Source organism: Heterocephalus glaber, unplaced genomic scaffold (assembly GCF_053883595.1).
Source record: "Heterocephalus glaber isolate CG9 unplaced genomic scaffold, H.glaber_assembly_v1.0 deba00000281, whole genome shotgun sequence".
NCBI lineage: Eukaryota > Metazoa > Chordata > Mammalia > Rodentia > Bathyergidae > Heterocephalus > Heterocephalus glaber.
The window spans coordinates 2,171,474-2,243,562 of record NW_028258139.1 but is presented as its reverse complement, the minus strand read 5'-3'; the positions used below and the strand labels follow the sequence as shown (position 1 = coordinate 2,243,562).

The window sequence follows — 72,089 nt, the reverse complement described above, 5'->3', positions numbered from 1 at the left end:
CACAGAGGAACCGGAGTCAGAATGAGGTGATGCCATTCAAAGGAGAGACTGGAGAAGGACCATTCTGACTTCTTCTGCCCTCTCTCACCCAAACTTCTTCAGAACTGCTGTTGGCTGAACCCGTAGGAAGCCAGACAGGGATGAAGCATGGAAATGTATTCCTTACAACACAAAGCAGGGAGATGGTACATAGCATAGTTGTTAGCAAACCAACAAATGCTTGTTCAGCTTCCTAAGGTACTATTTTGAAAGCACAACTTAGTTTCAGTATGGTATTTGTGAGTCTGTCTGCTCATTTTTTCTAAAGACAATGGCACACATACTGCATACAGACACAATTCCAGTGTCTAGGAGGTTAAAGAACACCTGCCTTGTGAAGCTTACCTACTAATGAGGAAAGAAAGGTAATAAACAAGTAAGCACAAAAATAAATATAAAACTGCAAGAAAAATCAAGGTGTGTGATGGAGAGTGACTGATAGGCAAAGTCTTTCTGAGGTCTTTATAGTTGAGTATAGATTTGGAAAGCAAGAGGGACTCAGTTTTGAGGGAACCCTGGCAGGCTTGTCCTTTCAAATATCCATAACAGTACAACAGAATAGTGGTGACAGGAAAAAAATGTAAGCAACAAAACTGGACAGAAAACAGGGGCCAGAGCATATAGTGCCTAAGAGGTTACAGTTTCCTACAAGTAATGAAAAGCCTCTAAAAAATTTAAACTTAGGGGCCGGGGATTTAGCTCAGTGGTTTCGCTGCCTTCTGCACAAGCACAAGGACCTGAATTCAATCCCTGGCACCAAAAAAAAAAAAAATTAAACTTAAACGTGGCATGATATGATTTTTATTCCACAAGTATTATTCATATTTCTGAATTTGCATAATATAATTAGGGGTGAGGGACAAGAGTAAATTCAAGGTGCAAATAGAAAGACATTTTAGTGGTCAAGGAAAAGATGATAGTGATGTTGACTATGTGACAGTGATAGAGAGAAATGAGTACATTTGAATATTATTTAGAAGATAATGAAAATGCTGATGGAGTGAATGTGGAAATGGGGGAAAAGATTTTTGCTTTTTTTAATAGATGGGAAGTTGGGTATGCCACAGACTAAATGGGGAAGACAGATTCATAAACCTTCAGATTTGAAGTGTCCCTAATGTTGCTTTGGATTATTCTCCAACATCTAAATGAAAGTATTTTATTCTGTTGCAAATAGAAGGTATTAGTCACTAGAGGGAGATAGGACTAGACAAGTCTACTAAGGAGACATGAAGATTTCAATGGTACTATAAGGCCATTGGTTTAACTTAAGATCACCAATGAGAAAGCATATACAGCTTGTATTAATCTGGAAGATGTCTTGTTGCCATATATGAAAAATTCAACATAAAAACTCTCATTAGAGGGATGCATAGAGTACCTTTTGGAACAAATATTCCCAAATCCTAGTTCTTCTCTATGGGTACATTGGATAGCCCTGATTGAAAGGACACTGGGCATTTGTCATATGGAAAACTATTGTAGTAACTTGCTGCTTCAATTCTTCTTCCTGTCATTTTCAAGTATGCCTGTCTTTACAGAACTGCCATAGATTTGAAAAATTTTCAACCATTCTTTCTTCAAAGCTGTTTGTGTCCTCTTTTTTTATGGTATATAGAGCACCCTCTACTGAAGCAGTCTTTATTTGCATTTTGAGAGAACACATGAAAAATGCTGTGACAGATTAACATGATGCTCAGTCCCTTTTTAAGTGACTTCCTGGGACAAAGTCAAAGACCTCAGGAAGCAGAGCAATGGAATGAAAACACAGAAATTGTCTAAGATTCACCTTAGTGAGTAAACATTGTGGCCTATCTGCAGCCATTCCCAAGTGACTTCACTCACAGTAAATGCCAAGTAAACAAAATGCCAAGGTGCATACCAAAAATGTGATTTTTGCCTATTCTGGCCTTGTGTATAGAGGAGGAATTTTGGTCAATCATGACAAAAAATGCAGATGACTTTCTTGAATTAAAAGCACAGTTCTTGACATGCCCGACCGAGGTCCTGAGTCATGCAGAAGACACCGAATCACCCTGCTGCACACAGACAGGAATGCCCATGCCCTACCGAGGTCCTGAGGCAGGCGGAAGACACCGAATCACCCCGCTGCAGACAGTGTGCTGGTTCCACACTACAAAGACACAGAGGACACCAGACCACCAGACCAAGGTACTGAGTCCCACTGTTCCCGGCCCAGAGGTAGGGGCTTCTGAGCCACCATCCCACTGGTCCTGGTCCAGAGGAAGGGGCTCCCCGGTCACCATCCCTCCCACTGCTCCCAGCCGAGAGGAAAGGGCTTTTGGGCCACCTTCTGTCCCGATGCTCCTGGCAAAGAGAAAGGGGCTTCTGGCCCAGCATCCCTCCCGTGGCTCCCGGCCCAGAGGTAGGGGCTTCTGAGCTGCTATCCCATTGCTCCTGGACCAGAGGAAGGGGCTTCCCGGCCACTATCCCTCCCGCTGCTCCCAGAACACAGGAAAGGGTTTTTGGGCCACCATCCCTACCACTGCTCCCGGCCCCTGTCCCACCTCTCCAGCTCAGAGGAGATAATCTGTGCAGGTGGTAACAGCCCCCCACCCCAGTCAAAATGAAAAAACACGTAAATAAGTCTCAAAACCAGACTTCCAGATCACCTACAGCAACCCCAAAGGGAAATGAGATGGAACACTCTGATACTCAACCACCTGGACCCACTGAACTGGCAACAAAAGGGGATCTGGAAAAAATGAAATCAGAAATAATTTCTCAGATAACAGGAGAAATTGTGCCCCTAGTGCAAGACATGATTAATAAATCTAGAGAGGAGCTCAGGAACATGATGGAATCCCAACATAGGAAACAAATGGAATCCATAAAACAGATGCAAATAGATTCCCAGGAGATTAAAAACTCCATTGAAAGTCTACACAGCAGAATGAGCCAATGTGAGGACAGAATTTCAGATATAGAAGATAAGATTGCAATTAGTGACCAGGAAAAAAAAATTGCTTCAAAATTATAAGGGAACATGAGAAATCAATCTAGCAGCTGCTAGATGATGCAAAGAAGAACAACATAAGACTGATTGGGCTCAATGAAGAAACAGGAGAGAGTGGAGATGACATAAAAAAATCTCTTCACAGAAATAATGGCAGAAAACTTCCCAAGCAGGGGAAAAGAGCTTGACATACAGATAAGTGAGGCATATAGGACTCCAAATAACCTTGATCAAAAAAAATCTACACATAGGGATATAATTGTTAAGATTCCAGAAACACAATAGAAGAACAAAGTTCTACAAGCAGTGAGAGAAAAGAAACAGATCACATACAAAGGAAAGACCATCAGAATCACAGCAGACTTCTCAACACAAACCATCAAGGCAAGAAGAGCTTGGAGTGACATATTCCAACCCCTAAAGGAAGACAGCCTCCAACCCAGATTGATGTACCCTGCAAAACTATCTTTCAAAATTGATGGAGAAATAAGATACTTTCATGACAAAGAGCACCTTAGGAACTTCTTGAATACCAAACCAGCACTCCAAAGAATTTTACACAATAGCCTAGGAACAGACATTGAGGATCACAACCCAGGAAGCAAAGCAGAATGAACTCATCTGGCATGACAAGAAATTAAATGTAAAGGGGGAGAACCCAACAAAAAGAAAAAGTCATGGCAATGACAAGTCAATACGTTTCAGTGATAACCATCAATGTTACTGGTCTCAAGTCACCAATTAAAAGAAGTAGACTGGCAGAATGAGTCAAGAAGCAAAATCCAACAATAAGCTGCATACAAGAAACACACTTAATTCAAAAGGAAACTCATAGACTGAAAGTTAAAGGGTGGAAAATAATACTCCATGTGACAGGAACCCAAAAAAAAGCAGGAGTAGCAATCCTCTTTGTAGATCAAGTAGATTTCAAACCAACACTGATTAAGAGAGACAAAGAAGGACACTACATCCTTGTAAAGGTAACAATCCAAGAGGAAGAGATGACAATCATAAATATATATGCATCAAACACTAGTGCGCCCAACTACATAAAACAAATACTAATGGACATGAAAAGTCACATATGCACTAATATAATTGTAGTGAGGGACCTCAACACCCCACTGTCACAAACAGAAAGATCAACTAGACAAAAAATAAGTAATGAAATACTAGAACTCAATCAAACTCTTGAACAAATAAACTTAACAGATGTTTACAAAGTCTTCCACCCCACAAAATCAGAATACACATTCTTCTCAGCTGCACATGGGTCATTCTCCAAAATAGACCATATATTCACACGTAGAACTTGTTTAAGTAAGTGCAAAGAAATTGAAGTTATCCCTTGAATATTATCAGACCATAGTGGGATGAAATTGGAGATCCATAGCAAAAGAAACTCAAAAAATTTCATAAACATGTGGAAATTGAACAACACACTTCTGAATAACCAATGGGTCACAGAGGAAATTAAAGAAGAAATCAGATAGTTCCTTCAATTAAATGACAATGACAATACAACATATCGGAATCTATGGGACACAAGGAAAGCAGCCTTATGAAGGAAATTCATAGCAGTGAATATACATATTAGGAAAACAGAACGAACACAATTAAACAACCTGATGCTGAACCTCAAGCTTCTAGAAAAAGAAGAGCAGGACAACCCCAAAGCTCATACAAGGGAGGAAATTATAAAGACCAGAGGAGAAATCAATGGAATGGAGACTAAGAGAATGATACAAAAAATCAATGAAGCCAAGAGTTGGTTCTTCGAAAGAATCAACAAAATTGACAAACCCTTAGCTGACCTTATCAGAAAAAGGAAAGAAAAGGCCCAAATCCATGCAACTAGGAATGAAAAGGGTGAAATTACAACAGACCCAGCAGAAATCCAGAGGATCAGCAATACCTACTTCCAGAACCTATATGGCAATAAGATGGAAAACACAGAAGAAATGGACAGATTCCTAGATATGTATGAATTACCAAAGTTGAACGAAGAAGGCCTAAAAATTCTGAACAACCCAAGATCAACCAATGAAATTGAAAATGTAATTAAAAACTTATCAACTAAGAAAAGCCCGGGCCCTGATGGCTTCACCGCTGAATTCTACAAGACATTTAGAGAGGAACTGCTACCACTACTGTTTAAACTCTTCAATGAAATTAAAAGGGAAGCAATACTCCCAAATTCATTCCTGGAAGCAAGCATCACCTTGATCCCCAAAGCAGAGAAAGACCCAACTGAAAAAGAGAACTATAGGCCAATCTCACTAATGAACATAGATGCAAAAATCCTTAATAAGATAATGGCAAACAGAATGCAGGAGATCATCAAGAAGATCATACACCCTGATCAAGTGGGATTCATTCCAGGGATGCAGGGATGGTTCAATATACGAAAATCAATCAATGTCATACACTATATCAATAGAGCCAAGGGCAAAAACCATATGATTATCTCCATAGATGCAGAAAAAGCATTTGACGAAATCCAACATGCATTTATGATAAAAACCCTACAAAAAATTGGAATAGATGGTCTCTACCTCAAACTGATAGAAGCTGTCTATGAAAAACCAACAGCCAATATCATTTTAAATGGTCAAAAACTGAAATCCTTCACACTAAAATCAGGAACAAGACAAGGATGTCCACTATCATCACTCTTGTTCATACAGTTCTGGAAACATTAGCCACGGCAATTAAACAAGAGAATGAAATAAATGGAATAAAGATAGGTTATGAAGAAGTCAAATTGTCATTATTTGCAGGTGACATGATACTCTATATAGAAGACCCCAAGAACTCCACCAAAAGTCTTCTAGACTTAATAACCAAATTCAGTCAAGTAGCTGGTTACAAGGTCAACACTCAAAAATCAATAGCTTTCCTCTACACCAATGACAGACTCACTGAGAGAGAAATAGGGCAAATAATTCCTTTCACAATAGCATCCGAAAAACTGAAATACCTAGGAATCAACCTAACAAAAGAAATCAAAGACCTCTTCTCTGAAAACTATAGCACTCTGAAAAGAGAGATTGAAGATGATATCAGAAAATGGACAGACATCCCCTGCTCCTGGGTAGGAAGGATTAATATAGTGAAAATGGCCATACTTCCAAAACTGCTATATAGATTTAATGCAATTCCAATTGAGATCCCAGCAGCATACTTCATGGACCTTGAGAAAACAATCCAAAAATTCATTTGGAACAAGAAGAGACCCAGAATAGCAAAAGCAATTCTAGGTAACAGAGACATGGCAGGGGGTATCACAATCCCCAACCTGCAACTCTACTACAAAGATACTGTGATAAAAACAGCCTGGTATTGGCAAAGAAACAGACCTGAGGACCAGTGGAACAGATTAGAAGATGCAGAAACAACACCAGACACACTCAGCCATCTCATCTTCGATAAAGGAGCCAAACACCCTCACTGGAGGAAAGATAGCCTCTTTAATAAATGGTGCTGGAAAAATTGGGTTTCAACTTGCCAAAGATTAAAACTACACCTATATCTCTCACCATGCACTAAGCTAAAATCAAAATGGATTAAAGATCTAAATATTAAAATAGAAACTCTGAACCAGTTGGAGCAGAGGTTAGGTAGAACCCTTGAAGATAGCAGTGTAGGAAAAGATTTTATGAACAAAACCTCAGTTGCCCATGAACTAGCACAAGCAATCAACAAGTGGGATCTCTTCTTATTAAAAGGCTTCTGCACAGCAAGAGAAACCACCAGCAGTGTGAAGAGACAACCCACAATGTGGGAAAAAAATCTTCACCTGCTCTTCCTCAGACAAAGGTCTACTATCTTGAATCTATAAAGAACTTAAAAAGATCAGACCTCCCAAATTTAAAGACCCAATCCAAAAATGGGCATCTGAAATGAACAGACATTTCTCAGACAAAGAAGTAGAAATAGCAAATAAATACATGAAAAAATGTTCAACATCACTGGTCATTCAAGAGATGCAAATGAAAACAACACTGAGATTCCACTTTACTCCAGAAAGAATGGCTGCTATCATGAAATCAACCAATAACAAATGCTGGCGAGGCTGTGGGGAAAGAGGAACCCTGCTCCACTGCTGGTGGGAGTGTAGACTGGTGCAAGCACTGTGGAAATCAGTATGGAGATACCTCAAAGAACTAGGACTGGAAGTCCCATTTGACCCCACTATTCCACTGCTGGGGATCTTCCCCAAAGAATTAAAAGAATCATACCACAGTGATATATGTGCTCCCATGTTCATAGCAGCACAGTTTGTGATAGCTAAAGCTTGGAAACAGCCCAAATGCCCATCAACTGGATACTGGATAAAGAAAATGTGGTTTTTTTATAAAATGGAGTACTACTCAGCCATAGAAAATGAGAAATTAGAGACATATATAGCTAAGTGGATGCACATTGAGGCAATACTCTTAAGTGAAATAAATAGGACACACATGTATAAATACTGAATAGTTTCTCTGGTGTGAGAAACTGAAAGTGTAAATAAGGACTAAATGTATAATAGGTAATGTGAAATAGGAAGAAAAGGGGCAAAGGGGAAGGAAGTGGGAGGGCTAGGGGGAAGGATAGAAGGGAATGGGATTAATATGAGAAAATGGAAAACTAGGAACAAAATCTTTGTAAATACGGAGGACTGCAGGGGTTGAAGGGAAGGCCAGGCAAAGGTGAAAAATAAGAACCAAGAGAGACTATGTAAAGATGCAGATTTCCAATGATGAATGTCATTATATTGTCTACCTAAAATGTACCAATGATTAGAAGAATAATCGATAATGTAAAATAGGAAGAAAAGGTCCAAAGGGGTAGGGGTAGTGGGAGGGGCAGGGAAAAGGAAAGAAGGGAAAGGAAAAATGCTGAGAAATGGAAAAAATGGAAATAAAGTGTTTGTAAATAGGGAAGGGTGGAGGGCGTGAAGGGAGGGCTAGGAATGGGGAAAAAATAAGAACCAAGATGCATCATGTAACAGTACAATTCCCAATGAGAAATGTGTGTTGTATATCTACAATGTACCAATAAAAGAATTTAATTTAAAAAATAAAAAGTAAAAAAGTAAAAAATAATAAAAGCACAGTTCTCTGTGTCTATCAATGTTTTACTGGCAACACTAACTGTGTGATACAGACATCAACTGGAATAGTAGTTTATGTTTTTCTCTGTCTCCTAAAAGAAGCATAACAGGAAATAGATATGAAACAGAGGGAGATGGCATTTACCAGGTTATTGCAGAGCAGCCGATGGTAATGAGAACGAGGTGCTATATTCCCAGGGGTCTGTGTGTTATGATAGATATTTACAGGAGAGTTAGACAAAATCGTTAACTACTAAAGGTATCCCGAAAAGGCCTGAGAAAAATCTGGTTAAAATGTATAACCTTGTATTGCTACTGATGGGAATAGTCATTTTTATATCTTTTAAAAATAATAAAAAGATTCTGTTAAAATATATTTATCCAGAAAGATGTTGATTTGAACTCTAATAAGCAACCTGGAATTATCATTTTCCCTTTTGAATGAACCGCAATGCATTGAGCTCCATGTTAGTTCCCTTTCTGATTTCAAATCCACCCCTTTCTCTCATGTGAAACTAGAACATGCAGCCAGTTCTTCCTAGGCTCCTTCGTAGAAATCCTTCACTGGAGCAGGTGCTGAACACAAGCTTTGTTTGGTTCTCTGCTGTTCCACTATCATGGCCAACTTGCCCACTTCAAGAACAAGCCATGGGTTCCCTTCAGGGACAGGATTAGCTGCCTTAGGTTTAGCCTGGAGGATCCTGCTCTCAAAGGAACTGCCTCTACAGATTCAAATCAATCTCTCCATATGTGGAGTGAGATGGTTTGAAACTATTAGTAATGTTTTAAGGCTAAGGCAACATCCGTTGTCATTTGTATATCTTAATTTGATGCAAATAGTTAACCACAATCTAAAAGAGATCATGTATATGTTCTCCTCTTTAACTTTAGGTGGGGGTGGAAGGAATGGAATAAGGTGGAGGTGGAGAAGGAACAATGACAATGTTCTAGAAACATCTATATAAAGGTAAAAGTAAAGAGTAGATTGGCATAACCCATTTCTTTGGTGAACAGTACAAGGTCTTAAATTCATAAACCATTCTACAAAGGCTGTTGTTGCTGCTCTCATACATAAAAGCACCCCGACTCTGCAATAACTTGTTTTGTTATCACTCCTTGATAAAAATGTATCTACAAAACCTGGGGGGATTGGGGTTTTTGTCTAAAGCTGGTAGTAAAAATGTGACCTGCAAGCCTATATAACTAATGGAAAGTGATGATGCTCTCTTCCCCTGAGCCTGGAGAGGGGACCTGCCAATCCACCCTTCTCCACTCTCCAGAGCATCCTGGATGGGCCTGGGAGTCCCTGGTCTTGCACCTCTGCAAAAGAAGGGGCAGCTGCCATCTGCACCAAGGGCAGGCCCTCAGCGGCAGGGCCTCAGTTGACGTAGCACTCATGTGCAGCCCAGGGCCTCTGCTTTGTGCACCCTGTGGGCAGAAAGGTCTATCTCTCAGTGAGCGACAGCTGTAAGACTTGCTGGAGCTCAGCTTCCTCCTCCTGGAGCCGGAGTTCCTGCTCCCCCAGCTCTTTGGCAGACAGCTCGATAGCCAGCTGCAAGTCACTATCAAAATGGCTTGTCTCACCCAGGGCACCCGGGCACAGGCCTTCGGTGCTGGTAAGGAGGCTCTCCTGGAGTGCCCTCTCATACTGGGCTTCAGAGCTGTGTGTTGGGCTGATCCCTCCATTCGAAGCTGGTCCTGAAAGTTCTTGGTTCCTGCTGGACTCCAACAGGCTCTGCTGGATGGCAAACTGCATTATCTCATAATCTTCATCTTGCAAATGCACATTTCTTCCACTGTCTTGAACATGATAAGACTTGGGAATTTCAAACACAGATTGATCAACCTCAAAGTTTGTGAACTGGGAAGCTGGATCAGCCTGGGTCCCTTCCACATTTTGAGAAACAGTTTCTTCCGCAGTACTGCAGCCATTAACATTTCCAAATGTCATCCTTACATTTAAGACATGGAACAAGGGAATTCCTATTTTGACAGGAAATCCAAGTGGGAAATCCAGTTTGATGAAATCTCTCAGTCTTGCAAAATGCGCGCTAGTCGAAGCCATGAAGTCAATGATGGGAATGACCTGCTCCACAAGCGAGAGGGGAAACTCTTTACACATCCACAGCTTTTCTTTAAACTATTGTGTTTTAATCGTCAGCTCTTTTGGCCTCCCAATGTCCCTGTCTTTCAGATCAAAGTCTTCATTGAAGAGCTCATCAGGTCTGATGGCTGTGGGGTTGTTTGTGGTGTAAAACTCCCTCGTAAGGTCCTGCCTTTGAGCACCAAATTGATGTTCCACAGTTCCCAGGAGAGATTCCAGTGGGTTCCTGTCCACTTTGTATCTCCTTTTTTCCTCTTCGGTAAGATGTTCTGTGCGTATTTTGGTTATCACACTCACATTGTTTACTGTGTAAACCTTTGCTTCATAACCATTAACAACTTCTGCTTTATCTGTCCTCCAGCCCCAGAATCCGGATTTAGTTCTTTCAAAAGCAATATTTTTAGTATCAAGGCTGGTGTTAATGATTGGGTTTGTGAGCTGCCTCTCAACTTTCTGCTTTTTGGCTTCATCAGGTCCAGTGTGAGGTGCTCCATTTCTTGGGAAAGATCAAAGTGTTCAGTGGTAACTACTTTATCATCATGGTTGACTTCATCAACTCTGCCCAGTTGTCTTCTCCCTTAAATATAAAACTACGCCTCCCTCTTATCCAGCTCATATTTTCCAATCCCAGCAATGTGATATCAAGGCGCAGTTTGGCACTGCTTTTCCAAATTCGACAGACATCATTTGGGCATATTCTGGAAACCCAGGAGGCCCAGCCGGTGAACTCCCATTTCATCTGCACACAGACGTCTGGGGCCGTGAGAATTCTACGTAGCAGCTCAGGAACTCCCTCGAGGTCCGTGGACGTGTTGTGGTCGTCTCGGTGTTGAAGGGCTGTATACACCATCTCGGGGTCCCCAGTGCTCACAGCCTCATGGACAACTGTCCATCCCTGGCAGTCTGCTTTAGTCCCATCTGCTTTATGTCGGAGTAAGACGCGAGCAGACTCCTTACGTCCCGAAGAAACTGCAAGGTGCAATCATGTTCTACCCCGTGCAGCCAGAGCTTCCACACTCTGCCCTCGCAGCCCCTTCCCCGGGGGCCAGCGCTCCTTATTCCAGACCAGCGGGTGGAGGGGAAAGCGGCTGCTGAGCAGCGAGCGGAGAAGTGAGCGGGCGGCTGAGGGGCCGCGTGTGTCGCTGGCCCGGTGGGGACCGGGCGGCCGCTCCCACCCAAAGCCCCACGCGCCCCTTCACCCTAAGGCCCCGCTGGCCGCTCCCCGGCCGACTGCTGGGTCCTCTTTCCCTCTTCTCTTCTGAGATGCGCAGTTGTTGTGACTTGGACTGTGCCCCACAGTTACCCAGGTTCTGTCTCGTCTTCTCCCTGCTAGCTTCCCCTTTTGCTTGCTTTTGGACGCATTCAGTCCCTTACTGTTTACCAACGGTGTCCTCTGCGTCCTATCTGCTGATACATTCGTTCAGTATGCGCTTATTGAAGCGTGTGGAAGATAACGATTTCTCAGTTCTAGGTAGCTCACGGGATTTATTTTATAGATTCTAATTCTTTCTTGAAATCTATTTCTATTCTTTTTAAAATCCATTTGTTACCTAGCTTTTTCTCTATTTTCTTTGACATTACTAAGATTAAAACCTTGTCTAGTGTGTCCAAACTATGGATCATATTTGGTACCTTTTTTCCAAAAAATTTATCTTAGCCCTTGCTCACAGTTTTCTGAGTTTTCTTTATAGATAGATATAGATATAGATATAGATATTACAGTCATGTACTGTATAACGATGCTTTGGCTAAGAGTGGACCATCGTATAAATGATGATGGCCCCATAAGATTACATGGTGTGCTTTGTCATAGCTATATTAGCTCATATAAATTAACTCTGAGATGTTTGCACCATGATGAACTGCCAAGCAATGAAGTTCTTAGGGTGTATCTTAGTATATACCCTGTCACTATAATTGGGTGGTGAATACTGTGGCTGACACACTATGGAAGCTGTGAATTATGACCTTCTAGAATTTTGTTCTCCCAGTGAGTGAATTACAGTCAGATCACCTACATTCTGCCAGGCAGAAGTTAGATGTGGTTTTGTGTCTATTCCTAAAGGAGAGCACTTATTCTTGGCATGCAATTCTTCTTAAGGCATGGTCTTTCTAGGCTCTCAAATGAAAAAGCCCAGCCCCCTGTTTCTCCATTTAAAGTTGAAAACTAATGTTACCCTAGAAATGTGTAGTATCTACAATTCCCACCTTGCTCTCAGCCTCTTGGCAGCTGCTTTCTTTTGTGCACTCACAAAGCTAGGTCATCCAAGGAAGGACCTATGGGGAATTTCCATTCATGTTAAATTTCTTTCTTGGTATTTCGTTCTTTATCATTCACCCCCCTAAACCCCGGGCTTCTTAGCACTTAGCACTTAACTCTGTCTCTGTTTAGCAAGACCACTCCTTCCCTCACGGGATCCTTTCTCTGAACAACAGCCTACAAAGTATTCCCTAGATGCAAGCCTGGGTGAATTTCGGGTTCACTCTGTGTTCTAAACATTGCAAGCTTCTAAGAAGTACCTTGGAAGACAAATTAAAAATATTTTTGTAATATGCTTTCTATATCCTTTTAAATTCTGTAAAATCTGTGGTAATGTCTGCTAGATCTTAATGTTGTAATTTAAAAAATGTATAACTGATACTGTGTAACAGGAAGAAAAGGTCTAAAAGGGCAGGGGAATTGGGAGGGGTAGGGGAAGGGAAAAAAGGGAAAGGAAAAAATATGAGAAGAGGAAAAAAATGGAAACAAGGTCTTTGCAAATAGGGAAGGGTGGAGGTGGTGAAGGGAGGGCAAGGGAAGGGGAAAAAAAAATAAGAACCAAGATACTCATGTAAAGGTACAAGATCCCAATGATGAATGTAAGTGTATTTTATACTGAAAATGTACCAATAAACTTAATGGGGAAAAAAAAACATTGCAAGCTTTCTTGATTGCTTTCCAGTGTTTGCAGACTATTGATTTTGAAATGTATTTTTCTAGATTTTGTAGTTTTTTTAAATGATAGGATTGCATGAGTCCATCTACTTCCTTATGGCAAGCAATCTAGTTATAGTTTGACAAATGATTGCTGATACAATCTAATTTTGATCTCTATGATACCAAATCTGTAATTTTCTGATTTTTAAAAAATAATGTAGTGTGACCATGAAGCCAGATCCTGAGGCAGGGAGGAATCAAGCCCTCATCTCCTTAGTCTTCAGTTCTTTGTGGTCTTGAAGAAAGATTTCAATCAAGATGCATAAGCATTTATGAAGAAGTATGGTTAGAGTTTTTTGGAAAGTAGATATGTATAAGGTTATCCCTTCAAGCAAAAAAGTGGACAGTGCCACGGCGCATCTGTACTGAATATAAGTGTGTGTATATATATATATACACACACAAATTATTTCTGGGATTCAGGAAACTAGGGTAATTATGATATTTACCAACATTTTATTTAGAAGTCATTTTAGAATTGCAAAATGTCTTCCTGTCCTTTTTAGATGGTCAATATTTCCTCAAGGGCTTTAATCATGTAAGAAACTTATAAAAGATAAGTTCTTAATTTAGATGAGGTCCTCGCCCAAGGCAGCAGGGTCTTTAAAGAATATTACTTTTCCTGATATCATTGGGCTGGAGGCCATGGCAACCAGGAACACTATGTGCCTTGTTGAGTAACTAGATGGCCAGGTGGCCGGGTATCAGAAGGAATATGCATAATGTGTAATCTTAAAATGTAATCCTACCCTGTGGGATCTGTTTAGGTCTGAGACTCAACAAATACTTATAAATGTATTATATATTGAAGTCTTTCCTTTCTTACATAACTGACAACACATGCTATTTTGGACCCTCTCTCCCACCCTTTGTCCCTCAGGCCTGCTGAAGTCTAGCTAACTGCTTAACAACCGTATAAAGTTAATTTTTACAAAAAGTCCATGTGTGCCAAAAATAATGGATTTTAAGGAGACTATTCCAATTATATTAAGCTTGTGAACTGTGCTATTCATATCTCTTCTATCATTGCTAATTTTTTTCTTGTTTGCTGTATGTTACTAAAAAGAGCATGTTGAATTTGTTAGTTTCTCCTGCAGTTCTTTTCTATCCATCTTTACTTTTATATCTTTTGAGATAATATATAAATTCAATTTTAGAATAGTTTTAGTTTTCTGTGCATTTGGTCATTTATTTATTAGTATGCATGTAAAACAAAAACCTGGCTTTTTATTAATATAATAATACCAGCTTTTTCTTTTTATCCATTTACTTTAAACATTTTTGTGAACTTATGTTTTAGATATATGCTATATGAGCATATATGAAGAGTTGAATTTTGTTGTTATGTCAAATATTATAATCTGTATCTTCTCATCATTCAGGTCAGTCTATTTATATTTTTGCAATTATTAGTATATTTTAATTTTCTTTCTATATTTTCAGCTTTTTCTTGAACTCTTTTTTTTTTTCATTCCTTCTTCCTTGGGTTTCTAAATTTTCATTCCCCAACTCTATTCTTTCAGAAGTTATCCACAGATGGTTATTTTCTCAGTGGTTTTCTTTGGAATGTTAGCAAGTTGTGTAAATTGGACTCCTGGTAGGAAATGAGCAGTTTTAACAGGTATTTTTACTAAAATATAGTTGGAATTTAGCAGGGTTGTGTAGGAAAAAATAAATGGTCACTATTACACTTAGGTTTTAAAGAGTTAAATGAAGAAAGTAGTTTCTTAATCCACAAAGAGTATCAGTAGCTGTAACTGTAACTGTAGCTGAGAGCATTAAAAGCTTCCAACAGAATTTGTCTTGGGAAAAGGAACACAGCCCACCCATGCTGACCCAGCTGGGAAGCAGCCAGGGGAATAAATACCTCTCACTCACTCTCCTTGCTCCTCCCAGGCCTATCATGAGCCATCAACTGAAACCCAAAGGGCAGGAGCCCATGAAGCAGGCTCAGGGCCAGAATTCCTGGTGCACAGTAAAAGATGAACAGAGAACCACAGAATGAATGAGATGAGCAACATCCAAAGTACAAGCACAGACTAAAGTGGAACCATCATCTACTCTTGCACTATGGATGAGGACCCTAGGACACTTCCATCCACCACTCCATCTCAACTTGTGTAACATTATTACCAGTTTTTTAGTTGTACTTTAATCCTCCTCCAAAATAAGCCTTGTTACTGTCTTTTTTACTCATTTGTTAGTTTTTTAAAGTTACACTTTTGTACGCTAGGCCTTGTGTTGTATGTAGATCATTGGTCATTTTTCTCAAGTTCCTCCAAAGCTTCTCTCAGGGAGGGCCTGGTGGTTGTAAGTGCCCTCAGTTTTTGTTTGTTTGGAAATTTTTTTATTTTGTCCTTGTTTGTAATGAATGTTAACCTGACTAAATAATTTTAGAATTGCATTTATTTTCCCTTGGCCCTATATAGATGGTATTATACTTGTCTCCAGGTTCCGCTGTCTTTTCAGGAAGTCAGCTTTGGTCTAATTATCATTTCTTTGTAGCCAGTTTGTATTTTCCCTTTATCTATTTTTAAGACCTTTTTCTGTGCTCTTTCAGCTGTTTAACTATAATTATTTAGGTTTTAAAAATACATCTCTTGAACAGTCTGAGTGCTAGAGTGTTAAACAAAATCTTTAAAAGCAACAATGACAGGAATAGAGATGCCATCAGCAACTTTGGAATATCCGTGAGTCAAGAAAGCTCTTTATAGTAATATTATAAGTTGTTTTAAAAGTGAACTTAAGTGGCCTACTACCATCCAAAAACCTTTATCTCTAAATATATTCAATGTCTGCTGTTGGAAGTATCCATATCCTTCCATAACGGAGGGCCAGTTAAGCAGTAGGATTTTCTCACAGCCAACTTTGCTTTTCCCAAAGGGAGGAAATAGTACCTCATTGTGCTTGCTTTGACAGCACATATACTAAAAATAATAGCACCTCATTAACCTGGAATTTATGGTTCATCAATTAAGCCTTGGTTAGTGTTTACCTGTTCATTACATTAAAAATGAAAAACAAGCAAATAGTACAAATAAAGTTTGATCTTTGAAAGCATTTTAGCAGTAGCTATTTACATATAAAAATAATGGTTATTTTAAATCTTCATATGGCTCGTTATAGAAAACTATCAATTGCATTATTCATTTAACTATAGTTACGAATGCCTATTTTTCCTAGATGATCCTCTTATACAAAAGTAGAGATTTTTCTGTGTCCTTACAAATATTACTCCCTGTTTAATCCAAAATACTACATAGTGAGCTTTTAAGTTTTCCTGGGCATTTAACCACAGTAAAGGCTACTGTATAGGTTTTAAGGCAACACAACCTGTAACAATACATAGTTCTGATTCCTGCATAGAAAAGTCCTCGACCTTCACTATCTCTATGTAAAGCACTCTTATATAACAGTGAATTTAATATTGTATAATTTTATATTTTCATTATAGTCATTTTTTTGGTACCAGGGATAAAACTCAGGACCTTGTGCCTGTGAGGCAGGTGTGGTGCCACTGAGCTAATCCCGGGCCCTAGTCATGATTTTTTTAAAGGCAGCATGCTTTCATTTGTAGTCAGAAAATATGTGCCTTAAATCCTACTCTCAGCCTTTAGTTTTGGGAACTGTATCATTGGATATGTTATTTTTGACAGCCCCATGATCTTTTGCATATCACTGAAGGACTGTGATCCCGAGAAATTCTTTGCCTAAAACAGGACCCAGTGTATGAACATAGGCTTCTGGGGAGGGAACTCCAATTAATTTGCTACTGTTACAGGAGGTCAGAACCATAAAGACCAGGGTCCCCTGAAATAAAATCAGTGATATATTTTCTTACATATTTCTTTATTTTAGAAAGTTTTTCTGGTAACGCCAAAAGATAACAGCAGGTCCTAAGCATCTTCATATTTACAGTATCATGTGACGACATTGTTACTGAGGCCTGGCATGTCTGGCTACTACTTTTCTTTATAATTTGAAAGGGTAGACGTTAATGTTTTAATACATTGTGTGTAAATAGCTCAATTCTTTTTATATTTATCGGTCCATATTTTCTAAGAATAGATGTTTAAAAAATAGTTCACTAACAAACATTACATATTATTTGAACACTCACAGGATAATGTCAATTTGGGTGCTACTAGACTTTTCACTTAGTATTAATCAGTCTCAGTAAAGCATATAGGGGACAGTATTCAGTCTAGTATACATTAAATCTATTAGTTAAATGAATAGTATTTATATACTGTCATGCCAGAAAGCCATGGCAGAAAGACCATCTGCATTCAGCAGAACATAGTTTGTTCCTTTGGCTGTGAATAAAATTGGATAAAATTGTTTTATTCAAAATTCCAGCTAAAGAAAGAAAGTGGAATAAGATTGACATTATTGTTGCCAGTATTGCAAAAACATTACTAAATTGATTCTGCCTATAATTGATATTTGAGAATTGTCACTAATTTAAATAACACTGATTACTAGCTAGGAGAAAAGACTATTAACTTTAACAGCCTCTTTACAGCAGTCATGTAGAGATTTGTGTTGAAGTTGTGTTCCGCGAATTCACTTTGTATTCATAAGAAGCAAAAACAATGGGAGAAAATTTTAAAATATCCAATATTTCAACTTTTCATAAAGTTTCAGACTTCAGAGTATCAATAAAGGATACTGAAAATATATTTTTTACTTTGTGCAAATTACTATGTACAATCTGATATCTTAATTTTCTATATTTAAAGATGTGTGAATTAGGAATATCTTTACAAATATATAGTTAATTAAAAGTTAATGGTAAATGAATAACTCAGTGGTATGATTCAACAATTAAGTTTTATTTTCTCAATATAGTTTATTGTCAAATTTATATATTACCTTATAATGGTAAATGCTCTAAAAAGGATATTTAAGCTACTTCAATTTTAGTACTTTCCCTTAACCTCCCAGGACATAACAGAATATTGTAATCTTATACCAATCTGTATGAATTTGCCTTATTAAACATTGTGCTTTATTTTATTAAATTTTGTTGGAATCCAGTTCTACATTTTGGAAAAGTAACCGCTTTTTGTTTTTTTGTGGTTTTTGTTGTCGTTGTTGTTGTTTTGGTATTGGGGATTGAACTCATGACCTTGCATTTGTGAGGCAGGCGCGCTGCCACTGAGCTAAATCCCCGGCCCAGTATGTTCTTAATTATCAAGAATTTACTTTTTTTAAAAAAAAAATCTAAAATCCTCATAATGTTTATATTTGCATCTTACTTTTATATCACTGTTTATCTGTTTATTGAATTTATTCAATACGTGAATTTGTAAATTTTAAAAATAAATAAAAAATAAAATAAAAATACGTTTCTTTTAGAATAGTCTGTGTTCTTCTTGAATATGAGTTTGCATATCTTCCTGCAATATTTTAAACTTCTCAGTCATGCTTCCCTTAGCTATTTCCTCTTCTCTTTTCTCTGTTGTTTCCTTTCTGGAATACTGATGGCTGTCTAGTAGACCATTTTCCTTTGTTCTCTCTATCCCTCAACTTCTCTGACATATTTTGCACTTCCTCATCTTAGTGCTGTACGTTCAGTACTTTAAAATTACTTTTCTGTTTTATTAATTGCCTCTAAGCTACATCTAATTATGCTGTCTGAACTATCTACTAATATTTTTTCATTGCAACACAATTTATGTTTTTAATTCATTAAATTTATTGGCACATTTTAGGTATACAATATGAGGACATTCATCATTGGGAATTTGTACCATTACATGATGTATCTTGGTTCTTATTTTTTCCCCAATCCCCTACCCTCCCCTCAACCCCTTCCTATTTATAAAGATTTTGTTTCTGTTTTTTCCTTTTCTCATATTTATTCCTTTCCCTTCCTTTACCCCTCCCACTTCCCCTTCCCCTTTGGGCCTTATTTTCCTATTTCACATTATCTATTCTATAGTTCGATCCTTATTTATGCTTTCAGTTTCTCACACTAGAGAAACTATCTGGTATTTACACATGTGTGTTCTATTTATCTCACTTAAGAGTATGACCTCAATGTGCATTCATTTAGCTATAAATGTCTCTAGTTTCTCATTCATTATGGCTGAGTAGTACTCCATGTTATTTTTTTAAAAATCTTCTTTATCCAGCCAACAGTTCATGGGCAATTGGACTGTTTCTCAGTTTTAGCTATTACAAACTGTTCCTCTATAAACATGGGTGCACATATATCGCTATGGTATGATTCTTTTGGTAAGATACCCAGCAGGGCAATAGCTAGGTCAAATGGGACCTCTAATACTAGTTTTTTGAGGTATCTCCATACTGATTTCCAATGAAAACAACACTGAGATTCCACCTCACCCCAGAAAGAATGGCTGCTATCATGAAATCAACCAATAACAAATGCTGGCGGGGCTGTGGGGAAAGAGGAACCCTGCTCCACTGCTGGTGGGAGTGTAGACTGGTCTTGCCACGTCATGAAGCAGTTCTGGAAGCCCTATTCATAAGCGTCTTCAGTTGCACTCTTGTGGCTGCCCCAGTGTCCTGAATAGATTCAAAATGCTTACCTCTCACAGTCATTTTGACTTTAGGGAGGAGCAAGGAGTCACACTGTACCAGATCCAGTGAAAAGGGTGGATGAGAACATCCTGCACTGTTTTTACAAACCTGCTTTTTATTGGGGGACACTCAGCAGCAGCCTTCATTGTATTTTTTGTCACACTTTATAAAGACAATTATGAAAAAAGACTTCTAGAGCTGCTTGAGAAAGTGGCAAGAATGATGGGATATGTTCAAAGCAAGGGGGAATATTTTGAGGGAAGTTAACGACAAGGTGTCTTTTACTGTAATAATTTTTTATTTAAACATTCACCATATATTTTAAATCATGCCTCATAATTTAAATTCTAATCATACAATACAACATTTTCAGAATTGTATGTTCTCCAGAGCAAATAAAAACTGTGTCTCAACCCCCAATTACAGGGAGATCAGAGAGCTCTTCTCTTTCTCCTTGCACCAGGTGAGGATTTCTTCTGCCCAAGGCCCTGCCGGTCCCTCTGCCCTGAGAACTGGTGTTTCCAGAGGTGGCATGCCTGTGCAGCTCCTTGGGAAGCTAGGCTGGCTGTGCTGGCAAGGGTTGGAACCCGAGTCAATCATGCCCCTCGGGAGTATTCTTAGCTTTCTCCTCACTCTGCTCTGAGGCCCCAGGCTTGCCTTTGCCCTGGTGGCGTTCCCTTACCTGTGATTGTCCTTGTAAACATTCTCTACTGTTGACATCCACTTTGATCCTACCAATCCCACATCTGTCTTTCAGAGTTTGTGCATAGTTTGGAAACACCCAAAGGCTTGCTGTTTTTGTTTTTGGGTGATGTTCTGTATTTATTTGGTGTCCATGATTTACCTTAGAGAAGGAAAGCTGGCTTGTGCTCAGTTGATCCTCTTGCAATTAAAATAATGTCTCACATGACTAATACATTATGTTCGGTATATTCTGCTATAAGAGTCTAGGAAATAGATAATGTTCTTAATCATAACTTGGCATAAAAATGGGAGAAATTGCAGTACAGGAGGAAATGAGGTCTTGGGTGGAAACAATGGTGAACTGCATTCATAAAACCCATGTTCTGCTCTTTGTCTCCTCACTGATGTACGCATTCCAATGGCAAGGAGACTTATTCTCTTGACATCGGTTCACTCAATTGTCAATAAAATTATTTCATTAGATGCACTCTAATGTGCCATCCATTTCTAAAAGTCTATAAAATTTAGGGCCAGGGATTTAGCTCAGTGGTGCCGCCGCCTGCCTCATAAGTGCAAGGGCCTGAGTTCGATCCTCGGTACCAAAAAAAAATGTCTAAAAAATTTAATTACTTGAAAAATTTACATGTTTGCTGCATACTTCCCTGAAGATACTGAATTGTTGAGGGAAATTATAGTACCATAGATTTTATTCTGAAGAGTAATATAAAAACCTTAATATCCAGTACCATGTCTCTTTTCATTTTAAGGGGAAAGTAGTTCAGGTTGTTAGTGTATAGTTCCAAAGATTTTCATCCTTCATGCTCAAATGTGACAGATTATTCCTGGCGGTAAAACATGTGGCAAAATGTAGCTGGACATAAAACCAATAGATATTGATTCTAAGTTATGAATTTGCCAAATAAGTGAGAAAGACTAACAGTCCTACGTCAGGCAGTTATGCACCATGAAGATGATTTATTCTGCATCTGAATCATCTCACCTCCTTGCTTTGCTCAGGTTTCTGCTCTGGCAGCCAGCAGCCACCCACTACAGCCTGGGAGCACCTCCCCTCAGTTCCACCATGAAGCTCTCCCCTTCCGCCACAGTCCTTCAGCTGCTGTTACATGAGAGCCTTGCAAGAGCCTGCTTGGCTGTTCTAGAACAAGCACAAATTACAAGTAAGGCATTAAAGTCCTCCAGCGTGCTTTTCTCCAGGAAAGACAGCGTGTTACTGCCTCGCAAGGGTGTCTCTGTACCTTCTAGAGTGCACAGACTCTCCTGGTGTCTCCTTAAACCGATTTTCTCCTCTTCTCTGTTCCCACTCCCCACCCCTCTCTTTCTTTGAGGTTATTTTCCAAAATTGCCCCCTTTGTGCCAGCTGCTGTGGACGCCATGGTGCCCTTCCTGTCCTCCTCAGAGAGGACAGCACACATTTCCCCTCACACTGGAAATATTGCTTGTTACTGGCTCTCTGAGATTGCTTTTGGCTGCAGGAGCCGCATCACTCAAGGTTATACTGCTTTTCGGGGGGCAGTTACAACCCAGTGACTGGTCAATATTAGAGCGCAAGGACCTGGACCCTTGATACTGTCTGGAACCACTCTGCAAGGCCATCTCAGACTCGCAGCTCTCCCTGGATGCTTCTGTGGCAGGGACCTCACAGCTCAGCCTCTCCATTTGGCCACAGCCACACTTCCCACTTCTTTATCTGTGTTGATACCGAGGACACAGTAACAAACCTGCTCAAACAAGCTGTACCCCGAGGCCTGTTTTCAAGTTATTCAAGACCTCAAAACAGAAGCTCTTGTCCTCGGCTTTGTTGTTTTGTTTCGTTTGGAGTGGGTTGAAGGGCTGGCAATCTAAGCTAGAACAGAGAGTGTTTTCTCTACCCCCCATCTCGTATCTATCTATCTGTCTGTCTGTCTATCTGTCTGTCTATCTATCTATTTATCTACAATTATTTGGGGATGTTACAACCAGTAAAGTTGTACATTTATATTTGTCTTAAATTTGTCTGAGCACTGAAGATCTACAATTAATTTTTACTTTTCTCCCTCTGGATTTCCTAGAAAGCCTTGGCACCTTTGCATTTTAGCTGCTCTCAACTTTGTTAATTAAGTATCTCTCATAAATTAAAATTAGCAGGAAATATACCATTTTTCCAAAGTTACTAATAAATCAATGGAGATGTTACATTCAAGTCTAGAGATGCTTCCTGCAAAGCTATTAATTTTTGACATTTAACCCCTGCCGATGAAGAAAATTAAGTACTATTCTTTCCTTGATTATGATTTGTTTTCTTTTAATGGTTGTATAAATAGAGGAGAAATAAATTACAAATAAAATGGAAACAGATGCCTTGTTTGGAAGAAGGACTGCCTTTTTCAACAAGGCACAGTGAAAGTAAGGATAAAGTAATAATGTAATGGGTTTTACCAGTGTGATCAATTTGAGGTCCATGGGTACCCAGACAATGCTATTCACTTTAATAGAAATAACTGTGACTAGTATAGCTCATTACCTTCATTATTCATCTTATTCTGCTTACATTAAGCCAGTTAATGTCAAAGCAAAATAAGAAAATGGTTTTTTATTCCTTGGGCTCTGTATATTTTATTCAGAGGAGCATCAATATCATATTTAATAGTTATGAAAATCAAGTCATTTAAATAATGCTTCTGAGATTGAATTCTCATTGGTGACTGCCTGAGCTTTTCGAAAACACAAAGATACATGAGAGCTGCTGACGAGCTCTTTGTCTACAACTGTATTTCTCTAGCATATGGAAGCGATCACTTTCACGAAATGTGAATGAACACAATTTAATTTGCCCTCCAGTGACGTTCCATGGTAAACTTTGTACTCCACCTTGCCAGGTCCTCCACACCTAGTGCCTAGGTGCCCTGTGCTGTCCTCCTACCGAGAGTGAGCCAGGCACTCTAGAGCTCTAAGCAATCTCTAATGATTCCACCTTTCCCCCTTCTCTCTTTCCCAGTTCATTTTGATTTCCAAACTGTCAGTCAGGGCTCATCTCAAAAGTAACATGAACGTTTAACTTTACATGACATAAATTGATGGACATGTGATTTCAAATATCCACTTGTCAAAATAAAACTTTGAGGGCTCCATTATTTTCAGTAGTGTTGGTATTTTAGACTTGAAAGGTTTTCCGTTAAAAATTTGTAGGCATCTAGATAGTAGCAACAACTAAAATCATTGCCATTACTTAGAGAGTACCCGTAACAGAACAAGGCCATAGCTGTGAGATACAGGTCGATACATGTACAAAGAGGAGAATGACACTGAAGGCACTTTCTGCAGTAACCCACTCAACCTAGTTGTGGATTAGTGTGTGGTGCACGGTCACTACCCAGTAGAAGGTAAATGGAATTGTAGGTTCACAAAAAGACATAGCAGGTACTGAAATCAACCTTGACCAAGTTCACAGTTTGCTCTAAGTATTTGTTCTCAGGGCATTGTTAGGTGACCAGCAAATCAATTTCATAAATAAATGTAACATAACATAAGGAATTAATGAAAAACTTTCCAGACATACTCCAACACATACCATATCCTCATAACTTCACATAAATTTCTTTATTATAGCCTTTCTCAAACACTGTAATTTCTGACTTGATCATATTTTTGTCAGCATGGTTACTTATCTCAAACTCAAGTGTGTACTTGGTCCTAGAAAATGAAATGAATGCCCCAGCCAAGCAGAGGCAGGTGAAACCTGAACCTTCTAAATGGGTAGACTGTCCAGATAACAGCTGCCATTTGTAATGTGGACTCAAGATCATTGCAAACTGATGCTTTTAGAATCAGTAATTATTTCTAATATAAAAAGATGTGTTTGTTTAATGTAAAATAAATTGGCAACTAACCCTAAAATTTTGGAGTCCAACACTTTACGGGTTAAATATAAGGTTTATCTTCCAAAATGGACTACAAGTTGCAAATATTATGGCTTCTTCACTAGGCTATGAAAGTACATCCAATCTTGCTCCTCTATCTTTAGAGCTTAGCCCTGTGTCTCCCACATAGTCAGAGCTGAGTCCACCAAGTAGCTGAAGAGGCACATAGGGCTAAACCTTCCCATGTCAATACAACGATGGGACCACTGTGACCCCAAACATAATTATCTACAGATTTCCTTTTCTCTTCTAAAAAGAAAACTTCTAATTTTACAGGCTCTCTCTTTTACCATAACATATCAAAATGTGAAAAAGACATAAAAATCAGTCAAGGCAATATTTCCAAAAATCAAAAGGTAAACTGCTTTATTTAAATATCAAAACCTTGATATTTTATTAGATCAGGCTTGAATATAAAAACAAAAGCACTTATATTCCATTTGGATAGTGCCAGGTCTTCTAGCCACAAAGAATACTTCAGGTACTTTTATATATAAGCTTTCACCCACACGAATGTTTGTAGGGCTCTCAATGTTCATAAAATTGCTGGCCAGGAAATCGTCAGGATGAAATATTTGAATGTCTTGAAGAGAGTGAAGAATCACTTGATTTTATGGACTTGCTCTTTGCCAAGAGAATTTAAATGAACCTTAAACCAACACTTAAAGTGCAGTACAGTTGCAAGGAAATTGTATTTAGTTCAGACAGAAAGAAGAGTTTAGCCCAAACAATCCAAAAATCAATAACCTATTTGGTTCAAAGTCATGATCTCCTGTGAAGTTTTTACTTGTTCAAACAGACTGTCTAATCCTACTATCATATTATGTTGTTTCCATAATAACATACATATCTCTGCTTTGTATCACATCAAAGTGCCTGAATATGGGGTGCACACATGGACTTTGGAGACTTCATGAACCCCCTGAAAATTGTGTACCTTCTAACCATTTTCTTTCTGGAAAAATAATCCAGACCTTATGTTAAACTGTTAAAGGGAATAAGAAAATATTAACGTTCACAGACACAAGATCACTTCTTTTCCAACGCTGAAATTTCTATGATTATTTCAGAAATTCATGCAAAGTGAATGTGATCATAGCAATGACTAAAAATTTTGGTTAATTTTGTTAGAATAATAAGTTAGCCTAACAATAAATGACAAATTACTGGTATGTATGGATCCCCTATCTTTTGTGATTGTTTATAACATACAAAGGTAATTCTGAATATACCATGAGCTCCAACCAATCAATAAGAAATGAATGAAATATTCAGTAGGAAAAAATGAGCAAAGGCAGTCCCTCTCCAAACACCATGGTGTGTAATACAAGTATAAATAAATCTATTCTAATGGGCTATATCCACTAATCTATTGCTATCTAACAAATCTCCCCCAAATCAAATGGCTTACTACAATCATTGCTAACTATAATAAACCACGCATTTACAGGTCGGCTAGAGATTCATCTTACTTCTTTATCACATAAATATCCCCAAATCCTACCCTTAGAAAGGCAAGTTATTAACTTGAATCTCCCCCTCCACACTTGACCACCTAATAAATAAATAGTTTTGCTTTTGCATAACTGGTTTCAATTTCAGTAATTGGCATGCTGTGTAATGGGCACATTGGGCATGGTTTGGTAACACTGGAAAGACCTTCATGCTTGTGCCTACAAGGGCTGTTTAATAAACTATGATCAACCCACACAGTGGTGCACCATGCAGTGTGTACAAAGATGGAAAAAATCTTTATGAACCAAGACAGAGAGAGGAACACCAAGTCAAAAGAATATAGCATGGTGCCTTCTAAGAAAGAATAAATAATAATAAAGTAAGCATCCATCTTCTTATTTCTGCAAAAAAAAACATAGAAAGAATAAATCACAAATAAACAAGATTAGGTACCTGAAGGTAATGGTAGGGAATGAGGTAGAAAAAATGAAGGGGTGGGCCTAGGCTTGGAGGGAAATGAGGAAGTTACATATCTCTTTGTATATTTCTCCTTTTTTTATGTTTTAAGTGCTTTCCTTACATTTCTTCTGTTTGTTTGTTTTTGTTCTTTTTATGCTCTACAATTTTTATTTAATTTTTTTATACATTAATTGGTACATTTTAGGTATACAAAACATCTACATTTATCATTGAGTGTTTGTACCTGAACATGATGTATCTTAGTTGTTATTTTTTTCCCCATTACCTAGGTGCCCTTCACCCCCACCACCCTTCTCTATTTAAATAGACTTTGTTTCCTTTTTTTTTTCTTTCTCATAATTTTTCCTTTCCTTTCTTCCTTTTCCCCTTCCCCTCCCGCCACTCCTACACCTTTGGACCTTTTCCTATTTCAAATTATCAATTATTCATTTTAATCATTTTCATCCTTATTTACACTTTCAGTTTCTCACACTGGAGATACTATTCAGTATTTACACATGTTTGTCCTATTTATTTCACTTAAGAGTATGGCCTCAATATGCATCCATTTAGCTATAAATAACTCTACTTTCTCATTCTTTATGGCTGAGTAGTACTCCATTTTATAAAAAAACCACATCTTCTTTATCTAGTTTCCAGTTGATGGGCACTTGGGCTGTTTCCAATCCTTAGCTATTACAAATTGTGCCGCTATAAACATAGGTGCACATATGTCACTGTGATATGATTCTTTTAATTCTTTGGGGAAGATACCCAGCAGGGGAATAGCTGGGTCAAATGGAGCCTCTAGTCCTAGTTCTTTGAGGTATATCCATAGGGATTTCCACAGTGGTTGCACCAGTCTGCACTCCCACCAACAATGGAGAAGGGTTCCTTTCTCCTCACATCCCCGCCAGCATTTGTTATTGGTTGATTTCTTGATAGCAGCCATTCTTTGTGGGGTGAGGTGGAATCTCAGTGTTGTTTTCATCTGCATCTCTCAAATGACCAGTGATACTGAACATTTTTTCATATATTTACTTGCTGTTTTTACTTCTTTGTCTGAGAAATGTCTGTTCCTTTCAGATGCCCATTTTTGAATTGGATCTTTGAATTTGGGGGGCCTGATATTTTTCAGTTCTTTATATATTCTAGATAGTAGTCCTTTGTCTGAGGTACAGCTGCTAAAAATTTCTTCCCATATTGTAGGTTGTCTCATAGCTCTGTTGGTAGTTTCTCTTGCAGTGCAGAAGCTTTTTAATAAGATGAGATCCCAGTTGTTGATTCTTTGTGCTAGCTCCTGTGCTACTGAGGTTTTGTTCATAAAGTCTTTTCCTATGTCAGTGTCATTGAGAGTTCTACCTAACTTATCTTCCAGAAAGTTTACTGTTTCTGTCTTGATATTTAACTCTTTAATTCACTTCAATCTTAGTTTAGTGCATGGTTATAGGTATGGGTCTAGTTTTAATCTTTGGCAGGTTGAAATCCAGTTTTTCCAACACCGTTTATTAAATAGGCTATCTTTCCTCCAATGAGGGTGGTTGGCTCCTTTGTCAAGGATGAGGTGGCTGAGTATGTCTGGAGTTGTTTCTGCATCTTCTCATCTATTCCACTGATCCTCGGGTCTGTTTCTTTGCCAGTACCATGCTGTTTTATCACAGTAGCTTTGTAGTATAGTTTCAAGTTGGAGATTGTGATACCCCCAGCCATGTCTCTGTTGCCCAGAATTGCTTTTGCTATTCTAGGTTTCTTCTGTTTCCAAATGAATTTTTGGATTGTTTTCTCTAGTTTTGTGAAGTATATTGTTGGAATTTCAATCAGCATTTCATTAAATCTATATAGTAGTTTTGGAAGTATGGCCATTTTCACTATATTGGTTCTTCCTAACCAGGAACAAGGGATATCTTTCCATTTTCTTATATCCTCTTCAATCTCCTTCTTCAGAGTGCTGTAGTTTTCAGTGTAGAGGTCTTTTGCTTCCTTTGTTAGGCTGATTCCTAGATATTTCATTTTTTAGATGCCATTGTAAAAAGAATTATTTCCTCAATTTCTCTCTCAATGGGTCTGCTATTTGCGTGTAAGAAGGCTATTGTCTTTTGAGTGTTGACCTTATATCCAGCTACTCTACTGAATCTGTCAATTAGGTCTAGAAGGCTTTTGACTGAGTTTTTTGGGTCTTCTATGTAAAGTATCATATCATCAGCAAATAATGAGAGTTTCACTTCTTCCTTTCCTATCTTTATTCCTTTTATTTCTTTCTCTTGTCTAATTGCTATGGCTAATGTTTCCAGAACAATATTGAACAAGAGTGGTGATAGTGGGCATCCTTGTCTTGTTCCTGATTTTAGCATGAAAGTTTTCAGTTTTTGACCATTTAGTATGATGTTGGCTGTTGGTTTTTCATAGATAGCCTTAATCAGGTTGAGACAAAGACCTTCTGTTCCAATTTTCTGTAGCGTTTTTTTTTTATCATGAATGGGTGTTGGATTTTGTCAAATGCCTTTTCTGCATCTATTGAGATGATCATATGGTTTTTGTCCTTGACTCTGTTAATATAGTGTATTACATTTACTGATTTACAGATGTTGAACCATCCTTGCATCCCTGGGATAAATCTGACTTGATCAGGGTGTATGATCTTCTTGATGACCCTCTGTAATCTGTTTGCCAGTATCTTGTTAAGGATTTTTGCATCTACGTTCATTAGGGAGATTGGTCTGTAGTTCTCTTTTTAGGTTGGGTCTTTCCCTAGTTTTGGAATCAAAGTAACACTTGCTTCCAGGAAAGAATTTGGAAGCCTTGCCTCCCTTTCAATTTCCTTGATGAGTTTAAAGAGTAATGGTGATAGCTCTTCTTTAAACATCTTGTAGAATTCAGCAGTGAACCCATCAGGACCTGGGCTTTTCTTTGTTGGTAAATTTTTTATTACATTTTCAATTTCACTCATTGTAATTGGGGTGTGTAGAATTTCTATATCTTCTTCATTTAACTTTAGCAATTCATATGTATCTAGGAATCTGTCCATTTCTTCTGTGTTTTCCATTTTATTAGAGTACAGGTTCTCAAAGTAGGTATTGATGATCCTCTGGATTTCTGCTGGGTCTGTTGTGGCTTCACCTTTTTCATTCTTAATTGCATGGATTTGAGCCTTTTCTCCATGTATATTTCTCTATGTGTATAGACACCATATGTCTTTTTTGTTCTGGCACTGGAGACTGAACCCAGGGCCTTTGCACTGAGCTACATCCCCCACCCTTTTTAAAAATTTTGAGACAGGGCTCACCAAATTTCTAACTTGCCTGGGTTGGCCTCCAACTTGTGATCCTCCTGCATCAGCCTCTTAGAGTTCTGGGATTACAGGTATATGCCACTATGCCTGATGCACCTCATGTCTTGAAAATACCATGGCTGTAAAACACAGAGAAATACTGAGGAGTTGTCCCATTTTACCGGACATGAAAGATATGACATCTAAATGCAATATGTGATACCTTTTCTCTTCTTTGTAATGAAAAACTCTGTGGAAAAATTTGAATAAAATCTATAGGCCATAGTACTATATCAGTATTAATTTCATTATGCCATTTATTCTGTGGTGAGGTAAGAAAATATCCTACTTATAAAAAATACACATTGCTTTACTTAAGGTTAAAGGCACATTATTTCTCTCTCTGTCTCCTTCTTCTTCTCACTCCTTCTTACACACACACACACACCCCAGAATACATTTTAATCACAGTGTTCTTGTACATTGAAAAGAACATATATTCATGTGTCACTTCAGATTTTTGTAACTAATCTAAGTATTTTCTACTATAATTGTACATAGATTAAGATAACATTTTGAATTGTTTTAATTAAAAGATATTTCGACACATGACATACATATTTAAGGTACACAATGTGATGTTTTGATATGCTACATATACATTGTGAAGATTGCCTTAATTGATATACCCATCACCTCAAAAGTTATTATTTTCGGTGTGTGATGAGAATATTAAAAATTTGCCATCTTAGTAATTTCAAGTATACAATACATTATTCTTAACTATAGTTACAACATTGTATATTAAATCTATGGAAATTACTCATATCTTAAATGTTATAACCTTTAACCAGAATCCTCCAGTTTTCCTCCTCCCACCCTCTGGTAACCATCTTTTTATTCTGTTTCTGAGTTTGACTTCTTTAGATTCCACATACAAGTGAGATTCTGCGGTATTGCATTGTTGTGCCTGGCTTACTTCATTTAGCATAATGTATACCTGGTTCACCCATGTTGTAGAAACTGGGAAGATTCCCTTCTTTTTTAAAGCTGAATAGTATTCCTTTATGTTTGTATCTATTTTACATGTATAATCTTATATATGGAAGTGTAAGTTGATTCCACTTATTGGCTATCATGAATAGTGCATCAATGAACATAGAAATGCTGATAGCTTTTCAGTATAGTGATTTCAATTCCTTTAGATATATAATGACAATTAGGATTGCTGGATTATATGGTTATTCTGTTTTTAACTTTTTGAGGAACCTTTATACTGTTTTTCATAATGGCTGCCTGAATCTATATTTTCACCAACAGTGGAGAAATGTAGCTCTTTCTCTACATCTTAGCCAACGCTTGTCTTTTATCTTTTTTTGCAATAATTTTTCCATGGGTGGGAGCTGATATCTTATTGTGAATTTGATTTCCTTGATAATTAGTGATGTTGAACACATTTTCCTATACTTATTGCCTATTTGTATGTATTTGAACAAAAAGGTCTATCTAGATCCTTTGCCCATTTTAAAAATTTTTTGTTCGGTTTCTTACGTATTTTGGATATTAGCTCCTTATTAGGTATATGGCTTACTAATACTTTTTCCCATCCTATTGTTGCCTTTTTATTTTGGTGATTGCTTACTTTACTGTCCAGAAACATTTTAGTTTGGTGCAATTCTACTTGTTTATTCTTTCTTTGGTTGCCTGTGCTTTTTGAGCCATATTAATAAAGTCATTGCTAAGACCAATGTCAAGGAGTCTTGTCACTCTGTTGAAATTTTGGATTTGTTAATAAAATCCAAACAAGTAACAAGCCTAAATATTTTCATGTGTATTGGATTAAAGCTGATAGCCTAGCAAATGGTTGAGGAGTTTTAATGAGATAAAAGATTAGTCTATTTTCATCCTAAAGTTCAAATAAAACAAGAAAATATAGGCTAATGAAGAAAGGATGGTCATACCTAATTTTGCATTTGAAATACGGAATAATATAGCAAAATATTTTACTACTTGAGCCCATCTTTGAACTACTGTAATAATCTCTACACTGGCGACTGTTCTTTCTTTTCCAACTCCAGAATTACTTTGCATTATGAGCAAAAGACAAAGCTTAGTCAAGGCCAACAGTTTCTGAAAAATTTCATGCCAAGACTTCCATGGAAAAAATGCAAATATTTGCAGGATACTTTACTGCAAAGTCAAACTTTGAACTGATGCTATGTTTTAGTAAGTATGTCAAGGGAGTTGTGTATCACTAAAATATCCTTCAAGATAACCACAATAGCTATCAATAGTCAATCCTGATGAAATTTTTCCCACAGCTCTTTCAAGTTATTTGGACATGGCTATCAGTAAAACTTCTGAAGAGGGTTTGTAAAGTTCTCTTTCAGAATATGAAAGATACCCCATCTTTCCTCTACTGCCACTCATAGGGCAGAAATATATACTCATTTCTTATCCTCACATTGATGCTCTCTGGGGACCAGTATAATTGGAACATTTTAAACATCTGTGCTCTTGATATGTCTTAAACAAATCTATTCCTTTAACACATTTTTTCAGTGCTGAAATCAACCTGGTGCCTTGAACATACTAAGCAAGCATTCTACCTCTGTTTCACATCCCCAGCCCTTAGTACATTTCTTGAATCCATATCATGCATAGCTTAGGTTCTGTGCTACTCTAAACTACTAGCTCCCAGACATGAAGACAGAGAGCACCATGGAATTCTTCAATCTGAGTCCATCTCAAGATGAGTTCAGTGTTGGTGGAAGGTGATTAAGGCAAGGTGACATAGAAAATTTGCTAAAGATGTTTAGAATGCCCAGGAAATGGGGACTGCTTCATCAACAAGATCTTGAAGAAATAACTAAAATTTTTTAGACTCGACTTTCATAAAAGTTGCTAGGTTCTAAATGCAGACAGAATCTTAAAATATATGAACCCAAAGTAAAGCTTGCACATTATGACCTAATGTCTTGGTCTACATGCCTAGGCAGCCTTGAGGCATACAAAAATGCCAAAAAAAAGAATTTGTCACCCTTAATATTGCTTCCTTCGGAAAAAAAATGTCTTTGAAAATTACAATTTGATCTTTAGGAGGAAAAAGAAAATTGTTTTTTTTATCAGTGGTTTTAAAAAATTATACTAATTAGTTTCTTTTTATCCAAGGTCATTGCTAGCTAAAATCTATCATAAGACAGGAATTTTTAGTTGTAAAACTATAAACTGAAGCAAAAGAACTAAAGGTGGTTTAAAGAAAACAGTCTCAAAATTATGTAGACTCCTCTTACAAATATTTTAAGGACATTTTATATGAATATTTCTTTAGGGAAATTATCCTCAGAAAAGAAGCACAGGATAAGATGGATTGCTCTGAAATGAAGAATTGCTTTGAAATAAAGGTAAACTAGACGAGCTGATATTTTATCCTCCAACAAACTACAGTAATAATAGTTTATCCAGTTCTGGATTAAAATGTGCCTGAGTGTACACACATACACACAAACATACACACAGATGTGCACACACACTTTTTCTTATGAAATATTCAACATTGGAATGTTTTTCATAAACTTTTTTCTCTCACTTGAGTTTTTTCATTTTTACTTAGTTTTGGGTAACTTGGCAGTTTAAAGACTTGACGATCTCTACTGGTTTCTAGTATGTTTTATCATAGATTTTTAAAAATTGTTTCCTAATTATGCCTAAGTCAAGTAAAATGTCTAAATCATTTCTTTGTATGAATGAGTCATTTACATAAGTAGTAGCCAGTAGAGATAAAGTTGATATGAATTTGCAAGTGAACTTTATTACTTCTAAAGAGTCTCAATTCTATACACTTTTTTTCCAATTCTGTGTTCTTCAGATTCAATACAATCTAGCTATCATTAGTGGTTCAACTGCTCATTATATTGACTTTTATAATCCCCACAAAGAAAGTTATGTTAAACTCGAAGCTTCATTAGGGTACTGAAGACCAATGTCTAGAGCTGAGGTACTTAATGCTCTAGAAGACATGATTCCTTGAGGATTGTACCAGCTGGCCTCTGTGTCTTGCATCCAAAGACAATGCTCTGCAGTTTGTCCTATTTCAGGAAATGAATTTAGTGGTGGAAATGAGTCAGCAGTAAGATTTCATGTTAATGATAAATAAACAGCAGTAGCAGGACAATTTGTTTTAAATGAATAAAAGTATGTCCACCTGGTACAAAACATCCATGAAATCATTCCAAGTATCACCAACTAAAATCAACTATTGTATCTGTGCTACTCAGAAGAAATGCATGAGGGCTGGGGAGTTAGTTCAGTGGTGCCTCATCTGCCTTGCAAGTGCAAGGTCATGAGTTTGATTTCTGGTACCAAAAAAAGAGAGAGAGAGATGCAGGAAAAACCTGGTGGCCACCAGGGATCTAAAATGTCCCTCAAAAGTGGCCCTGCCTAGTTGTCAACATAGATAGGGCAAAAAGAGGCAGCATTCAATATGGCCCTGCTCAACAGTCATGAAAGACAGGCCAAGGGTAGGAAGCCCCTGAGGTGATGCCAGCCCAGTGCACAAGCTGATGGAGAAAGCACGTTAGCTGCTGGCTAACCAGGGTTCCTCAGAGAAGGGTTACAGGAGAGAGCGGGAGATGAACAAAGAAGGTCAAGAGGGAGCATCTGAGATGACAGCTGTCCACGGGTCATCCCAAAAGACCAACAGAAGGGAACACCTGAGATGGCACTGCCCTGTTGTCACACAAGGCAACCGGAAGTAGCACACATGGGTATGTCTTCCCAGAGCAGATTTCAGAAAGGAAAAAGTAGGCATGCCCTGAGACAACACCTGTCCAGTGCTCACTAGAGAGAGGACAAAAGAGAAGCCCTGAGATGGTCCTGCTCAGTAGTCATCACAGACAAGGTGGTAGGAGTCAGCTCCTAAAATTCACCTGCCCAGTGCCACCACAGACAGGGTGACAGGAGTGAGCCCCTGAAATGCTTGTCTACTTATCTTCATGAACACTGGAACAAGAGTGAGCATCTGAGATGATACATACCCGATTATCATGTGAGGTTACAGGAGAGAGCACCTGGGAGGGCACCTGCCCACCACTCCCTACCAGCACACTCTGTCACACTTAGGTTATGATTAAAGGGCTCCATTTGCTATCACTCATTGATGGATATGAAATGAGATAAATAATTTACTTTGATGTTTAAGATGTGGCACTAGCATAAAAGATAAAATGTTTTACAACAATCTACTTAGAAATCAAATAAACCTTTAAGATGTTACCCAATTCCCTTCTCAGTTAGCTAAAGGGCCGTGTGCGTGTATATGTATGTGTGTCTGTGTGTATGCATATGTATATGTGCATATGTGAGTGGAGTGAAAAGTCTGAGGGCAGGAAGAAGATGGGACTTCTCAAAGGTCTCTAAGTTTTAAATTCCAAGTTCAAAGAGAAAAAAATAACAACTTTGACTACCATAGGGATTACTAGGAAAGTACAGATCATAATTTTTATTAAAAGTATTTTGTGATTTGCTTTGATTTTCACATCCTCACTTCTTCATAAATTAATGCCCGTGTATGAAAATAGATGGCATTTCTAAGTAATCCTTCTCATTGATTCAAGTCCCAGTGTGATGTACTAAGGACTAAATTATCTGGTAGACCCCTTCATCCTCTGAAGGCTGGCTTCACCCTGTTTTAACTACAGACTAAAATTCTACCATGGGCCCCAAACTTTCTACTTGACTCCACATATTTATCAAGTTAAATGACTGGTAAGCACACCTATTCTCCTGCGGTTGCAGGTACTCACAATCTAAAAGTCACATGAACAGGCTCTGTGTTGGAAAAGCCAAAATAACATTCTTTTGAAAAGCAAATACCAGAACAACTGGGTCTTGATATGTGAGAATTATTTTCAAGGTTCATGAAACCAAAGAAAGAGAAGCAGACAGATCCAGGGTTCCACACTGCACAATTTACGAAAGGACTTACAGAAAAATTCATGGTCCTGGGTAGCAGAAAGACCAAGTGGATCCCTATAATTTGGATTAGAAGTTGGGGTCCATATACTGGTTAGAGTGAGACTTAATTCTAGCTAGAATGTCCCTGGTTTATCTTAAGTTAGTGTCAAAGAGTTAGGCACATTTTTGGCACCAAGATCTCATTGTAAAACTCCATGTGCCTTCCTTTCTCCCTCCCTCCTTCCTTGTTCCCCATCCCATTTGAACATGGAAGGGACAAGAAAAAAAGTGAAAATAGAAGGAAAAAAATGGAAACAAAGGTTTTGTACATCAGGAGGGGAGGGGGTTGGGGGGATGGGATAAAATTGAATTTTTTAAAAAGCTCCATGTGCCACTCTGATGGTTTTGTCTATTTATGGTTTGCTGAGAAACTGTACAGGAAAACCCAGCTAAGGTTACTTTGGGGCAATCATGGGAGCTACAATTTAATATGGCTGAAGTCATGTGAAGCTGAATCCATACCCAGAGAAACTCAGCAGTTTTCTTTCATTTTTAGACTCTGAGAGCAATAAAATTACTTCTAGTCCATTTTACATTAAAATGTAAGATTGAAAAATAAGAAAAATATGACTTGTAATTTTTTAAAGAAACACACAACATAGTCTTCCAAGTGGTATACTCTGAGGTTTTATTTAGACTTTTTTTTTCAAACCATTCTTAATTGTAAGAAGTGTAATACCTTCTGAGTAATATAAATAGAATTTGATAATTTAAATAGTATCAAAGTGAGTAATAGAATCCTCAATATTCCTCAGGGCAAATTTTCATTACCTCACACCTCTTTGTGCAACAATGACTCAAATCATTCAGGTCAAAGATGACACAAATCTCATCCTTGTTGTCAAAGCAAATTGTATGTCAAAAATACATACCATGCTAGCTACTGATTAATTCCTAAGCATCTCAGCTGGGCATTGGGCTAAAGGTTAAGATATAAGATATCCATAACTCATCATCTCTATTTTGTAATTCATGCTTGAATTAGTGAGAGTATCAAAATTATTAATTTATAAACTGCTTTTAAAAGGGTGTAAACAAAGGGTTTGACCCTTGTGAAGGGACAAATAGAGGGTGATGGAATATATCAAGGTAGCCTAGGAAGTCTTCCTAGACTAAATGATATTTGAGTTGGAATTTGAAAGGAGTTTTCTGGGCAAAAAAAGGACGCTCCAAGCAACGTGTTCAAAGATACAGCCTAGCGAATGTGGGTGTGCTCGGGGAAAGGTACACACTGCTCAGCTATCATCCTCATTCCTCATTTGTTCACAGACATCATGAGCTGGACCATGATCCTTTGCTAGATAATTCAAATGTTGTTGCTGTTAGAGACAGATTCATTTAATACTAACTGGTAGGTACTACTTCTTGTTGGATGGCTGCTGAGTCTTTCTTGGAAACAAAGCAATGATGTTTTAGAGTTGAACTGTTCTTTTACTTCTATAAACTACTTTTAACTGTGTGTTCTGCTTCTAACATACACCCTGTGACAGAAGAATTACATAAATGGAGAAAAGGCGAACTATCATTTAAGCAAAATAATTTCTCCTTTATACCTTTTTCAAGAAAGTTTAGGCAAGAGATTGTTTACTTAAATTATTCTATTTTTCTATTGAGAAAAAAAATCCCCATTATCCTTTCTACTCACCTTAGTAGATTTCATCTATCTTTGATCCCCTACCTCAAGGTATTTTATACGTGTTTCTACATACAGGTAAAATATGAACATGATTTAATGTGCAAAGCTCTGGCAGAATTACAAGTCAGTCTTTGCCCTCCATCTTCCTTCTCAATTTTTCTATGTACCCCACTACACACATACAGCACACACACACACACAGGTGTCCACTAGTTTTCCCATGGAATGAGTTGAATCTCACTTTGTTCCTAAATAACTCAACCAGAGAGACAGAGGTTGTGAATTTTATTAGAAAGTCAATATATCCTCTCATCCATCACATAGAAACCTTAACTCCCTCTATATCCTCTAAATTCATTTCCTCTGTTTTGCAATTTGGTTTTCAGGCTGGTTTTGTTTTTAATATACTTATCAACTGCTACCATGTTGCAAGCTCTCCAAGTTCTGGAAGTCTCTTAATCCTTGCTAATGTCTGGCTCTGACTTGCCTCACTGACATATTTTCCCTAGTGATGAGATCTCAGTTCTTTATTGTAATGCAAGAGAATAAGCAAGGATTGGCTCCTAAAAAGCATTTGGCTAGCATAATGACAGGATGTTAAAATGACAACTTGAAACAAATTGAAAACCCAACTAATTTTAGACTAATGACACTACTTATTTTATAAAGCAAAGGAACAGAAGGCATTTCCATCATCTCTTGGTAACCAGGTCTGAGAGCATATTCTATCCCTCATTACCAGGAAAGAGGAAAAGCAATCTAAGGATACAAAACAGAAGTGTATTCACAGCTACTGTTATGTGAGCACATGTTCAGATAAACAAGAACACTGACTTATTCACAGCACTTTAGTAAGAAGCACTTAATAAATGCTGCCGTGCCTCACAGCTAACCTCTCTGCCTAAGAGAACACAGGTTGTAAAGAGGGCACAGGCTGGCCTCTTCAGCAGTAGTTTATTGAACCATTCAAGGTGCCACAGAGATGACATTGCAGAGGGCTGGGGACAGGGACCTGGGCCGAGCACAGAGGATACACAGCCAGCTAACCACCAGAGAAGAGGGAAAGGAAACCTCTGCCGCAAGATGACAGGATGGAAGGGCTGTAGGACATTATACAGTTGGCCAAGCTGCGGGAAGGGCGACAGGTAAGTTCTGTTTCCTGTGTGTTTTTAAAGCAGATTAGAGGAACAGAGAGACTGCTGACTTCCTCTTGTATCCGTCTATTGTGAGAGCTCTCTGGAGTCTTGGTGCAAAAGAACTCAGTTCCGGAGAATGAGGACTATCTTCAATGTACTATGAGACTAAAGAAATAGACAGATTTAAAATTACACAAGAGTGGAATTCTTTGGAAAACTTACTGATGATAGCATGATCTTAAATGGGTCAGGATAAAAGCAACTTGCTAGCAGGTATGTACCTGGTTTATCTTAATATCAAAGAATTAGAAACACCTTTGGAGCTACAATCTGATTATAAAGCACCACATACCATTTGAATGGTTTTATCTATTTATAGTTGGCTCAGAAACTGGCTGGAATTACTCAGGAGCAATCATGTAGGTTGCAACTCAAGATGGTTGCAGTCATGTCAAGCTGAATCCATATAGGTCTCTCTCATAAAGGAGCTAGCTAATCCTATCAAGTTGGCTACATAGAATATGGAGTGATTGAATCTATGTTCATTAAGGAAATTGGCCTGTAGTTCTCTTTTTTGATTGGAACCTTTTCTGGTTTTGGTGTCAGCGTAATGCTTGCTTCCAGGAATGAATTTAGGAGTATTGCTTCCCTTTGAATTTCATTAAAGAGTTTGAGGAGTAGTGGCATTAAATCTTCTCTAAATTTCTTGTAGAATTCAGCAGTGAAACCATCAGGACCTGGGGTTTTCTTAGTTGGTAAGTTTTTAATTACATTTTCAATTTCATTGATTGATATTGGGTTGTTTAGAATTTTTAGGTCTTCTTCATTCGACTTTGGCAATTCATACGTATGTAGGAATCTGTCCATTTCTTCTGTGTTTTCCATCTTATTGGTGTATAGGTTCTCAAAGTAGATATTGATGATCCGCTGGATTTCTGCAGGATCTGTTGTGATTTCACCCTTTTCATTCTTCATTGCATGGATTTGATTCTTTTCTCTCCTTTTTTTTGATAATGTTCGCTAAAAGTTTAATTTTATTTAATCTTTCAAAGAACCAACTCTGATTCATTAATTCTTTGTATTGTTTTCTTAGTCTCAATTATATTAATTTCTGCTCTAATCTTTATAATTTCCTTCTTCATATGAGCTTTGGGTTTAACTTGCTCTCCTCTTTGTAGAACCTTGAGGTTCGACACTTGGTTATTTGTTTGAGCTTGCTCTGTTTTTCATGTATGGGAATTCACTGCTATAAATTTTTTTTCATAGGATGCTTTGGTTGCATCCCCTAAGTGCTAGTATATCATATTGGCATTATCATTTAATTGTAGAAACTATCTAATTTCTTCTTTAATTTCATCTGTGATCTACTGATTGTTCAGAAGGATATTATTTAATTTCCATGTTTTTATGTAGTTTTTGTTGTTTCTTTTGCCATCAATTTCCAATTTCATTCACTATCATCTGATAATACACATGGGACAATTTCAATTCCTTTGCATTTACTTTAACATGTTCTGTAAGCTATTATGTGGTCTATTTTGGAGAAAGTCCTGTGTCCTTCTGAGAAGAATATATGTTCTGCTTTTGTTGGGTAGAACATGCTGTAGATATCTACTAAATCCATTTGTTTAAAGGTTTGGTTCAGCTCTGATATTTCTTTCTTGATTTTTTTCTAGTTGAGCTCTCTCTTTGTGACACTGGGATATTGAGGTCCCCTATTACAATTGTGCTAGTGTTTTTCTGATTTTTAATATCCATTAGTGGTTTGGCTTTTTTTCTGTGTTTGTTTGTTTCTGGTACTGAGGATCGAACTCGGGACCTCGTGTTTGTGAGGCAGGCGCTGGAACCACTGAGCTAAATCCCTGGCCCCCATTAGTGTTTTTTATATAGTTGGGTGTGCTGGTATTTGATGTGTATATACTTGCAACTGTTATCTCTTCCTTTTGGATTTTTCCATTAACAAATATATAATGACTGTTGTAATCAGGGTTTGAAAGAGAATAGATTTAACACAGGACACATAATTTATAGGATTATTTGATCCTAGTCACTGAAAAGTCAAGTGGAGAAGAGTGCAGGCGTTCTGTCCACACCCTAAAGACCTGAAGAATCCAGCCAAGGCTCTGGATCCCACGGCAATGTCCCACACAAGTCCAGCTGAAGGCCTAAAGCCCACAGCAATGTATTCCATGAGTCTAGCTGGAGGCCTGGAGCCCATGCAAGTCCATTTCGAGGATGTGTACCAGGAATGCTCATTGGTGAGGGGTGGAAGTTACAAAGTCTGAGCCAGGTTGAAGGACTTTCATCACAAGGCTAAAGGAACCACACTAGAGCCAGAAAGTGATGCTCAAAGTAAAGACCAGAGCTCCTCCAAAGAGAACAACAGCTATCCCTGGTGACAGCAAGGACTTGACCTCCTCTGACAATAAGAACAGCTGAGTTCATATCAGAAAAACCAGCTGCAACAAGCTTTTCTAGGAAAATCAATAGCGGGCAATTTTCCCCTCCTGTTCTCCCTTTATGTCCTTTTGGCAACAATTCTCAGGTGGATCTTCTATACCCAGAACTACACTGACTCAGTTCAGGTGGGCATTCCAAGTTGACCATTAGTTAATCCACCACAGTGACCTTCTTTGTCTCTTCTGGTCAGTCTTGACTTGAAATCCACTTTGTCTTCAAGTAGAATTGTTAGCCCTGCTTTTTTCCACATTTCTGTTGCATGAAGTATTGTTTTTTATTGTTTAATTTTCAGTCCATGAGTTTCTTTTTAAGTTAAATGTGTTTATTTTACGCAGCATATTATTGGATCTTGTTTCTTGATCCATTCTGCCAATTTAATTTTCACTGGTGAATTGAGACCATTCACGTTGATGGTTATAACAGCCATCAACATACTATTTTGATTTCCTTATTTTCTCTTCTATTTAATTGCTTGCCTTGCCTGATAGATTCTATTGGTATTCTTGGAATTGTTTTCTTATTCTAGAATATTCTTCAGAACTTTTTGAAATGGTGGTTTGGTGATCATGAATTTCTTTAGATATTTTTTTAAATCATAGAAGTATCTTATTTCTCCGTCAATTTTAAATCAATCTGGGTTGGAGATTATTTCTTTTAGGGCTTGAAATACTTTACTCCACACCTTCCTTGACATAAGGGTTTGTCTTGAGAAGTCTGTGATTCTGATGGGTTTTCCTTTATAGGTAATTTGTTTCTTTTCTCTAAAGCTTTTTTTTTTTTTTTGGTACTGGGGATCGAACTCAGGACCTTGTGCTTTCGAAGCAGGTGGCAGAACCACTGAGCTAAATCCCTGGCCCACTAAAGCTTTTAATATTCTGTTCTGGAGTTGAATTTCTTGAATCTTGACAATTATATACCTTGGTGAATTTTTTCTGATCATGGCTAATTAAAGCTCTATATGCTGCATATTCTTTTTCCATTCTTGAGAATTTTTCTGCTATTACTTCTGTGAGCAGATTTTTATGTCCTTTGTGCTATCTTCTTTTCATTGATTCCAACTCATCTTATGCTATTCTTCTTTGCATCATCTAGCAGCAGTTGGGTTGATTTTTCATGGTCCCTTGCTATTTATAAGAAGTCTTTCATTTGATGATCACTAATCGCAATTCTGTCTTCTAGATCTAATATTTTATCTTTACATTAGTTGATTCTGATGTGTATACTTTCAATGGTCTTTTTAATCTCCTAGATATCTGTTTAGTCTGTTTTACAGAATCAAGTTCTTTCCTATGTTGGGCATTCATGGTTTCCATCACTTTCCAAAGATTCTCTATTTTTTTATTTGTAGCTATTCTATCTGTCCTTCATTATGGTCATCATATCTCTAATTATCTGTGTAATTATTTCTGTTTTGTTTTTTGCTAAGAACTCATGCATCTGCTTTGTTACTTCTGGTGCTACCATATCAGAAAGTTCAGCTGGGGTGGCTTTTGATTTCTTCCACCTCAATACCCCTTGGATTTGCCTTGGGCAAGCTGGGGGACTGGGATTTTATCTTGTTTCTGTATTTTCTCATTTTCTTCTTTGTTTATTGGCTTTCCATGTTGATACTTGTAAATTTCTTATAAGTAGCTTTATTACTAGTATCAAGCACTCTTTAGGGCTTTTCATAGACTTTTCATAGATGTCTTCTAGGTGTAGTAGGCTTTTGGCTTTTGAGTCTGGCCTGGGATCCTGCCTCTTCTGTTTATTAGGGATGAGAGGTTGCAACGTAGTTGGCCTAGCACCCAGTTCTTTGGTACTGAACTGTAATATTGTTCATGTCCCTCAGACAATCCAGGTATTGGCATACAAGGAAGATCAACTGATCACAGCAACTATGTCATCTTGGCTAAAGTAGTACAGTCAGCATTAGCAATAGCATCAAACAGACTATAAAATGACAAACTGTTGTAATAATTTGTCACCTTTAGCCATATGTACAATATTTATAGTTATATAACAAGATATAAGACAAATCATAAAATTATATACAGTCAATATCCACTCAGTAGAGCAATTTTACCCTAAGGGAAGAAAATTAAAAGAGGAAAGAGGAAAAAGTAGAGAAATAAAAGAAGAAAAAGAGATTAGAAGCAAGGCTGAAGGACAAAAAAAGATTACCCAAGTGTCAGGAAACTGGTGAAGAAAACAGGACAGAAGAAAGAATGAAAAGACAAAAACAGTAAAAAAAAAAAAAAACTACAATGTTCACTCTCACAAAGAAACAAAGGCAAACAATCAGAGGGGGGAAAAGCCAAATGAAAGAAAACAAGCAAATGAATGAACAAACCAAAAGCAAAGAAAAAAAAAAGTTTCTCTCTAATTTCAAGCCTGTGATTGTTTTCTGGGGTCTATAGTTTTGTGGTAGTGTTCAATTCAAGGCATGACTCTGCTCTTGCTAGTAGTCAAAGGACATGGTCAGAACATAGATCCATGCTGGATAATCCTAGCAAGGCTGGAATAGGAGGATTAAGGCATGGTTTTGGTCCTGGGACTTTCAAATCCATGGATGTTCAGGTTGAACTTGATGTCTGGTCATAGGGTTGGGGCTTGAATCATTCTACTTATAACACTGGGTGCCTCTTGCTAGCTTCCCACAACTCCCTGACCATGGATATCTTCTGTGATTGTTCCTCACCCAGTCATTGTGGTAGTTCAACACTGGGAACCCTGAGATGAAGCCAACCTGCTGCTGTTCTGAGTCTTGGGCTCAGTTGATCCCTACCTAAAATGGCATCTGACTGATCACTCTTTCCAGGGGTCCCAGAAGTTGCTTGGACTGGACTCACTCGCCATCTGTTGTAGTAGACAGCATCCACTTCTCTGTTCCACTGATGCATTTCTCCCTGGAGGCCTCTGGAGTTGTCTGCTTTCACTGCATCTCTGTAGACTAGATCTTTCTTTCTCATGCCATGAGCCCAGAGCTAGGGAGAAAGTGTAGGTTGCTCCTTCCTTTACCTGCATTGTGGTCTGTCTCTTCAATCTCTCTGTAGGCTCCTGTTTTCCCTTCATGTCCTTCTTGGTTTCCAGGGATCCACCTCTCTCCTCCTTTCCTTCCTCAAGTTGTTATTTTCTAAAGCCTATATTCCAAATCTTGGAGAGGCTGATTTTTTGCTGCTTATCACTCTGCCATCTTCCCCATATTCTTATATAAAGATAAATCTACAGAGTGGCAATAAAAGGGATATAAAAAGAATGATAATGTGTTATGTACCAGCTCCTTAAAATGAATATAATCATTATGTACTGCAAACATGTACAAATAAAAACAAAACTTTAAAAACATCAAAAGATGTAAGAATAATTAAAGATTACAATATCATGAGTTCTGAAAAGAATATTAAAATGACATGCATTTTGCACAGTAATAGAACAGTAAATCCAATAGTTTCTGTCATCTGAAAAAACTAATTTATGATCTAATCAAGGAAGTTTTGAGGGTGAAAAGACAATACAAAAATCATTAAAACTGTGTTTATATGTAGTATATATGTGTCAACAGATAGGTTCTAGTTTATTAGTAGAAACTATAAATGATGTTTGTTATTCAAAGCCAATTTTCAAAAACAATTTTTAAATGCAATATCTGTATGTAATGAAGGAAATTCTTAAATGTCTTTGTTTCCTTAAACATCAAAAAATAATGTATGCAGAATAGTTATTCCTGTAAGATGTTTGGGTGCTTTGATAAGTTTCTTAATAGTGTCTATCTCTATGTGTGTCTATGGTATTTTCTTCAATATTATTTTGATTTTTTTTTACTTTTTCAGAAAATTACCTGCATTCATCAACAACATCAAATATCTCTTCTCTCTATCCAGACTATCCTATTTTTAAACAAGAAAATAAATTTTATAAAGGAGTAGGGCTTATTAGGGTAGATTAAAATGAAGATCAGTGTATGAAGAATCCCTGAACAGACAAAACCAATCAAGCTTCATAAGTGACCTCAATCTTGCTTGTCTTGCAAATATAATTGATTTGAACTATTTCTTGTCAATGTTTACATTAAAGAAAAACAGAACTTAGGCTCAACCAATCAGAAGTAACCAGCAACCTATATAACTAGAAACTTTCTAATGGAATAAAACAACTAAGACAATCATATAACTATAACCAATCAAATATTTTGTCTTAGTTCCCTATTTATCCTATGAAAGGATCTCCTTTGCATTCTCCTACTTGCACTCCTAAACCATTTCTGATTTGGCACTTGCTGCTCAATTTATAAACTTCAGTTTGCTCACATTTTACTGTGACTCAGTTTGCTTTTTAACAGGTACATGGTAAGCTCAGAGAAAATTCTTCTAAACAATGTTCTTAATTTCATTTCTTGTTTTTGTTGAAATGTCAAGAATATTATTTTCAAAGATGCTGTTTTTTGCTTCCATTCAGAGTATCTTTGGAAAAATTTATGTAAAACAAAACATTTCAAGTAGTGGTATGGCTTAGAAATGGCTTGTCTCCCAGGGGGTCATGGAGTGGAAGCTTCATCCTCAGTGTGGTGGTGTTTGGGGAGGGAAGGGTCCTTTAAGCAGTAGGGCTTAGTGGGAGGTTAACAGGGCATGGGAACATCACCCTTGGAAGAGATTAGTGCAGTTGGCATGGGATCATAGTTAGTTTCTGCAAGAGTGGGTAGTTACAAAAAAAAAGAGGTCTGACCATAAAGCTCCCTGGCTTGCTGTTTCACAATATGATCTCTCCCTTCCACTCAGTCCCACCATGATGCCCTTTACTATATTGTAATGCAGTCAAGAGCTCCCTCATATGAGGCCAAACTGATACAGCCACCCAATCCTGAGCTTCTAATCTCCAAACTATGAACTAAATAGGCCTCTTTACTTTATACATTACCCAGCCTTGCATGTTTTGTTATAGTAACAGAAAAACTACCTAATATAAATGGTTTTCTCTATTTTTGATTCTTTAGATGCTGCAAAATTGAAAGCCTTCTCAACTCTGGTAGAGATTAAAAGTTTATTCAATTAGAAATAGTTCGATCAAAATTAGTTTCTTCGGTCAATTTTTATTTGTATATTTTAGTTTTGTTGTATGGATAATGAACTCACTGTGTATTGCATTCATATATGAACTTGTATATATAATTATACTATGATTTTCTTTTTGTGAAATATGTCTGTGTATCATAGATTTTTTAGTGATTTTTAGTGAAGTTCAGAAATGAAAGAATTAGCTAAGGGTAAATGTTTGATTTTCTGATACACGATCATAATGATCAAGGAATTATCCTACTTTTTGGTATACATTTTTAAAGAAATTATTGAAAAAGACTAATTAGAAATTATGGATAACTTTATTCATTATTATATAAAGATATTATAAACTATTATTATATTGGAAATAATTATTTACTTGGAGTACAAAGATGTAAACTTGAATCTTTGCAATATGATTAAATAATTTTGAAAGTTTTTAAAAAATTAGTTTCTTGCCCCAAGCTAAGGTATTAAGCACAAATTATAGAAATTCAAATTAATTTTAGACAGATTTGTGCAATCATTTAATTTAATTTTTAATTCTTCCCTTGCCTTTTTTTTTGTTATTATTATTAAGAGACTGGGAATTAAACCCAGGACCTTCACAGTGAGCTAATACACAGCCATTTTTTTCAATTTATTGTTGTGAGACAAGGCTTTGCTAAGTCACTAAGTAACCTAGGCTGGTTTCAAACTTGCAATCTTCCTGTCTTCCAGATTGCTGGGTTGACAGGTGTGCATTACCATGCCTGGCTTTCCTCTTGCTTTTTTAAATCCAAAAAGATTTTTCCAATTTCCAAGCTTTGTTTTAATAATTGCAATTTACTTAAAATATTAAAAGCTAAAATTTTGTTGCTCTATGAATTGAATATGTTACTTAAAGATTTCTAACCAAAGGATTTGGTGAGAGTATGGAGAAAAGTTAACCCCATATAATGTTGGTGAGTGTGTAAATTAGTATAGTCATTATGGAACAAAATATAGAGCTTCTCAAAACACTAAAAATAGAATTGCTATATTGCAAAGCAATCTCACTCATGGGTGCAAAGTAATAACAATAAACTTCAATGATCTATTGCATACAACAGTAACTATGATGAATAGCAATTCATCGTATATTACAAGATTGCTAAAATTATAGATTTTAAATGTTTTTACCACAAAAATGTTAAGTACATGAGGTAAACTATCTTGATTTAATCATTCCACAAAGTAAACATATATCAAAACATCACATGTACCTCATAAATATATACAATTAGTTTTTTAATTACAAATAAAATTTTAAAATAACTCCAACCATTGTGAAAAATATCATGACCTTAATTTAAAGTACTAATTCATGAACTCACTTTGATTGCAGGACACACAGAAATTTACAAAGTAGGTTTTAGCTCTCAAACTTTCTTAAACTATGACTAATTTGGGGCAATTTCCACAGAGGGAATTTTCACATCATCAAACTGAAGTGCTGTGCTCTATTTAATGTTAGATATGTCATTGATATTTTATAGCTTGATATTCCTCATGCAAGATACTTATATACAAGGACAACTACACTGTCTTGTGTAATAAGAAAAATATCTCACCTTTTTTGATCAGAATTATACACTATGTATTTACTACCATCTAAAACAAATATTAAGTATATTTTCTGCTCCACACATTTCTTAATCTAGTAATCTAGTAAGAACAGTGTTTACTATGCTATCATGCTTCACTATAATTTGTATTCCCGTTATCATGACAAAAATGATTTTATCTTTAATGCTGAACTTTTAAACTGAATTTATAAAGCTCTCAACAAAAAGGCATACTTTTAACCTTCAACAGAATAATCTTACAAGTGCTCTCCTTAGATTTCATGAAATAGATGGAATAAATCAAATCTTGCCAGAAATAATTGATTTTTATTATGAAGCATCTTGTAACAGAGACAAACTAGCTTCATTTAATTCCTGCAAAGTTCTTCTGCAGATGGAGCCAACACATTAACAGCTTTTGTTTCACATTTCTATATTTATGTTTTTAAAGATTTAAAATTGATAACACATGAAATACACTTAGAGCACTCATTTGATCTGAATGGTGAGTCTTGCTGTGCAGGGTGCTATGCACACACAACCCCTGCAGCTGCACATATTTATTTCCTTCATCAAATAACTACTTACTGGTGCATCTGCTCAATGAGATGGTTCTTCTGGTACTTAGGTGGTCAGAGAGACTAGAGCCATCATGAGCAAGGAAAAAGCAGTAACACAACTTAAATGTTACTCATCCCCATTAGCTTCTATATTCATTAATTCATTTTTCCTTAAGCATGAATTTTCATTTTATATCTCATTACCACCAAAAAATTTACTGGAACATAAAAAGCATGGCTATTATAATTGTACATTGGCACTATATGGTAAATATGGGACAAAGTCACTCAGGCTTCTTAGTGCTGCTCAGCTTCTGTCCTGACTGTATTTTACATAGACTTGCTCTGACATTTATCATACTTCCCATCGACCCCACCTAATGATGGCCTAATGACTTCAGTGGCACTCGGACTTCAGCAAAACCCCTGGATACATCAGATAGTCTCCAAGAAAGTAACACTAATAGCCCCCTATTGCTCAAAGTTGATCCATAGAAATAGCTGCAAATATAGCTTGATAAAAATGCAGACTCTCAGGTCATGTCTCAGAGCTATTGAAACCACATCTTCATCTGAGCAAGATCCCAGGTGATCTGAATATACCTGGCAGTTTGGAAAAAAAAAAAACTGGTATATTTTTCCTCTAACCACAGATGGGAAGAACTGAGGAGAGAAATGGCTGTAGACACTGGAGTCTAAGCATATTATATGTCAGTGATGGCGAACCTTTTAGATACAAACAGCCCACTGCATCATGTGTGCCATAGGCTCTCCACCACTGCTATACTCACCTGGTATGCTATCCTTGAAAGGGAGGGGTTGGCCACCTTGCAGAAAGGGTGGGCAAGGGGTGATCGGTTTCTCTTTCTTATTAACATGAGACACACAGGCAACTCCACAAGGTGGACTGAGCTAAATTATTTCATCTTGAGTTACTGCAACTATTAATAATAACACTCTTTTGAATAATGAAAAACTCAAGCAAATGTAAAACCAGAGAGGACCATTCCAGGAAAATAGGATGGCAAACAGGAAGGTATAATAATCAGATCTCCAGTAAAACTGTACCATGTACATATATATATATATATATTTCTTTTTCAATGCAGCCACTCTATAAAATCCTACACTGTTTTCTTAGCTATTGTTTGAAAGATGAAGTCAATATTCATTTATCTTTTCACTTAAAAATTTATTCATTCTTTTATTTCAGCACTGAGCTTTACTTATTTAAGTTAAAAAAATCTTTAGGGGAGATCAATTAAACTCAACCTCATGTTAAACTTCAAGTGTGTGTGTGTGTGTGTGTGTGTATTATACTTCAACAATAAGTCATATTTATGATTTAAAAATGTCTTAGAAGCAGAAGATAAGTTAGTTTTCAAACAGTGAAGCCCCTCTACAAATACACTAGCTGAAATATTCAGGCAATGATATCATTAAGAGGAAATTACTGTGCTTCCTCACTAGCTTAAAATGTAGTGCAATTCTTGAATATATAAAGATTTTAAACAATCTTTCCTAATGAACATGCACTATTAACAGAAATTGCAAAGTTCCACTAACATTTAACGCAAATAGATAGGAGCTTGCCTCTGCCATTAAGATATGTGCTAAATCAAGCAAGGAGCAGAATAAGATTAAAGAATGCCACAACCAAAATTTTGTGGTTGAACTAGGCAGCCTGTACTACAAAACTGGGGGAGGGGGAGCCTTGAGGTTATTTTTTTACTGGATGAAAAAATATGGAAAGATTTTCACTACTTGTCTGGATAAAAAAATAGGAAGAATTTTTATTACTTCAAAAAAGTTTTTGATAATTTATAAGCAGTTTAAATCCAGTATGTTGCTTTATGAACTTATTATTTTAAATCCAGGAACTTCAATATTTTAATAGAACATTATTAAATTTTATGAAAATTTTAATTCCTCCTCCAATAAAAGCATTTTAAGTGGTTACAGTCACTTTCTTGGATCTTTCTAGATTGCTTTGATGATACAAATTAAATTCAGTAAGCACCAGCTCTGATGCAGGCACTGAACACACATTATCTCTGCTACTTAAAACAATTCTTCAAAGCTGATATTATTACTCTGTTTTACAGTAAAAGTGATTGACATTTAGGATGGTTACCTCATTTGCCTTAACCATATTCCTAACAAATTTATATCTATTCTTGTGCCTACCTATTTGGTAGCATTTCCTCTTGTTTTATTTTGGCTATATAATTTTGTTGAATTTTTCCTGTGAGGAATTGATTGCACCAAAGGTAATGTGAAACCATTATTGCTAGGAAACTCATTAACATATCCCAAAAAATAGTTCTAAGGAAATTAGCAACTTAAGTAAATAAAAAGGAAAAATAACTCAAATTATATAACTAATAGAGTGTATTCAAACATTTTCTGTATGCAAATATAAATATTAACCTACACACAAATATACACAGATGTGTGGGGCAATTTACACCTTCATGTACCCACGTATATTCATTTATTCATTAACCCATCCATTCACTTATGCAACAAATATTTATGGAACAGCCCTCTGCAGCCAGGCCTATGCTAGCAGAATATGTACAGTGAAACCTGACACAGATGTATCTTTCTTTTTCACAGGCAGATAAGCATTAAGCAAATAATGGTAAAATAATTGGCTATCAGTACAGTAAGTGCTACAATAAATATTTAATAAGAAATCAATTCCTTTGGGCAATATTTATTGACCTGACATTAATTTTTGCTGGAATTTTTAAAAAGTAAGGATAAAAAATGTGAACAATGAGGCTAGAGAATTCACTTAGGGCATGTGTGACCTGACTGGCCAGGTCGAGGGTTTCAGACATTAGTCTAAAATGTGAAGTGTCTAAGCAAGAAATTCTCTTACCCCAGCCTCCAGAATATATGACATCACAGGCACTTACTACAGGCACACACCAAAATGCCTGCCTAATATATGTATTTTTAAAAATAGCTGTGACTACAGACAAATAAATTATAAGATCAGGACTGGGGTCCTTCACTTAACATAGAAGGACTGTCCTATTCATGTTAAAGACCATCATATTATGGCCTCATATTGAATGCCATGAGTATAGCATGATTTATTTAACCAACCAAACATTTTTGGTCAGTGCTATAATTTGGAATTGAATGTCTTCCAAGACCGGAATGTTGGAGGCTTGATTGCTAAAGAGGTACTACTGGGAGGTTGCCTGTAAGAGGTGGGCTCTCGTGTGAGATCTTTAGGGCAATGGGGGTACGTTTGGCAGGAGATTGGGGGGCCTTTGCCCCTCTCTGACTTCCTTTGGCTCCATGGCCAGAGGGGAGTGACTTTGCTCTGCCAAGCACACACAGTTATGTCCTTCCTTTGCAAAGGCCCAAAGCAATGGGGTCAACCAATCATGGACTGAAATCCCCAAAGCTGCAAGACAAAAATATCTTATTTCTCTTTATAAAGTGTTTATTCCAGTTATTCTCTATAGTAACAGAAATCTAGTTCACACAGTTAGTTCAAAGTTTTCTATATTAGAAAATAGGTACAGTGCACAAATGTGTACATCTTAGGTATGATTGAAAACTATAGTGAACTATTAAATTTTTTAAAATGTATTACAGTAAAAGGCACATTAATCCCCCTCAAGATATTGCCTCTAACCTTGAACATACTTATCCCATTGTCCTTTCCATTTTCTGAAGCAGTTCTGGAAGTCCACTTTTTGAGTGTCTCTAGTTGTACTGCTGTGGCTGCCTCAGAGTCTTTTTATTTTATTAGTACGTATTTGCCATGCATCATGATCACATTCATCACAGGGAATTTGTACCTGTATATGATATATCTTACTTCTTTTTCCCCATTCTCCTCCCCTCCTTTCAATCCCTTTGCCCTTCCCCATTTACAAAAGCTTTACATGGAAAATTACAGTACCCTCAAAGAGGGGCATCAAAGAGTCTACCACAGAATGGAAGGATATCCCCTGTTCTTGGATAGGTAGAACCAGTATAGTGAAAACGGCCACACATCCAAAACTGTTATACAGATTTAATGCAATTCCAATCAAAATACCAATAGCATGCTTCACAGAACCAGAAAAAAATGTCCTAAAATTCATATGGAACCAGAAGCAATTTAGAATAACAAAAGCAATTCTGGGCAACAAGGGCAAGCCAGGGGCATCATAATCTCCAATTTGAAGTCACACTACAAAGCTACTGTGATAAAAACCACATGGGACTGGCAAAAAATATAGGCCTGATGATCAATAGAACAGAATGTACAATGCAGACATAACAAGCGTACTCAGCTACCTTACCTTTGACAAAGGAACTAAGCATGTTCAGTGGAAAATAGGCAGCCTCTTTAATAAATGATACTGGAAAAATTGGCTTTCCACATGCCAAAGACTGAACCTAGTCGTGTATCTCTCACCACACACTAAACTAAAATTGAAATGGATCAAAGATTTAATCATCATTTAATCAATATTACCTAAGTGACTATGCTTTTTATAATCTTATTGGTTGATCATAGTTTTGTTCCACTTCATGATTTCTCATTGGAGCAATATTATCTAAGGGACTATACTTGCAATCTTATTAGGGTTTTGCAATCTTATTATAGTTTTGTCCCACCTTGAACCTGCCTCAATTCATGGCTTTGCTCAATAAAACACCTTTGAAAAGTGAGGTGGGTGGGCAACCCACTTTCTGGTTCCCCTTCTGTCTCTCTTAGGTAGAAGCTATCTTTCTCTCAATAAATTCTTCCTCCTCTTAATTTAATTGTTCCTTTAATTCATTCTTTGGTTTTAGAGAACATGAACTCAGCTTGTCGGGTGTCTAGCAAGTTAGGAGGTATAATATTTCCCTTACATTATTTGGATTATTTCCTTTATTTGGATTAGTTGGTATCCTATATTGATTGGTATTTTTTGTTCATAGCTCGTATTTCTATTGAAAGTTGAATTTTGTTAGATTGATTTACAAAAGGCTTTTAAATTATAAAGACTGACTGCCCACTTTCTACTGGAGGCCTTCCTCTCCTTCCAGCCGCTGCTCCCACAAGGCCAGGAGGGAGAAAGCATGGGCCCTTCAGTCTACCTCTCAGTGGAAAGTCAAATATAACTCCTTTATGGAGACTGTTTTAAAAAATAATTTCACATAGCACAGGAAAAGTTCTAATGTGTCTTAAATGTCATTCTCAAGTCTCTCCTAATTACTTTCATTTTTTTTTCAGTAATCCACTATTTTCACAAATTATGGAACGCATTTGTGCAGTAATAGCAAGAAAGTGGCATAATCACAGCTAGATTCCAAATTCCAAGTTTGGTGACAGACAAGATTGTTCACAGGAGCAGGAAAGGGGAGTCAGTACTGTGAGAAATGCTGTGGGCAGCATGGTGAGCTTCAGGGGTCAGATCCGCAGTGTCCAAATCTTGGCTCTGTCACTTTCTAGCTGTGTGACCTTAAACATCTTTCTCAAACACTCTGAGCTGTTTCTTCACCCACCTAGAAAACAATAATAAATTTCCTAGGGAAGTTTGGAAGATCTGAGTTAATGAGAAAAAGATGTATGTAAAACATCTAAGTGATAATTCAGTACAATAAATACTGGCCCAACCCTCATCTTGGACAACTCTGTTTGTGTATGTACATACATGAATAATATATATATTTTTTCAGCTTAGTACAACATACTATACACTGAAAACAGGCTAAATTATGTCAAATATGCCATAATACCAATTAACTCTGAAAATATAATTTATTTCACACCCTGGACAGCATATTATATTTCACTATAGGGAAAAAGAAAACTATAGCAGTAATGATACCAGCATATTTCATGTCAAAGTGATCTTATAATTTTGGGTCAAAATGAAAGTAAAAAACAATCATGGGGCATTTAAAATAAAATTGTACCCACGTTTTTCCCAAGTTCCATCACTTTGGCATGGTTTCACAAGGCATTACCATTGTGCGGGTTTTCAGCATCACTAGAGACACTAAGTTTGGCTGGCATACTTGGCTTCATGTTGTTTTCCAAGCACACATTAGAATCCATAGTGCAGGCTATGTCTACACAGCATAGAATTAACTTCCTCAAACACCATTCATCATTAGAATAAGAAGAAAAATGATGAATAACTCATTGAAATACAGCTGTGCCCTGCCAACATCTACAAAATAAGAAAACACATTGATTAAAAGTGCCAACCTTGGTTTGTTTTTCTTATGTAATTTAAAAATGGTTTATATTTTCTCAGTGAAATTACTAAACGCATCAGAAATTACATAGCAAGAACCCAGCAGAGAGACCCAGGAGCCCTCAGATCAAAAGAAGCTGTGTCTATAGAGTATTCATGGATACTGGGCAATCAGTCACTGAATATCTGTCTGGAGAGTCAAAGCAGATACACAGGCCTCAAGTGAACTTTTCTGCTTGAAGTAGTCTACCTATATTGTAGATTGTAGAATACTGAATTAAATAATAAAATTTGCGTTCAATATACACTAATAAACTTTATAAGTCCTTCTTTCTCTTCTATTTTTGTTCTCTTTTCCTTTGCTTGTATTTCAACTATACTGATGAACTTGTATGAATCAACTATATTACGTCTCCAGGGCTATGTTAGGGTGTGCAATTTCATCTGTACTAGCTGTGTGTGACCCCCATTCATTCTCATGAATGGAAACAAAGTGTCTAGAACTGGTCTGTCTTATTTAATTAAGTTACATCCTCAGGTCCAGGAAAGTTCCTGTGTATAAAGACAGCTCCATGAATATTAGCCACATGAATGAATTAATAATGCCCATTTAATTGCTATCATTGTGAGGTTTAATAAGCATGCAGGAGAGTGTCTAGCACATAAAAAGTGCTCAATAAAAGTCAGCCGTTATGTGTTTATTGCAATCTTTTGCAGAGGAAGAATTAAAAGAATAGAGTTGTGACTAACAGATTAATTCCTTAGAATATGATGCCAACTGGACTAAGCAAATTATTAAGTCTCATATCTTGTTTTTAGTTCTTGTGATCAAACCCACACAGGCCCTTCTTTTCATCCTAAAATGATTTTTACTAGCTTCATCATTGACATGGAATGAAATTTCCCACTATCTAATCTTAGAACACATTAGTCACTCTAAAAGAAACCTCATACCTCTTAGGGTTCACTCCCAATCCTTCCTGCCTTTCAGCCTTTGGAAACCACTAATTTACCTTCTGCCTCTACAGATTTGCCTATGCAGACAGAGTAGGCACATAGCTAGACATGAGCTGGAGCTGGGAGAATAGTAGCTGATCTGGAGGACAAAACATCAAACAAAATGTGATCTGAGCATCCTGAGATTGTGGTCTCACAACGTTCTCAGAGAGGCTCATTGAGCCCACTACAGGTGCCCTGCATACACAATTACCTAAGTCTAGGGCAATCTCATGTGTACCTAGAGGACTCAAACCTCAGGATGATGCAGCATATATTACATTGTGGTTGGATCATCCTTTTTGTGGCAGATGAGCTTATGTATTCTGGCCAAGATCATGTAAGACTAAAAATTCCCCCTCCACTAGAGAGGGAGGGTCCCACTGCCTACTGGGAAAAAAAAATCTGTGAGTCACAGCCCTCCCTCTCATTCTGTTCTAGGAACAGAAAAGAAAAACCACCCTCCTTCAGGTTCTGCCTGCTCTCCCTTAGTGTGTGTGTGGAGGGGGTGGGAGAACCTAGAGCATCTACACTGAACTACATGTGCAACCCATTTTTTCTTTTTTTGTTTTGAGACAGGGTCTAGCTAGGCTGGGCTCAGATTTGTGATCCTTCTGCTTCAGCCTCCCAAGGTGCAAGATGGCAAGCATGCACCATTCTGCTCAGCTTTGCTCTGGATTCCTGGGAGCCTACATTATTTGACTCCTTTAATAACCTTGTAAAACTTGTCCTGCTGCAGACTCTGTTGGCATTTCCTTTGCTCTAGATATGCATGCAAATTTTCTCATGGGGAAATCCAAAAACCAAGATGTTTCCTCTCTTAAAAATGCAACCTCAGGGCTGGGGACTTAGCTCAGTGGTTCCACCGCCTGCCTTGCAAGCTCAAGGACCTGAGTTCGATCCCCGGTACCAAAAAAAAAAAAATGCAATCTCAAATCCCATGATAGTACCAAGTATTAAATATAAATGAAATTATACATGTGGGTTTTGGTGATTGGCTTCTTTCTCTTAAGTTTTAGGGTTTATTCATGTTGCATCATGTCAGTACTTCATTCCTATTTATTGTCAAGTACTATTCCATGATTTTGATTTGCCACATTTTACTTGTCCCTTTATCAGGTGATGACCAGTTGGGTTGTTTCCACTTTAGAAAATGCTGCTTATGGATATTTTAAAAATGTTTATTAGTGCATGTTTACAGCACATAATGTTTACATTTCTTGTGTGGAGTTGGTACATGTACCTTAAAAATCTTAATCTCTTTCTTCATCCTTTTTCCTTCATCTCTTGATCTCTTCAAACAGATCTTTGCATGATGGTTTGTTTTCATTTTATTTGGTAGTATGCCTATGGTTAGAATTGCTAGGTCTTATGGTAATTCTACATTTAATATTTTAAGGAACTATTAAGCTGTTTTACAAAGTGGCTACATCATTTTATAATCCACCAGCAATGGATGAGGTTCCAATTTTTCCAAATCTTGGCCAACAATTTTTTATTTTATTCATTTAGTGAGTAAAAGTTTTAGTTTGCTGAGATTTTGGAGTGCATTTCTTTCATGAATGGAGATGTTGAGCATCTTTTCCTGAGCTTATGAACCATTTATATATCCTCTCTAAAGAAAGGTCTATTGAAGACTTTGTTTATTTTTAAATTGGATTATTTGTCTTCCAGGTGTTGAGTTTCAGGTTTTAAAAAATTCTAGATCTTAAGTATTTTCCATATATGTAGCATTTTTTTTACCATTCTATAAATTTTCTTTCAATTTTTTGGTAATGTTCTTAGATTCATAAATATTTTTATTTTCATAAGGTCCAATTTATTTTTTTTTCTTGCTCATACTTTTGGTGTTGCACCTAAGAATCCATTATCAAATCCTAGATCATGAATATTTACCACTATAGTTTCTTCTAAGAAGTTTATGATTTTTATCTTATATTTACATCATTTACCCTTTTAGAATTAATTTTCACATATGGTATAAGGTATGGTTATTTTGCATTTGAAAATACAGTTATCCCAGCACTATTTGTTGAAGAGATTATTTTCTTCACTGAATGAATTTAATATCCTGGTCAAAAATCATTTGGCTATATATGTATGTGTTTATTTCTGGATCTTAACTATATTCTACTGGTTATATGTCTATTGATATGCCAGGACCACATTATTTTGATTACCATAGGTATGTAATTGGTTTTGAAATGGGTAAATATGAGCCCTTCAATATTATTCTTCTTTAGGATTGTTACAATTATTTGGGACTTTTACAATTCTGTGTGAATTTGAGGGCTAGCTTTTCATTTCTGGGGGGAAAACGCAGTCGAAATTCTTTTTTTTTAAGTTAATTATATTGGTACATTTTAGGTATACAATATAATGACATTCATCTTTGTAAATTTGTACCTTTACATAATCTATCTTGGTTCTTATTTTTTTCCCCATCTTCTGGCCCTCCCTTCAACCCCTCCATCCCTCCCTATTTACAAAGACTTTGTTTCCATTTTTTCATTTTCTCATACTAATTCCATTTGCTTCTTTCCTCAATTTCATCTCTTATCTTTATTCATTTTATTTATTACTCTTATATAATTGCTATGGCTAATGTTTCCAAAATTATATTGAACAGGAGTGGTGAGAGTGGACTTTTCTGGTGGGGGGGGGACTGTTGAAATTCTTTTTTTATTAATTTTATTGATAATTTTAGGGATACAATATAATGACATTCATTATTGGAAATTTGTACCTTTATGCAATCGATCTTGGTTCTTATTTTTCCCCCTTCCCCTGCCCTCCCTTCAAGCACTCCACCCTCCTTATTCACAAACACTTTGTTTCCATTTTTCCATTTTCTCATATTAAATCCATTCCCTTCTTTCCTTTCCCCTACCCCTCCCAATTCCCCTTCCCCTTTGTCCCTTTTCCTCCTATTTCACATTATTTATTATACCTTTTAGTCCCTATTTATAATTTCAGTTTCTCACACCAGAGAAACTATTTGGTATTTACACATGTGTGTCCTTCTTACTTCACTTGAGTATCACCTCAATGTGCAACCACTAAATGTCTCTAATTTCTCCTTCTTTATGGCTGAGTAGTACTCCATTTTATTTTTAAAAACCACATTTTCTTTATCCAGTCTCCAGTTGATGGGCAATTGGACTATTTCCAAGTTTTAGCTATCACAAACTGTGCTGCTATGAACCTGGGTGCACATATATTGCTGTGGTATGATTCCTTTAATTCTTTTGGGAAGATACTCAGTAGGGGAATAGGTGGCTTTTTTTGAGACAGGGTCTTGCTATGTGCTACAGAAGTTTTGCTCATAAAGTCTTTTTGATGCGAATGTCTTCAAGAGTTTGGCCTAACTTATATTCCAGCAAGTATAGTGCTTTTGTTTTAATATTTAGATCTTTAATCCATTTTGATTTTGGTATGGTGCATGGTGAGAGATATAAGTCTAGTTTTCATTCTTGGCAAGTTGTTCCAGCACCATTTATGAAAGAGGCTATCCTTCCTCCAGTGATGGTGCTTGGCTACTTTGTTGAAGATGAGGTGTCTGGGTGTTTATGGAGTTGCTCCTGAATCTACTAATCTGTTCCACTGGTCCTCAAGTCTGTTTCTTTGCCAGTGCCATGCTGTTTTTATCACAGTAGCTTTGCAGTATATTCAAGTTGGGGATTATGATACCCCCTGACTTGCTCTATTGCCTAGAATTGCTTTTGTTATTCTAGGTATCTTCTTGTTCCAAATGAAATTTTGGCTTGGTTTCTCAAGGTCCATGAAGTATACTGCTGGGATTTCAATTGGGATTGCATTAAATCTATATAGCAGTTTTGGAAGTATGGTCATTTTCACTATATTGGGTCTTCTGACACAGGAGCAAGGGATATCTTTACATTTTCTGATATCATCTTCAATCTCTTTTAACAGAGTGCTGTAGTTTTCAGAGTAGAGGTCTTTGATTTGTTTTGTTAGGTTGATTACTAGGTATTTCAATTTTTTTCATACTATTGTGAAAGGAGCTTTTTGCTCAATTTCTCTCTCAGTGAGTCTGTTGTTCACGTACCAGAAAGCTGTTGATTTTTGTGTGTTGGCCCTGTATCCAGCTACAATACTGAATTTCATTATTAAGTCTAGAAGACTTTTGGTGGAGTTCTTGGGGTCTTCTATATAGAGTATCATGTCATCTACAAATAGTGACAAATTAACTTCTTTGTTTCCTATTTTTATTACTTTCATTTCTTTCTCTTTTCTAATTCCTATGGCTAATGTTTCCACAACTGTATTGATATAGTGATGATAGTGGACAGATTCCTAAATATGTTTGAATTATCAATGTTGAACAAAGACCTAAAAATTCTAAAAACTCAATATCAATCAACAAAATTGAAAACATAATTAAAAACATAGCAACTAAGAAAAGTCCCAGCCCTGATGGCTTCATTGTTGAATGCTACAAGACATTTAGAGAGGAACTATTGCCACTACTGTTCAAACTTTTCAATGAAATTGAAAGGGAAACAATATTCCCAAATTCATTCCAGGAAGCAAGCATCACCTTGATCCCAAAAGCAGAGAAAGACCCAACTTAAAAAGAGAACTATTAGGCAATCTCACTAATGAACATAGATGCAAAAACCCTTAATGACATTTGGGCAAATAGAATGCAGAAGATCATGTGACAGGAAACCAAAACAAGCAGGAGTAGCTATCCTCTGTGCAGATCAAGTGGATTTCAAACCAACACTGATTAAGAGAGACAAAGAAGGACACTACATCCTTGTAAAGGGAACAATCCAAGAGGAGGAGATGACAATCATAAATATATATGCACCAAACACTAGTGTGACCAACTATATAAAATAAATACTAAAAGAGATGAAAAATAAAATAAGCACTCATACAATAGTAGTGGGGGAAATCAATACCCCATTGTCATAAATAGATACATCAACTAGAGAAAAATTAAACAACAAAATACCAGAAGTAAATCAAACTCTTAAATAAATGAACTTAACAGATATTTACAGTGTTCTGCTTCACAAAATCAGAATACACATTCTTTCCAGCTGCACATGGGTCATTCTCCAAAATAGACCACATACTCGCTCATAGAACATATTTAAGTAAGTGCCAAGGAATTGAAGTTACCCCCTGTATGTTATCAGACCATAGTGTGATGAAATTGGAAGTCAATAGCAAAAGAAACCACAAGAATTTCATAAACACATGGAAATTAAACAGCACAATTCTGAATAACCAATGGGTCACAGAGGAAATTAAAGAAGAAATCAGACAGTTCCTACAATTAAATGACAATGCCAATAGAACATATTGTAATCTATGGGACATGATGAAAACAGTCTTACAAGGGAAATTCATAGCAGTGAATACTCACATTAGGAAAAAAGAGAAAGGTCAATTACACAACCTGATGCTGACCCTCAAGTTTCTAGAAAAAGAAGAGCAGGACAAACCCAAAGCTCATACATGGGAGGAAATTATAAAGATCAGAGCAGAAATCAGTGCAATGGACCTGAAGAAAACAATACAAAAAAAATCAGTGAGGCCAAGAGTTGGTTATTCGAAAGAATAAAAAAAATTGACAAACTCTTAGCCAACCTTATCAGAAAAAGGAAAGATCCAAGTCCATGTAATTTGAAATGAAAAGGATGAAATTAAAATGGATGCATCAGAAATCCAGAGGATCATCAATATCTACTTGGAGAACCTATACACCAATAATATGGAAAGCACAGTAAAAATGGGCAAATTCCTACATACATATCAATTACCAAAGTTCAATGAAAAAGACCTAAAAATTCTAATCAACCCAATAAGAATCACTGAAACTGAAACATAATTAAAAACTTACCAACTAAGAAAAGCCCAGGTCCTGATGGCTTCACTGCTGAATTCTACAAGACATTTAGAGAGAAACTACTGCCACTACTGTTTAAACTCTTCAATGAAATTGAAAGGGAAGCAATACTCCCAAATTTATTCCTGGAAGCAAGCATCACCTTGATCCCAAAAGCAGAGAAAGACGCAACTGAAAAAGAGAACTATAGGCCAATCTCACTAATGAACATAGATGCAAAAATCCTTAATAAGATACTGGCAAACAGAATGCAGAAGATCATCAAGAAGATCATACACCCTGACCAAGTGGGATTCATCCCAGGGATGCAGGGATGGTTCAGTATACACAAATCAATCAATGTCATAGCAATAGCAATTCTAGGTAACAGAGACATGGCAGGGGGTATCACAATCCCCAACCTGCAACTCTACTACAAAGCTACTGTGATTAAAACAGCATGGTACTGGCAAAGAAACAGACCTGAGGACCAGTGGAACAGATTAAAACATGCAGAAACAATGCCAGACACACTCAGCCATCTCATCCTTGATGAAGGAGCCAAACATCCTCACTGGAGGAAAGATAGCCTCTTTAATAAATGGTGCTGGAAAAATTGGGCTTCAACTTGCCAAAGATTAAAACTACACCTATATCTCTCACCATGCACTAAACTAAAATCAAAATGGATTCAAGATCTAAATATTAAAATAGAAGCTCTGAACCAGTTGGAACAGAGGTTAGGTAGAACCCTTGAAGACATCAGTGTAGGAAAAGATTTTATGAACAAATCCGCAGTTGCCCATGAACTAGCACAAGCAATCAACAAGTGGGATCTCTTCTTATTAAAAGGCTTCTGCACAGCAAGAGAAACCACCAGCAGTGTGAAGAGACAACCCACAATGTGGGAAAAAATCTTCACCTGCTCTTCCTCAGACAAAGGTCTACTATCTCAAATCTATAAAGAACTTAAAAAGGTCAGACCTCCCAAATTTAAAGATCCAATCCAAAAATGGGCATCTGAAATAAACAGACATTTCTCAGACAAGGAAGTAGAAATAGCAAATAAATACATGAAAAAATGTTCAACATCACTGGTCATTCGAGAGATGCAAATGAAAACAATGCTGAGATTCCACCACACTCCAGAAAGAATAGCTACTATCATGAAATCAACCAATAACAAATGCTGGCGAGGCTGTGGGGAAAGAGGAACCCTGCTCCACTGCTGGTGGGAGTGTAGACTGGTGCAACCACTGTGGAAGTCAGTATGGAGATACCTCAAAGAACTAGGACTGGAAGTCCCATTTGACCCCACTATTCCACTGCTGGGGATCTTCCCCAAAGAATTCAAAGAATCATACCACAGTGATATATGTGCTCCCATGTTCATAGCAGCACAGTTTGTGATAGCTAAAACTTGGAAACAGCCCAATTGCCCATCAACTGGAGACTGGATAAAGATAATGTGGGATTTTATAAAATGGAGTGCTACTCAGCCATCAAAAATGAGAAATTAGTGACATTTACAGCTAAATGGATGCACATTGAGGCTATACTCTTAAGTGAAAAAAATAGGACACACATGTGTAAATACCAAATAGTTTCTCTGGTGTGAGAAACTGAAAGTGTAAAGAAGAACTAAAATGTATAATAGGTCATGTGAAATAGGAAGAAAAGGGGCAAAGGGGAAGGAAGTGGGAGGGCTAGGGGAAAGGATAGAAGGGAATGGGATTCATATGAGAAAATGGAAAAATAGGAACAAAATCTTGGAAAATAGGGAGGACTGGAGGGGTTGAAGGGAGGGTTGGGCAAGGGTGAAAAATAAGAACCAAGAGAGACTATGTAAAGGTGCAAATTTTCAGTGATGAATGTCATTATATTGTCTACCTAAAATGTACCAATGATTAGAATGAATAATTGATAATGTAAAATAGGAAGAAAAGGTCCAAAGGGGTAGGGGTAGTGGGAGGGTCAGGGGAAAGGAAAGAAGGGAAAGGAAAAATGCTGAGAAATGGAAAAAATGGAAATAAAGTCTTTGTAAATAGGGAAGGGTGGAGGACATGAAGGGAGGGCTAGGAATGGGGAAAAAACAAGAACCAAGATGCATCATGTAAAGGTACAATTCCCCATGAGAAATGTAATTGTGTTATATACCTAAAATGTACCAATAAAAGAATTTAACAAAAAAAAATTATCCTTCTCATGGCTTTTGCTTTTTGTGAAATTCTCCCCTTTGCATTTAATTTCTTGTTGTGTTGATGGATTCATTCCACTGGGCTTCCTGGGGTTGTAATTCTTGCTGTCTTTTCCTAGGATATTATCTAATATTTTTTGTAGTGCTGGTTTCATATTCATGAACTTCCTCATGTGCTCTTTGTTATGAAATTATCTTATTACTCCATCCACTTTTAAAGATAGTTTTGCAGGGTACACTAACCTGGGTTGGAAGTTGTTTACCTTTAGGGCTTGAAATATGTCACTCCAAGCTCTTCTTGCCTCAAGGGTTTGTATTGAGAACTCTGCTATGATTCTGATGACCTTCCCTTTGTATGTGATTTGTTTCTTTTCTCTATGTGCTTATAGAATTTTATTCTTTTGTTTGGTTTCTGGAATCTTAACTATTTTATGCCTATCTGTAGTTTTTTTTTTAATCATGGCTAATTGGAGTCCTGTATGCCTCACTTATCTATATGTCAAGTGCTTTTCCCCTACTTGGGAAGTTTTCTGCCATTACTTCTGTGAAGAGATTTTTATCTCATCTGCACACTCTCCTATCTCTTCTTTGACTCTGATCAGTCTTATGTTATTCTCCTTTGCATACCAGCTGCTACATTGATTTCTCATGGTCCCTTACTATTTTTCAGAAATTTTTCTTTTGTTGGTCACTAATTTCAATCCTATCTTCTATATCTGAAATTCTGTCCTCACATTGGCTCATTCTGCTGTGTAAACTTTGCATGGAGTTTTTAATCTCCTGGAAATCTGTTTGCATCTCTTTATGGATTCCATTTGTTTTCTATACTGGGATTCCATCATGTGCCTTAGCTCCTCTATTTTTTTTTATCTGTGTCTGCTCTAGATTTATTAATCATGTCTTGCACTATGGGCACAATCTCTGTTGTTGTCTGAGAAATTATTTCTGATTTTATTTTTTCCACCTCTTTTGTTGCCAGTTCAGGGAATCCAGGTGGTTGAATATCAGATTATTCCATCTCATTGCCCTTTGGGGTTGCCTTAGGTGAGCTGGAAGACTGGTTTTGAGACTTGTTTACTTGTCTTCTCATTTCAACAGATGCAGCCTTCTGCGCCTGTGTTGAGGCAACTTTTTACTCACCCAGTGGACTTCAATTATCAGCAAACCACTGAGTAGCCTTTTTCTGCTCCTCACCAGTGTCCCTATTCCTGGATTCAGAATGGTGGCCTTCTTGATCCCTGAGCTGACCTGTTGTCTGGGAAGGCTACTGGCTGGTGCCTGTGCACACTTGGGATAGTATCTAGGTGTGCCTCTGGCTAGGGCCTGCCCCCATACATAGATGTCTGGGAGGGCCTTCGCCTGGGGGTTTTGCACCCCAGTCCCTTGTGTCTGAGCAGGCTTCTGGGTAGGGTCTCCATGCACTTACTGATGGTATTGGTGTAGCCTCTGGCTGTTGCTTGTGCACCTCTGCAGCTCTTTTCCAGGTGAGCCCTTGGCTTGTGCCTGTGTGCCCAAGTGGCTGGGGTCAGGGCAGAGCCCTGGCTGGACCTGCCTGAAGCTGTGCTGCTCTAGTCCACACTGCTCCTGGCTGAGATCTGTGTGCACTTACTGAAGGTATCACCCCGGGCCTCTGGCTGATGATTGTGTACCTGTGCAGCTCTTTTCTGGACAGAGCTTTAGCTTGGGCCTGTGTTCCCAAGTGGCCAGGGTTGGGGTGAGGCCTTGGCTAGACCTGCCTGAAGCCTCGATGCTCTGGTCCACACCAATGCTTGTTGAGATCTGCTCTCACTTATCGATGGTTTGGGGAAAGGCCTCTGGCTGATGCTTGTGTGCCTGTGCAACTCTTTTCCAGCTGGAGCTTTGGCTTGTGCCCAAGTAGCTGGGGTCAGGGCGGTCCCTGGCTGGATCTGAAATTCTATAAAGATAGTGCTGAACTGTATATAAATCACTTTGGAGAGTGTCAACATCTTAACAATATTGTTTTAAAATCCACATACAGGATGTCTTTGTATTTATTTAAATCTTCTTTAATATTCTCACTATATTTTGTTTCCAGTGCACAGATCTTTACCTTCCTTGGTTAAACTTGTTTCTGTGTATATTTTATGCTGTAGTTGCTCTTCTAAATGGCACAACTTTCTAATTTCTTTTCACACCATTCTAGAAATGCAATTGATTTTGCAGTTCCAGTTTGTAACCTACAACTGCTGAACTCATTTATTAACATAGATGGCTTTCCTGTAGATTTTTGGGATTTTTATAGAGAGAGGACCATGTCATTTAAAATAGGGATAGTTTTACGTCTTTTTCTTTTTCAGTTTAGATGCCTTTTATATATTTTCCTTATTTACTTATTCTGAATACAACTTTTAGTACAATGTTGTATAGCAGTGATGATCTTAGGGAGGTATCTTTCAGTTTTTCTCCACTGCATATACATTAGCTATAGGTTTATCGTAAGCACAATTTATTGTATTGAGGAAGTTTCTATTTCTAGTTTGTTGAATGCTTTTTATTTTGTAAGAATGTTGAATTTTATCAAATGGCTTTTCTTTTATTGAAAAATAGCTTTTCTGTCTCTCTCTTCCTCTCTGTTTCTCTCTCTCTCTCTGTGTGTGTGTGTGTGTGTGTGTGTGTGTGTGTGTGTGTGTGTGTGTCTCTATTTTGTACTACTGGGAATCAAACCCAGGACATTGGCACTGAGCTGCATTCCCAGCCCTTTATTAGTTATTATTATTCTTTACTTTGAGACAAGATCCCTTAAAGTTCATAAGTTACCCAAGTGGAGCTTGAATTTGTGATCCTTCTGCTTCAGCCTCCCAGAGTGCTGGGAATACAGACATGTACTGCCAGCACAACCAGATGATTTTTTATCATTCTGCTAATGTAGTTTACCACATATATTAACATCATTATGTTGAACCACACTTGTATGTTTTTGGATCTGTTTTACTGGTATTTTATTGAGGATTTTTTAATCAATATTCAATATTTTGATATGAAATTTTCTTTTCTTGTAATGTCTTCATTTGGTCTTGATATTTAGGTAATACTAACCTTATAGTGATATTAGGAAATGTTTCATCATCTTCTGTTCTCTGGAAGTGTTTGGAATAGATCATTGTAAGTGTTTGGTAGAATTTACCAGGGACTATGTCTGGTCCTGGAATTTTCCTACTTGGGAGGTGTTTGATTACTGATTATCTCTTGACTTACTATGGGGCTTTTTATTTTCTATTTTTTAATCAATTTTGATAATTTGTATGTTCCTGTAAATTTATCCATCATGCCTAGGTTATCCAAGTTCAATGTCAAGGCTGTGTCAGGTCTTTCTCTGGGTTCATTTCTGTGAGTTTATTTTTTCAATTGTTTCTGATTTGTTCATTTTTTTTTCTCCCCAGATGAACTCTTAATCTTCCTCTCAAATGCTGCTCCAACCCATTCCAGTTGATAAAAACCCCAGGCCAACACGGAATCATTCTGGACCTCATGTTTTCTTCCACCATCCACATTTTATACATCAGCGATTTTTTGTTCTACTTTTAAAATACATCCAATCTGCTTTCTATCATACACGCAATAGTTTCTTTCCCTGATTCAGGCCACCATCCACTCAAACCTCAATAACTGAAATAATTTCCTACTATTACTTTGAAAGCATCCATAATAATTCTTTTACAGTATAACTCAATCATATTATTCCTCTTCTATTCTCTATAAAACCTCACAGTGCCAGGTCTATTTCTATCTTTCCAACTTCATCTATCATTTATACTCAGAATTATTCCACTCAATCATACTGCCTGCCTCCTTGCTGCTCCCAAAACAAGTCAAGCTCATTCTACCTTAGAGAATTTGTACTGGTTCTTCACTCTGCCTGAGCACTTTTCTCCCAGATAGCTAAATGTCTAACTCCTTTATGTCTCTTGAGTTTTTATTCATAATTTTTTTCTCAATAAATCCTATCCTGATATTTTTTAGAATGGGAGCCTGGCCTCCCACGACTCATGGTACTCCCAATTCCCTTACTCCTATACTTTTTGTTTTGTTTCATAGTCCCTACTACATTCTAACATAACACATATAATGTAATTTACATTTGTTGTTCATTACCTTTTGCTGTGACTACAATGTTATTTACATAAGAAGAAAGAATTTTGATGAGATTAGGCCATTTCTCAAGCATGTGAAAGAGAATTTGGGTTCATATTAAGGACGCAATAACTATTTGATAAGAATGAATAAATTATTCTATAACTGATGGACTATTTTTGCAATAAGTTGCTGTTGCATTTTAAAATTATTCATCTTAATTCCTTTTTCATTCCCCTTTCCTCTCCACCCTTTCTCCTCCATCAACCTCTCGATCCCTTTCCTTTTTTGGTACATGTTTGCAGTATGTAATAGTCACATTCCTTGTGTGGAATTGGTATATATGCATAACACATTTTAATGCCTTTTTAATCCCTACCCCTCCCATTCTTCCTCTCCCCCAGGGGAAGGATAGGAAATGCAAAAAGGAAGAAACATTTTCTTTTAAACTTCAATTCTATGAACAAGAGATTTGATATTTAATAAAACTTTAGGCTTGCTCAAAGTAATTTCAAGTCAAAGTATAAAATATGTTCAACTGCAACACAATTCACAATATAGACATTAATAATTTCCATTGATTTATGAAGACAGGGTAATTGAATAGATTCAGCATAACAATAAAATAACTTTATGACATTCTTAAAAGTTATGGAAGAGAGTGTAATTAATGTGTAGAGTTATAGGAATTTATGAAAGAGATATGTCTCCAAAATAAGATAGATGGCTAATAGTTTTTTCAACATGTTAAAGTATTGTACGTCTTAGTCAGTTTTTTGTTGCTGAGATATAATACCCAATACTCACACCAAGATAGGAGAGGTTTATTTTGGCTCATGTTCATAGTCCATGTTTGGGTGGCTCCAAGGCAAGATGGCATGCAGAGGGGCACAGCACAGGAGAAGCTGCTCACTTCATGGTAGCTACAAAGTAGAGAGTAAGGGGAAGCACCTAGAAGGGAGAGACACCCTTCCAGATTACACCTACAGTAGTTACCTGCTTCTTGTGACCATGCCCTACCTCCCAACACCAAAGCAGCTGAAGGGCCCTGAAATCAAATCACCTTCCATAAGTCCTGCTCCTCAGCACATCAGGATTTGAGGAGACAGGCAGATACAAACTATAACAAGATGCTAGTGTTATCTTCAGATTAAACCCTTTGGAGAGGAATCAATCAGAAATAAAATTTATAAGATTAATTACAGTATACAAAGTATATAGCCATTGAACTACACACAGTTTATCAGGATCAAGATGTCAATAGTATCAGGATGTGTAAGACTTTAGAAACCCAAGATGGAGCAGACTTGGGTGTCTAAGATTAGAATTAGATCTGAAGCTAAAATGAGTTACCCTATAGGTACACCCTAGGAGTGTCAGTGCAAATCCCAAATTCATTTCTGAAATCAGAAGATCAATTAAGGAGACAAAGACACCTGACTCTAGGATTGAATACACTCATCCAAAAGAAAGAAGGACAGGGCCTGGATTCAGATCCAAGTAGTGAACAGTAGAGTGGTAGAGATTAAACAGTGATCCACTTCAAGCAATGAGAAATTAGTTGTAGAATGACAGGCATATAAAGGCATTAATTTGACTGGAGGATTCGCAAGGAGGGAGGAAGCAGTTCCTGAAAAATAGAAGCAAGGAGTTGGATCTCCAGTTTACTAGGAATTTATGATCCAAAAAAGAAAAACGAATTTGAAGCTTCAGAGAACAACAGAAATAAAAAAGTGCAGTGGAAAATTCTGCCAAGATCAGATCATTTTTGATGGTGAACCAATAAAAATCTATGTTTTCGTTTTCTATAGAGTCCCCTGGACTGGAGGAATCATTGTTTCCCATTGGGAAAGAAAGAAATGAGTCGCACAATGAAGTGCCAATCAAGAGGCTCAACAGAGGTTAAAGGTTGGCAGGATTGCAAACAGCTTAAGGCCCAGATGGTTTCTTGGGATACCAACAAAATCTTCAAAAACTAGATAATCCTGTTGCCACATAGATGCTGTGGTAGAATATAAAAACATAGGAAAACTTCAGAGTGAATTTTTTTCTAAAAACAAAACTTTGATACCTAACATATCACATAGCACAAAATAAAATTACAATCTGACCACAGTGAAAAATATAGGTCTAAGGATTCCAAATAAAATAATAACAAACAACAACCAACTACATATTTTTTAAATATACCTCGTGATATGTATTAGTTTTCTAATGTATTAGTTTTCCAGTTACCACAACTTAGTGGCTTAAAACAACATAAATTTATCACCTTACACTTCTGGATGTCATGCTCCAAGATGAGTCTGACTGAGCTGGGTTCCTTCTAGAGCTCTAGGGCACAATCTGTTCTCTGCTTTTCCCAGTTTCTAAAGGCTGTCTGGATCCCTGAGCTCAAGGCCTGTTCTCCATCTTTAAAACAAGCAATGTTGCATCTATTTCTATCTTCATACCTTTTCTCGCTTATTTTGATCTTCCAGCCTTCCTCCTTCCTCACATGAATAATCCAAGATAATATCCTTATCTTAAAATCTTTAACTTAATCATATCTGTGAAGACATTTGCCACATAGCGTAATATACTCAGAACTTCAGGGAATAAGGATATAGGGATCTTGGGAAATTATTCATTCTATCATATGAGCCAATTGAGATTTATTTTAGGATTGAAAAGACAATTCAATATTAGAAAAACCATTGTTATTTACCATACTAATAGATATTGAAAAAATATCACATATAGCAATCTTCATAAATGCAGAAAACAAACATGTATTAGAATATAGCTACCAGGATCACATCATACTTGATGGTAAACCAGCAAAACTCTGTCAACTACATAGGTGATATTCTCCCCAAAATGTTTTAACTGAGTCTAGTCGTAAGATTTGCATCCAAGTGGTCCAAAATTAGGTACATTCTATAGTACACATAAGCTGAACCACTAAGAGATATCAGAGTCATAAAAGATCCGAAAGCACAAAACAGGCAGTGACCTTTTTTCAAATCAAGGGAGACCAAAGAGCCATATTACCAACATGTAATGCATTTGCTTTACCTGGATCTTTTTTATATCCTAATCTAAAGGTATTCTAAATGCTTCAAACATTCTCATAACATAATTTAAAGGTTCCTAATTATTTCTTTAAAATGATTAAATTGAGATAAGGTTCCTATCTCAACATATACATTTTTGTTATATATATATTTTTTGGTATATATATATATATATATATATATTCCCTTGGATATGTATGTAGAAGTAGAATTGCCGAGTTATATAATAAAGCTATATCTAAATTTTTGAAAAACTGTCAAACTCCCTTCCATAGTGATTGCATCATTCTGTATTCCCTCCAGCAATGTGTGCGGTCTCTAGTTTTTCTATATCCCACCAACATGCATTCATTATCATCATCTTAGTGGCTATTTGGTTCTAGCCATTTCTGTGGGCATAGACTGGTATCTTAATATGATTTTGATATGAATTTCCCTAGTGATGATGTTGCACATCTTTTCATCTGCTTATTGGCCATTTGAGGATCTTTTGTGAAAAATGTCTATTTAAACATTTTCCCATTTCTAATTGGGTGGGTCGATTTTAGGTTATTTGTATACTCTAAGTGTACTATAATTCATCTCATTCCTGCTGCTTTCTACAAATATGATGATAAATAAATTACATAAATTGTTGGTTCCTTTGTTTCCCCATAAATCAAAATGAGATCCTATTACTAACATCGTAGAATCTGTGTGAGGGTTAAGTACATAAAAAACTTTCATCACAGTGATTGAAGCATAGCAAGTGTTTGGGAAATGAGACTCAAATCTAAAAGAATTCATTAATGGTACAAAAGAACCATGGTACAATTAATCTCCTGCAAGTTGGGGATATGAGATGCCATGTACAGAAGTAAAGGGTCATAATAGTTATACTTAAAGTCCTGCCGATAGGAGTTACAAAGTAGTTTATACCAGGATATTATTAAATATTCCCAGAAGACTCATAAGGTTATGCTATAATTACATAAATAACAATAAAAAGTACATTTCTGTAACTAGACAGAAAGATTTACAAAAGGAAGGGTATTATAAAATAAGACATGTTTAAATAGTACTGAAAACAATTCTTTGGCATGCATTAGTATATAATTTTTGTACATTTTTATATGTATTTTATATGGTTTGGTGAGCCAACCAAAAAATTAAACAAGGCTTCAGCAAAATAAAACCATTCTCTCCATTAAGAAATAAAATATTTTGAGATATTTTTTACTTCTTAAAGCAGGAAATGATTTGGAAGCCAAGGCCTTTATCTTTTGTGAAAGGATTAAACCAATCCTGCAAATGGATAGCAGAGGCACTGCCTTTGTTGCTCATAGAGCATGGGTAAGTTGATGGATTGCCTATAAGTCTCTGTTCTAGTGTTATGTTCCATGGCAAAAGGATTCAGTCTTGCTAAGCAAGATTGACTAAAGTAGCTTCATTGATTGGTATGTTGAGAAATAGCCCACAGAAGGGAGATGGTTACATGTTCCTTTTCAAACATTTTTGGAACAGAGAGCACTACCTAGTGAGAGAACTCAGATCTCACAGATCAAAACTAGGAAAGCAAAAATAGGAATTTCTCAACAAAAAACAAATGACAGCATTTTTGAGACATTACTGGACTTCAGTAAGAATTATAAGGCCATTTCATTATCAGACCATTTCATTTCATATCATTACATTTTAACCTTATTGGTTTTACATATAAAATTTTAAAAATCATTGTATAAGG

At 36.9% G+C, this 72,089-nt stretch overlaps 1 long non-coding RNA gene and 1 pseudogene across 1 annotated transcript; one reads left to right on the top strand and one right to left on the bottom strand.

The window, feature by feature from the left end:
* Positions 1 to 8,652: 8,652 nt before the first annotated feature.
* LOC101724836 (ankyrin repeat domain-containing protein 13A pseudogene) lies at positions 8,653 to 22,108 on the bottom strand (annotated as a pseudogene).
* A 15,892-nt stretch (positions 22,109 to 38,000) lies between these two features.
* On the top strand, positions 38,001 to 70,803 carry LOC110346890 (uncharacterized). Its single transcript, XR_002391176.2, has 3 exons — positions 38,001 to 38,326; positions 39,030 to 39,072; positions 66,620 to 70,803. It is a non-coding gene; the product is annotated as an uncharacterized LOC110346890 (long non-coding RNA).
* Positions 70,804 to 72,089: the final 1,286 nt, after the last annotated feature.